We start from the raw sequence: 71057 nt of genomic DNA on the forward strand, positions 1-71057 counted from the left end.
AAAGGCCTTTGTGTTTTAAACCAACATGAACATTTTATAAAGTTCATTTAGGAAAAAAAAAAACCTAGAGATGTAAAGCAACGCCTGTTATTAAATTACACGTTATCACTGGGCTCGAAACCCACCCCCTATAATTACTTGTGAAAGTCTGTATTTATAGAATAATGTACAGTACATCTAGTTTAGGTACAACAGTACAACCAAGGTAGAGCGTGCCACAAAATCGCACAGGCTCCACACTCTGCCCTTCAGAAATTAAGATGGTGATGAAGGATTCTTGGCACAAGGTGAGAGGTTAGTCTTCCCTTGTCCAGGTTTGCAACCCCAACAGCCTGGGCTGTGGAGAGGGATTCTGCTCACCGGACAGTCTGGGGCGAGACTTCATGGGCTGCTCAGGTGCACAAAAGCCTTGGCTGTGCCCTACTCCTCGGTTCCTTCAAGGTCTTCTGTCTTCCCAGTACCGAGCCCAGTTGCTTGGAATGCCCTGAATCTGTAGATTTGATTCCTGGGACACCGCTTAGCCTCTTTACCATGTGGCCATAGCCTGGACACCAAGCTGGAGAGGCCGATTACCCCGAAACCTGAGAAGAGAGTATGGATGAGTCAGCACCATCCACCACCACCACTCCCTGAGAAGTAACCAGAAACACGTGCTGCTCTGGGCATGCCACCGTGGCAGGGGCAACGGGGAACACAAGAAAATCAGACAGGCAGGGGTTTTTGCAGGCTGGGGGTTCCCAGCTGGTGAACAAGGCTGGCCTCCATATAAGATTCTGCTGTGGCCTCGTCTGCAGAACAGACACATAGGTACCAAGGTGGAATTTCGTATTGTCAGATTTGGAGTCCTGACATCCAGGATCCAGTGGGTTGGGATAGTATATCCTTTGCCATTTTGAAAAAAAAAAATAATACTACATTTTCATAATGGTAGATGTGTCAGATTTGCCAGAACATCATTCTCTGGCTGAACCTCTGCTCTTTGAATCACTTTCTTCTGGAGTGTTCTGTGGAAGAGTGAATTTGGTGATAGACCTCCACACATTTTCCACAAATGTTTTCAGTGTTTGCAGCTCGTCCAGGGTGGGGAGAATTATCTTTTTTTTTATTTTATTTTATTTTTTTAAAGTAAACTCTACCCTTAATGTGGGGCTTGAACTCACTACCTGGAGATCAAGTGTCACATGCTCCATGGACTGAGCCAGCCAGACACCCTGAGAAGAATTATCTTTTAAAATAGGAAGCCATCTTTAGGTTCACTCATTTAAAAAACAGCTAAGTTCTGAGCTTCCTAGTTGTACCTTTTATTTCCTAGAAGAACCAATTGTTTCTCTTCCTTTCAAAAAAAAAAAATCTCACCATCTCTTACACTGCTTTGATACTGTGTGTCATATTTCTTTCTATCTCTCTTTTTTTTAATTGTGGTAAAATATATATACTATAAAATTTACTATTTTAACCATTTTTAGGGGTACAATGTAGTGGCATTAAGTATATTCACAATGTTGTACTACCACCCCTATTGTCCATTTCCAGAGCTTTTTCATCATCTGAAAGCCCTACACCTGTGACTCACTAAGTCTCAGTCCCTCTCCCCTGCCCCCACCCCAGCCCCTAAGGATCATTCCACTTTCTGTCTCTGTGAATTTGTCTAGTCTACGTACCTCATCTAAGTGCAGTCATAGAATATTTGTCCTTTTGTGGCTGACTTATTTCACTTAGCATATTTTCAGGGTTCGTCCCCATCATAGCATGTGTCAGAATTTCAGGCCATTTTGAGATTAATTATTCCACTGTATGTATGTACATTTTCTTTATCCATGGACACCTGAGTTGCTCCCACCTTTAGGCTGTTGGAGATGATGTGCCTATGAACCTTTGTGTACAGTATGTATCCTGTTGGATAGGAAGCAAGTTCTTTCTGGCTCTGTTTTCCTTTTCTCCGTGCACATCCATCTTATCTGCCCAATGAGATAATAAATCCCACAAGTTTAGGACCAGTCTTAAACTTCCTGGTATTTTTCACCTCCTTTTTATCTGTTTCCTTCAATATCTTGCATAGTACAGGGATACAAATACTTGACACTGATAAGAATAGGTAAGGAAAGCTGAAGTTAAATCTAAAAACCCTGTTTAGAGGTACACAGTATTTAAAGCATAATTTTATTTTATATTTACCTGGGCCGTGTCTTTGACTTGTTTCTCCAAGCTCCACTGAGCGGGGTCAGAAGTCCAATTGTGTGTTGAGGTCAGTGATGGGTGAACGCACCGTCCCTGTACACTCATTTTCAAGTGTTTAATAACAGAGTTAACTGCCAAGAGGTACGCATGGGGTCATGAGTCAGGAAAATGTAGATACGTCTAGCTTATTAGAATGTGGATCTGTAGAAGCTTTTCTGTTGTTGTTTTTCTCTTTTGGATTAAGAACAAATACCAGGTTCACTCAGGAGATAACCTCTGGGTCCCTTGTCCTGAGGAGTTGCAGGAGGGAAGATGTCAAATGTCTCTTACAAAAATAGGTCTTCTGCACGTCCCAGAGGTGTTCTAGAAAGCCAAGTTGGCTTAATATTGCCGGCTGCAGATGATCCCCACATAGAAACCTTGCAGTAGTTTACTTAAAATGCACATTTGGGATAAGTGTGAATTTGTATCAGACTTACAACTGCCAGTTGCATTGATAAAGCGTTTAAACCTATTTTAAAATGCATTTATCTTTGCTTGGCACATACGTATTGCTTTGTGAAGAATCAACGTTTTGTTTTTCCAGTATATTGAAGATAAATCCCACATTAGAAAAATGTTCCTAAATGGGCCTTTGTTTAAGGCTTTTAAAGTAAACAACAACAAATTGGAGGAGGAAGATTTTTGAAGGTGCTGTGATGAAATTTCACTGGCTGGTTTTCTAAATTTAATCAGGTGTGCCCACAGAGAAGGCGACAATGAAGCTATTCAGGCTGAGCAGCAGAAAACATAGGCTGACCAATTGTTTACACCCTGGCAACTGGGTCATTAATAACTTCCATTTTTAGATCAGTTACATTGGCTTTGAGGAGAGACAGCCAGTCAGTGTTTTCAAAAGGATAAAAACCTACCTGCATATAGCATGCGAATAAAGAATATGTTCTTTTATAAAGGTCTGTTGGTATTTCCCACTGCAAGGAAATCCAGTCTACTCCCTTCTGCGTGCTTAGCGCTGTAATACTAGCCCTTTGGGGGCTAATGTCTTAGGTCAAAATGTTAAATTTGTAGCTGCTTTGGTTCACAGCAAATCTCTGCTTTATTTGGGAAACTTTTTCTTTCCTTTTGGTATAATTCAAGAAGGTATCTTTAAATCCTTTCCATGAACCTTACTAATAAAACAGTTCATGAAACAGTTTCACCTCTTTACACCCACGGTCCTGGCGTTATGGGCGCCTTGTTTCATGGACAGGTCATGCCCCCTGTGCAGTTTGACACATCTCTCCAGCCATTTCCTTCCTGTCCTGCGACCTGCCCCACCATCCAGAAGTCACAGCTCGTTCTACTTGCCCCTCTCGTGCAAGTTGCAGGCGACCTGAGTGGAGTCTGTCGCTCCCTGGAGTGGCTTCGGAAGAAAGATGTCGATGCAGAGAGGCTTCTTTCTGGTAATCCCATTGATGATTGTACATGGTAACCTGAGGAAACACGGGACTAGTTCACAAGACATATGTAACGCAAAATCTGCATATGGGAAATGGATTTAAAATATAAAAGTCCCCTTCTATGGATATATGGGTCGTGAGCCAGCTGGTGGTGTCCCTAGGTGACACCAGCCACCTCATTTGCAGAAGAGGAGCCAGAAGACAAACCCAAGCTCATTTTCCCGTTCTTTTCTGCACTGCGTTTATTCCTAGACCTACAGAAGGCCCCTATTTAGATCGTCACTGTTATGACAGCTACATCATTTATGGTTATAGGGATCATATCCCTGTTCTGTGTTCAAGGCAAGCTTCTCTGCGCACATCAGCCTGAGAAATCACTCCGGTTTCTAGATTTTTGTTTAGTCTTTTTTTTTTTTTAACCCCACATTCGCCAGTGAGGTGGTTTGGATTCTTCTTAAAAGGCTTTCGGCGGGGGGCGGGGGGGGGGTGGGGGCTGCCTGGCGGGCTCAGTCCTAGAGCGCGCGACTCTTGATCTCAGGGTCATGAGTTCGAGGCTCACGTTGGGTGCAGCGATGACTTAAGAGAGAGAGAAAGAAAGATAAAGGCCTCCAGTGTGTTGGCACCCACCCAGTCGCATTCCCCCTTCCTCGTCGCCTGTGTGGGGCTCTCGCCCGAGCACATCTGTTCCTCTTTATGCACACCAGGAAAGGATTAACGCAGCTGTCTCTGCTTTTCAGATTTGACGGAAGAACGGCTGGGGGACAGCGGTTCGGCCGACAACACGGAGACCTTCAGCGACAAAGACGCCGACCAGAGGAGCTCCCCGGATGTGGCCAAAAGTAAGGGCTGCTTCACCCCCGAGAGCCCCGAGATGGTGTCGGTGGACGAAGGGGGCTACGCGGTCCAGAAAAACGGAGGCAACCCGGAGAGCCGCCCCGACAGCCCCAAGTACCACGCGGAGCAGAACCACCTGCTGATCGAGGGCCCCTCGGGGACGGTGTCCCTGCCCTTCAGCTTGAAAGCCAACAGGCCGCCCCTGGAAGTGTTGAAAAAAATATTCCCCAACCAGAAGCCCACGGTGCTGGAGCTCATCCTGAAGGGCTGCGGCGGGGACCTGGTGAGCGCCGTGGAGGTCCTGCTGTCTAGCCGCTCCTCGGGGTCCGCGGCGGCCGACCGAACTGCGGCCGAGCCCGAGGGGCTGGTGCTGCCCCCCAACGGGCACATCTTTGAACACAGCCTGAGCTCCTACCCCCTCTCCTCCTCCAAGTGGTCCGTGGGCTCGGCCTTCAGGGTCCCGGACACGCTGAGGTTTTCTGCCGACTCTAGTAACGTTGTCCCCAACCCCTTGGCCGTGCCCCTGCAGCATCCTTTCCCCCAGCCGCCCCGGTACCCGCTGATGCTGAGGAATACTTTGGCGAGGAACCAGTCGAGCCCCTTTTTGCCCAGCGACGTCACCCTGTGGAACACCATGACCCTGCAGCAGCAGTACCAGCTGAGGTCCCAGTACGTGGGCCCCTTCCCCTCTAACTCGGCCAGCGTCTTCCGAAGCTCGCCTGTCCTCCCCGCGCGCGCCCCCGAGGACCCCCGCATCTCCATCCCCGACGATGGCTGTCCTATGGTGGCGAAGCAGTCCATTTACACCGAGGAGGACTATGACGAGAGGTCCGACTCCTCAGACTCTAGAATACTCAACACCTCCTCTTAAAGTTGCTCCCTGCTGGGTGGTGTGACCAGGTGACGTTTTCTGTGCATTTGAAACCCCGGGGGCACCCCACCCCCAGGAGGGGGGCCACATCCTGTGTATACCCTTTACTTCTGTTTGACAAAGTGACTGTGCTTGATTCTATACCTTAGCAATAAAAAACATAACTTATTTAATTTCTTGCACTTCATTGGAAAATGCCAAATAGCTCTGCTCTGTGGCTTTAGTGCTGAATGTTTGTTGTAAAGGAGAGTCTAATGCTAAGAATAGTCTTGGGAAAGCCGGGTCTGCCGCCAGATTTATTTGGGGATGGAAAGCTGAGGGTCAGCTTTGCTCCCAGACTCAACCCGGAATGTCCGAGAAAATAGTAATACTTGAATGCGGTTTCCCAAAAGAGGATTCCTCAGGATATGTAAAAACTAAAGCAAGTGGTTCGGTTGCAAATGGACTATAAACAGGGACCTTACATTCTTATGCTAAAAATCCTTCTTGCATCTTAGAGAGAGACTGCACTTAGGAATAGAGTGAACCACTCACATGCTTTTTAAGCTTGGACAGTTTTCAGAGACAAACTCCATTAAGAATTCTTCTTCTCACAGGGCTGAATTGAAACATGCGTGATGTCAATGTAAATCCCATCACAGCTGTGAACTGCATGAAATGTATTGTGAAATGAACACAAGATTAAGCTTTGTCAGGTTAATGTAGCATGCTGAGGACTCTAGAAAAAAAAAATAAACTAAGGAGACCATCTTCGTTCATGTCATTTCTACTTGTGGAAAGAGGATCCCTAAAGAGAGAAGCTCCATGTGAAAGCTACTTCCTAGCGCAGGGGTGAGGAATCAAGGGATCTGTGGAACGCGACATTCCTTGAGAAAAATGAATGGCAAAGTTTGGGGGCTTCATTCAGAAACACTGGGAATTTATTGTTTAAGAATAGAGCTCAGTTCAGTCCCTCCACTCATTCATTTAATTCTTCAGCAGATATGTAGTGAGTGCCTATGTGTAAGAGAATGCTTTTTGTCTGCTATTATCCAAGTCACCTGTCCACGAGTCCAAGATAAGCAGGGATGATAATGGAGAGTCCCATTAAAGAATAAAGTAAAAACGAAACAATTTACAACGTGAGGAGTAAGTAAAGTACTTAGCACTGTACCTGACATAGAGAAAGCCCTTGATATATGAGAGCTATGATTGCTTTTAATTAAGCTCACTAGCTTTTGCATTCTTGCTCAGATATTTTAAAAAGAGAGTTTGCAAATAATAATATTCAGTGGTGCCCACACTAACCACTTCTCTTGTTGTGTCCATTCTTCAAAGCGCTTGAAAGCAAAGATGACCGCTTAAGTCAGACAATAAACTTACAAAGTGAGAGGGGAAGTAAGTAAGCAAATAAATAAAAGCCTCTGCATGACGAGGATGCAGAAAGAGCTCCCAATTTGAGAATAAGTCTGGAAGGGCTCTTCAGTCTGGAAGGGAGAAGGGCAAATCCCCTTGGCCTGAGATACTCCCTCAGCTGAGGGACAGGAGCTCCTATCAGCTGCCAACCACGCTTGGGATGGGTCCCAGGGGGATAAAGAAAAAAAAAACCACTTAAAAATCTCATCTTTATTTCTATAGGACACTTTGGGAATGAGAATCTTTGATGGGGAAAAATTCTTTATATTATTTGGACTAATACGTATTTCATGCACATAGGTCCCTACCAGGGAGTTTAAAAGTAAATACTATTGTTGTTAGGCTTGTATTTTGACATTAGCATATATGTCAGGGAAGAAAGCGAGGGAGTGTAGAAGAAAATAATTGGACCCCTGTTTCTAAAGACCCATGTCTGGGACATCTTATGTGGTGGTGATGGGCTAATGTCTGGGCCTACCTAGGACAAACGTATTTCCCAAGGTATGTTTGTCTCAGAAGCTTATCTGCAATCATTTAACAAGCAACAGTGGTAACAGATCCCCTGTGAGCCCGTGGTGCTACAAAATCTGTCTTTAGCTGTTACTACTTCAGGCTGAACGACCCGGATTGAGCAACACTCGCCCTAAGATGCAGTGTCTTTACAGCATGATCCCCCCCCACCCCCGCCCACAGATCACCAAACTCATGGACTCCTTGTGACAACGGCCAGCAACATGGACTTATCTGTAAGGCAGCGAACTCCTAGGCTAGTGCGGGTATGTTTGATCCTCAATGTAATCTTCTGAAGCAGGATATATTTATTTCAAGGGGGGGTGGTAAGTGTGGTCTGGGGTCAGATGGGAGAAATTGGTTCAGATCCTATATCCTTTGTCCAGCAGTCAGTTTTGCTTCCTCTGCTGTCCTATGGTCTGAGCCCTCTCTTAGATTTGAGGTCAGCTCTCAAAGACCATCCTGCTTTGACGTGTAGCCCACGGGCCCTCAGATACTCACATAAAAGAGAAGAAATCAGCCAACTCCTTCTGGCTAAATCCCATCTGTCACACAGACAAGTAACAGGGTGCTTGGCGGGTCACTTGCAGCTGGGGCAAGCCAGCCTTATGGAAAGTTAATCCATGTGAAACCGGGGCGCCTCTCTCCCCTTCTAGTGAGGACCTGCCAATTGCTCGTCTTAAATGCTTTGTTCATCTACTATGTGAGTGGGGGTGGGTCAGTCATGTTCTACAGCGGTTTGTCTCCAGGTGTGATCCGCGCACCCCAACGCTTCCCTTTCTAGTTTGGATTCCTGAGCCCTGCTTGCTGAGCTCAGAATCTCGGAGAGCCTCAACACCTCCGTTTTTATCGTCCTCGGCAGGTGACTCTTAAACTCACTAAGACTGGAGCACATCACGTCCTTGGGTTTTCGTCTTAGACCTATGCCCAGTAAAGGAGCCGAGGGAGAGGTTTAAATCCCTACGTCCTCCACTCCGGCCCTCGACGTAGTTCACGTAACTTTAGAGGCAATGTTAACGTTTGAATCGAGTACACATTTGAGATCAGAAGTGCCTGTTTTTGGGAAACCTTTGATTGGCAGAGCACCTGATCTTAGTATAAATGTGCTCCCCTTACCCTCAAGGGGAATGCCATTTAAAGCTCCCGAGATTTTTCAGTGCTGCTGACCCTTAAGGTGTGCGTGATTCCAAGTTTACTAGTGACACCTGGAAGTAGTTTTTGCTCTGGGGCTGGAGCTTTGAGTTTTAAGACACATCAATAATTCCCTTCCCCCCTCCTAATTTTACTGAGATATAATCGACATAGAATATTGTGTAAGTTTAAGATGTAGGAGGTGACGATTTGATAGGTGTATATATTGCAAAATGATTTCCACCGTAAGGTTAGTTAACACATCCATCACCTCACATAATTACGTGTGTGTGTGTGTGTGTGTGTGTGTGTGTGTGTGTGTGTGTGTGTGGTGAGAACATTTACCACCTGTTCTCTTAGTAACTTTCAAGCATCCGGTGTAGTATTGTTAGATGTAACCACCAGGCAGTACATTGGATATCCAGAATATCTTACGACTGTAAGTTTGTGTCCTTTGACCCACATTTCCCCATTTCTCCCACCCCCCCCCACCCAACCAATCCCCTGGCAAGCGTGATTCCAGTCTGTTTCTGTGCATTTGGCTTTTTTAGATTCCATGTAGAAGTGAGATCACACAGTACTTGTCTTTTTGTGACTGGCTTATTTATTTCACTTAGTATGTGACATTTGCTTTCTCTCTTGGTCTGTTGATGGACACTTAAGTTGTTTCCATGTCTTGGCTATTGTGAATAATGCTCCAGCCAACATAGGGCAGAGATACCTCTTTGAGATATTGATTCCTTTTTCTTCAGAAATATACCCACAAGTGGCATTGTTGGATCATAGAGTATTTCTGTTTCTAGTTTTTTGAGGAGCTTCCATACTGTTTTCCATAGAGGCTGCACCAGTTTACATTCTCACCAATATTGCCCAAGGGCTCTCTTTTTTAAAAATGTAGTTTTGTTTTTTCAAAAGATCTTATTTATTTGAGGGAGAGAGAGTGCAAGCACAAGCAGGGGGAGGGGCAGAGGGAGAGGGAGCCTGACGTGGGGCTCGATCCCGGGACCCCGAGATCATGACCTGAGCCGAAGGCAGACGCTTCACCGACTGAGCCAGCCAGGCACCCCTCAAGGGCTCCCTCTTCTCCTCATTCTTGCGGGCATTTAGTTTCTCTTCTCTTTTTGATAATAGCCATTCTAACAGGTGTGAGGTGATGTCTTCCTGTGAAATATCAATGCTCTTGATGGGAAAAGCAAGAGTAGTTGCACAGATGTTTTGAGAAGCAAGGCATTTCTTAGCCAGGTACATGGTTGTGGTTGAAGTTAATAGAGTGACTGGAGAGGTGACAGGGACCAGGAAGAAGGGGCGGGGATTCTGAGCCCCTGGTCCAGGCTGTGGCCGTTAGCTAGCAGGCTTCTAAGAGCCTAAGAACATTTAAAATTTACAGAAGGAAATTGGACCAGAGAAGGAGGTATGCAGTGGGAGCAGTCATGTATCATGGGGTCCGCTCTTTAAGGGACTCATCGTCCAAGGTCCCCAGGTTGCCCTGTGGCTAGGTTGATGGGAGGTGATAGGAAGGGGGACATCCTGGGAACATTTGTTGGGTGCCCAGAAAACAGGCGCTGATTGCCTTTGATCTGACATATTTGAAAAATGGACATGATTTCAGGGCATACTGTTTCAGTCATTCATTCTTTATATGCACATTTACTCAGCAGAAGTGAGTTGAAAATAAGATGGATGCTAAATTTATATGTTAATTTTAATATTGAAGCTATCCTATACTTGAAGAATAAGATCAATACTTCATTTTCATTTCTTATGTGGTACTGAACGTTGTCATTACTGGAAAAAAAAAATCATTTCCGAGTGCATCCTCCCAAATTCCAATCTCAGAGGGCAGAGGAGGCTTGGGAAGGGCGATCTCGCCTCTTGCTGATGGTCTGTTCAGTGAGGTGCTCTTAGTGTCCTCACAGTATCGTTTACTATTTCAGTGTGAAAGGTCAATAAAAAGGGTCATGGTTTTCCTCAAATTACAATGGAGTTCATTTACCGATCGGATTCTGAGAGTCGGCAGGGGTGTTAGGCTGTGTCAGGAGTTTCATATGTCCCACGGGCAAAGCCACTGGACTTAACTAAAAGTAAACTTAGCAGTTGCAGAAAAATTATACTCCAGAAGACTTGAGTCGTTGCTTAGTTGTTTTAGACCCTGGCCTCACACTTATACTGCAACTCCTTCTTCTTCTTCTTTTTAAGTGAGCACCACACCCAGCGTGGAGCCCCGTGTGGGGCTTGAACTCATAACCTTGAGATCAAGACTTGGATGCTTAACCAACTGAGCCACCCAGGTGCTCCTACACTGCAATTTAAATGAAACATTCCAAAGGTCTCCCAGCTACACCGGGTGTAGTCAGATGTGGGATGGCTTCTCTGGAGGGAGGGTTGGTGAGTGGGACTTGGGACCCAGGGCCACCATGGCGATCCGCATGGGCTCTGTCTCATCCGCAGACTCCTGGCTCCCCAAGCCGGCCCCAGCCTTCCTCGTTGGCTTCTGCCTTCAGGGAGCGCCGGGTGACCTTGGCTGCCCTGGGTGGTTGTGCATGTTGTGTGTTGCACCGGAGAGCCTGGCCAAGAGGGCAAGGGGGTGGGGCTCAGATCTGGAGTGAGTGCTTCTTTCTGATTTGCCAGAGCAGTAAGGGCACTGTTTTGGGAGGTGCCTTTTTCTACTTTGCAGGAAGGTAGAGTCAAGGGTAGCCGGCACTCTGGGGAAAGGTAGGGAGAAGGGAAAAGAGTGAATGAGTTGCAAGTGAACAGCCTGAACATTCACGGAATTAGCTGTGGACGCTATTGATAAATCTTTGCCACCGCATCTCCCTCAGCCTATCCCCTTGGAGGAAATAGGAGATAGTTTGGTCACTTTAATTAAAGTGTACAAAAGTCTCACTCGGTGCATTTGAGATTAGAAAGGGAGATGTCAGGGGACACCTGGGTGCCTCAGTTGGTTAAGCATCAGACTCTTGATTTCAGCTCAGGTCATGATCTCAGGGTCCTGGGATCGAGCCCCATGTCAGACTCCACGCTCAGTGGGAAATGTGCTTGAGATTCTCTCTCTCCCTCTGCCCCTCCCCCACAGTGCTTTCTCTCCCCTCCCCTAAAATAAAAAATATACTTTCCAAAAAAAAAAAGAAAGGAAAAGAAAGAAAGGGAGATGTTAGAGAGGGAGGAGAACCAGCCTTTACTGAGCACCTACTGCTGGCATGTATGTCACACTCCATTCTGACCTCAGGACGTCTCAAGGGTTGTCCCGGCTCTGAAATAAGCTCAGGCCACTAGCAGCCGGGCAGACAGATGTTATTTGGGGCTGCCTGAGTGGGCAACAGTGTATGGGAAACAAAGCTGATGAATGAATGAAAATGCCTGCAGCAAGCCCTGAAAGATGCAGCTTCCTGTCTTCAGGAGCGCTCTGGGAACCAGCCCTCTGCCTGTCTCCAATACAGTCATATCCAAGGATCACTGCAGATCCCGATTCGTCAAGAAACATACGCCTTGTGGTTTAGTCTTAAAGGTAGTATATGTAAAGTTTTAAAAACTGGCAATTGGACATGATGTGTATTTAATTCCGTATTAAATGGAATATTCAGTTTACCAGAGTACCCTGTATGTATGTCAGAAACATGTTCCAAAAATCTGTGTTTATACCCATAGAGAAAATTTTGTTGATCCAACATGATTTATTCAAATTAGCAATACAAAGCACCTGTTGGATGTTATTAATTGGTTTAAAATATGTCTAGATCCAATCCAAATGCCAATTAATTTATTAAAAACAGGGACTCCTGTGTGGCTCCGCCCGTTAAGCATCCGACTCTTGATTTTAGCTCAGGTCATGATCTTAGGGTTGACATCGAGCCCCACATCGGGCTCCATGCTGGGTGTGGAGCCTCCTTGAGATTCTTTCTCTCTCCCTGTCTCTCTCTGCCTCGCCCCCACACTCACGGGCTCGCGCTCTCTCTCAAAAAAAACCAAAACCCAAAACAGAAAATGCTACCCAGAATCCAGCACTTTCCAGAAGTAGTTGGGAGTTAAGTGGGACTCAGGAGCAATCCTTTAGAACATTTAGAACAGCATCTGTTCTAGCCACTTTTCTACGAAATGATGAACATCTATTAACTCATTTCATCTCAACAACCGTCTGAGGTCAGCAGTATCACTCGCTCCCTTTGATAGATGGGGAAGCAAGGAAGTAAGTTTGTCCAAGGACAACTTTCTGGAAGTGGTGGATGTGGGGCTTACCTCTTTGGATTCATTCTATGGGCTTAGAGTTCACAGGGTTATTTTATTTATTTATTTATTTATTTATTTATTTATTTATTTATTTATTTATTTATTATTTATTTATTTATTTATTTATTTATTTATTTATTTATAAAGATTTTGAGACCGCGCACCGCGCCCTTGCGCATGTGCATGAGCAGCGGGGGAGGGGCAGAGGGAGAGGGGAAGCAGGCTCCCTGCTGAGCAGGAAGCTGGATGTGGGACTGGAACCCAGGACCCTGAGATCATGACCTGAGTGGAAGGCAGATGCTTGACCGACTGAGCACCCCCCCCAGGTGCCCCACAGGGTTTTTATTTAAAAATTTTTGTTTAAGTAGGCTCTACTCCCAACGTGGGGCTTGAACTCACAATCCGGATATCAAGCGTTGCATGCTCTACAGATTCAGCCAGCCAGGCGCCCCTGGGATTTGCAGGGTGTTTTAGAGCTCCTCTTCCTTTCTTTGCTAAGCCCCCTGGTTTTCTCCGAAGACGCCTCCATCAGAGGTGGGAAGTGCAGCTGCGGCTGCAGTCTGGGGCACCGGAGTAATCCGGACCCTCCCCGTCCATCAGCGGAGCCAGCTGCCTATTAATGAATGGTCTTCCCCCCCTCTGCTGCCCCCTAGAGGTGAGTTGGAGTAAAATGGATGCATCAGCATTTTCCCTCTGGTCCTTGTGAGGCAGGAGGAAGAAGAGGGGGGAAGGAGGCGATGAAGATGGAGACCCTTTGGGGCAGAACAGGGCTCCCGCCTGTTTAGGTGTGCAATTAAGACTCTGCTCAACTATGGAAGGCCCATGATCTGTGCAAGAGTTGGTGGTGGTAGCATCTGGAACTTCTGCTTGGTTTCTTGACCAACAGCAATCGAAAACAGCTCTACCTAGGAGCTAAGTGGTGAAGGGGATCAGATTATGTCACCCCAAATGTGCCACTTTGGCATAAGGATTATTTTGAGCTGAACGCAATTGAGAATCAACAGATGCAGGAAGAGTTCTTTGCCCCATCCCCCAGATCTGCCTAAAAGCAGGGCATAAATTGCCCTTTGAAGAAGTTGCTTGCCCTGTATCAGGGATAGAAGAGCAACTCTCATCACTGAAAACAGGGAATCAACACCAAAATGAGCTTGCAGAAACATAGCCCTTGTCTTCCATTATGTCCTAGTCACTTCCCTGCAATTTATCCCCTTTGACACTCAAATCCTCTTTCCTTTTATAAGAAAGCATATGAGCCCCCAAGCCTAAGCCACTTCTTTGAGTTTCACTTCTTTTCTGTGAACTGACATGCATGTAAATATTTGTGACATGCATGTAAATATTAATAAAAATTATGTGCCTTTTCTCCTCTTAATCTGTCTTTGGTTAGTTTAATTTGCAGACCGCCAGCTACTGAACATAAGAGGGTAGAGGAAGAGCTTTTCCTTCCTGACAGTGGACAGTGTCAGACAGTGAAGTTCACGGTAAGGAGGGAGGATTGTGGTTTCTGATCTCCCTCTCAGGGGTCGGGGCACAGGAGGAGGAGACTAGAGCAACCCCAGCAGAATTCCCCAGCACCACTGGCCCCTGCCAGGACTGAGCTGCATGATGAAGGTTCACAGAGCAGTAGAGCTGAGCAAACCCGTGTGCTGGAATTCTAAGCATCCTGCTTCCGTCCTCAGGGCAGGGACAGGAATGCACCCATGAGCAGTAGGCCTGTCTCCCAGTGGATCAAAGGGAAGAGTGACGTGCCCACTGGGACCTGAAGGCCTACCACCCGGACAGAAATCAGCTTGCTGAGGGATGCCTGGCCAGACAGCCAGATCCAGGGGTCCCGGGCCCCACTTTCTCGTGGGAGTACCTCAGTGTGGCTGGGATTAAGTCTACTTTATTTTTCAGATTTCTTGCACAACTGAGGCCAAAGGAAGAAGAGCTCACTGAGGAGCTGCCTTGGGTCAGGCACCAGATACAATACACCAGTTAAAATGGAATTTCACATAAACAGTGAATAATTTTTTTTAGCATAAGTATCTCCCAGGCAATATTATGTAAGAATTTCCTGGGACATATTTATGTTCTGCAATATAAGTATTGCCTAAACATACTTATACTGAAAAATTATTCATTGTTTGTCTAGAGTCCAGCTGAACTGAGTGTCCTCTGTTTCTAGTTGCTAAGTCTGGTGGCCCTACCTGGAGAACGGTGCTTCTGTGGCCTGCCTGTGGCCGTGGCTGTGGTCCTGTCTCTACAGTCAAGGAAATAGGACAGCTGGGGTCTTGACTCGCTGGACTGAAGGCCTCACCAGCCCTCAGATGCATTTTGTTTGAACCGTACTGAGTTTTTACTTTCATTTTCAGCCGACTGCCAACATTGAAAAACTGGCAGATCTCACATAAACGCCAGGGTTTTGGGGCTTTCCTGGCAAAAGTGGGAGACCTGGCAATATCACAGGGAAGCCAACTGGTTGCCCCCACCCTCTTGGTCTCACTTACTTCTGCCTGGTTCCTGTAGCTGCATTTGGGACCAACCCATGTAGAGCATTAGCACCGTACATCCTGCCCTAGGTGGGGAGGTGTTTTCTTTGGTCCTGCAGCCCTGAGTGACTGTTGGCCCTGACCCGGTTCATCTGGGGTGTGGGGGCTCTGTCCCTCTGCCACCCCCCCCCCACTTTTGACCTGCTCACCTGCTCCTCAGAAGGGCTGAGGTGTGATGTGGCACAAATCCCTGACCCCTTCCTCTGGGTCTCAGTTTTCATCTCTAAAATGAGAGGGAAGTGGGGCACCCAGCTGACTCAGTCGGAAGAGCATGTGAGTCTTGATCACGGGGTCGTGAGTTCGAGCCCCACTTTGGGTGTAGAGGTTACCTAAATAAATAAGATGGAATGACAGGGAAGTCAATCCATGCTTCCCAACACTCTTTTTTCTTTGGTACCAAAAGTTCTGTTTTATCAACCCCATGCCACTGCAAATCCAATGTTTTGAAAGATCTCGTTTCCCTGAGCAAATGACATATACCGCTAACAGCCTGTGAATTCTGGTCAGCCTGAGAGCTAACCAGCCAACCGGTGTCACCACACCTCATTGATCAAATCCCTTCTAAAAGCAAACACATTTTGTAAGCTCCTGTAACCTTACTGAAAATGCGCCCGGGGCCCCTGCTGCCACCTTCAGAGCCGCGAGGGGCTGGGGGCCAGCTCAGTCAGGTTGGTCTAGGTGACACGGCAGCAGCAAACTCCAGAATTTCCGTGGCTGGACCCAGAAAAGTTGAAGCCCCTGCAAAGCGTGTGGTGGGTGAGGCAGCTCTACGGGTAGTGACACACGGATTCAGTTTCTTTCTCTGCTGTGGCCCTGCCACCTCAACATGTGGCTTTTGTGGCGGGAGAAGAGATAGCTGAAGGGGGGCTTTTTCTGGCCTGCCTCTGCTCGCATTTCATCAGCTGGATCCGGTCCTGGGGGTCTCACTTAAGCGAAGCGGGCTGGAAATTTATAGCTGTCTGTGTGGCGGGGAAGGTGCAGAGGAATGCACATAGTGAGCACTAAAGGGGACACGAGATGAGCCACGGCGCCCCTTTAGCTCCAAGATCTGACACCCTGTCCCCCTTCAGAGTGGTCCCAGGGTGTGGGTCATAGGTCTGCTGGCTCACGTGTGATGACTGGTAGCACCTCGGCAGAATGGATGCTAAAGATACTCTGGCCTTTTTTTTTTTTATTATTATTAAAGATTTTATTTATTTATTTGACAGAGAGCGTGAGAGAGCACAAGCAGGGGGAACAGCAGAGGGAAAGGGGGAAGCAGGTTCTGTGCGGAGCAGGGAGCCCAATGTGGGACTCGATCCCAGGACCCCAGGATCATGACCTGAGCCGAAGGCAGCCGCTTAACTGACTGAGGCGCCCAGATATTCTGGCTCTTAAGTATTTCCAAATCCTATCTTTTTCTTCCTGATCATGATAGGTAACCTTTACTTTACCTCTTTTATGTGCATTGATTCACAACAGCCCCACCAGATGGATACTATATTTTTTCCCCAGTTACTATTTTTTTATAGATTAAAAAAAAAAAATAGGCACTGTCTGTGTTTGAATTGACAGGTTGACCCTACTGCATAGGATTTCAGCAATTCATTCTTTACATGAGCATCTACCCAGCACAACACCTGGAGTCCCTGAGTTGCTTCCTTGGGTGACAGAGCTGACTGGTGGGGACGAGACTTCCTTCCCTGAGAGCTGCATCCCAGAGCCTGGCCCTTGGGGGGCTTTGCTAGTGCTGGCACTGGCTTCAGGGGGCTTTGGGGCTTTGACGGGCCCGGCCCACCTCCAGAGCCCCCTCCTCAGGATTTCAGAGACCACCCTATCTGAAGACTTCAGCCTCTGTGGAAGATGCAACTGGAATCATTGGACCAGCCTCCAGGACTTGGCTTTATTTTTTATTTTTTTAAGTAATCTGTACACCCAACGTGGGGCTTGAGCTCATGACCCCGAGATTAAGAGTTGCACGCTCCACAGGCCGAGCCAGCCGGGCGCTCTCGACAGGGACTTGGCTTTAATTTGATTTAAAATGGATTCTATTTTGCCACGACAGGGAGCTTGAACTGTGTTTTGTGATTTTTGCTGCCTGGTGGCTCACATTCCAGCACATTTTCCAGCTTTCTGCCCCAGCCTCGCCCCGAATCCAAGTCCCTACTGTTTCCCTTAAGTCTGGTGTGAAAGTCAACTGACTTCTTTTTGCTTTTTGTTGTTAGGAAATGAATTGTATCTCTAACTTTTTGAACAGGTCATGTATTTATACATTTACAGAGTTCAAGACTCAAGAGAAAATCCTCCCTCCTCCCAGCAACCTGAAGGCAGCCAGTGCCATTCATGTGTTACGCATTCTTCCAGAAGCTTCTTTGTATACACAAGCAGAGGTATGCTTTTTTCATTCTATACACAAATGATTGCATACTACATACAGAACTGCCTTATCTATCTTGCTTTTTTCCCCCTCACTTAATATGTCTTGGGGGTAGTTTGATATATTTATAGACGTGATTTCATTTAAAAAAGTTATATATATTCCACTGTGTGGCTGTTCCATAATTTAACACTCCCCTTCTGGTAGGTATTTAAGTTTTCAGATCACCTACTATTACAACAAGCAATGTGGCAACGAGTAACAGACACGTGTTGCTTGAGGTGGGAGCAAGTGTAAGCCAGATCAATTCATACAAAACAGAATTCCTGGGCAGAAGGGCATATGTGTTTGTAATTGTACCAAATGCTGCCAAATTATCTCCCACTAGGTTCTGTTCCAGTTTATACTCCCACTAGTAAAGTATCCATTTCCCTACATCTTCAGCAAGTGTGTTTTCAGTTCTGATTTTCTACAACCTGAGAATCTCACTACGTTTTAATTTGCATTCTGTTACTATGAATGAGGGCGAGCATCTTTCATGTTTTAGAGTCCTGTGCATCAGTGAGCCTATCTTTCTAGGAGTTTGGGGACAACACTTGGGTTTGAACAGGTACCCGACCCAGGCTCAAAGCTGGTGGAACCCACTGCAGCCAACCACCAGGATTCAGAGGTGAAGCTCCTAGGTGAACTCTAAGTTGTTTGTAGTGCCCCCCATCGGAAGTGCTTGGAGGCACGGAATCCATTCCTAACCAGGCTCGTGGCGCCCTCTGTCCTTCTGAGATGGATAAACAGAAATCAATGCAGTTTGTAAAGGGGACGTTTGGGTCTTGGCTTAACACTGATGGAGGTCGAGTGCTGGTTGTGGGTGTGTCCCATCAAAGCCGAAAAAGATCTCATGGACCTACTGAATTTTCTTTTGTCCCAGAGAATATCACACTATCTAAGGTAGGCTGCCTTTTTATTTTTTGATTATTAAAAACCTTCATATTATGAAGCAAAAAATGTACACAGAGAACAGTGAACCCCAAAATACACATTGCCAAGATTAAGCAGTCATAAAGATTATGCTACATTCATTTTTTCCTTTTTATTCAGATTTTAAGGCAAATAATATCAATTCACCCTTATGAGTTCAGTAAACATCTCCCAAGAATGGATGTATTCATACATAACTAGAATGCCATTACCATATGAGACAAGATTAACTGTAGTTCCTTGGTATCATCAGATACCTCGTCCTTGTAAAAATTCACCAGTTGTCTCAAGTCTCTCTTTACCACTGGTTGGTTTCATTCATGGTCCACACGCTTGTATTTGGTTCTTTTTTTAAAGATCATTTATTTATTTATTTATTAGAGAGACAGAGAGAGAGAGAGAGAGAGAGAGAGAGAGAGAAAGCACAAGCAGGGGGAGCAGCAGGCAAAGGGAGAAGCAGGCTCTGCACTGAGCAAGGAGCGTGAAGTGGGGCTCCATCCTAGGACCCTGGGATCATGACCTGAGCTGAAGGCTCAACCGACTGAACCAGGTTCTTAACGTTTCTAAAGTGCTTGATTTCAGAGCAGATGCTCTCTGCCTTTGTGAGGAAGTGAGCCCCATGGCCCAGAGTCCATCCGTTCTGAATTTGCGTATTTGCTTCCTTGTGGTATCATTTAATTTGTTCCTGTATCCCCTTGTATTTCCTGTAGAATGGAAGCTAGCTCTAGAAACTCATTTGATGAGTTTCAGTTATTTTTTGGGTGAGAGTTCATAGGACATATTAGGCACCCCCTACTGCATCGATTTGGAAGGCACCTAGTGGGTCTATTTTCACACTGAGCAGCAACAGTGGCGTCAAGCTATGTCAGCCAGACCCCTCCATTGCAAATTTCCCCTTCTACCTTTCGTGTAATGATTTCACCTGCCCACTGGGGTGCTGGAATCAGTTATTTCATTAGGAGGGCAAATGGAGATGTTCTAGTTCTATCATTTTTAAAAAAGATTTCTTTATTTGAGGAAGGAGGGGCAGAGGGAGAGGCAGAAAGAAAGAGAAAATCTTATGCGGGCTCCACGCCCAGTGCAGAGCCCAACTCAGGGCTCAATCCCACGACTCTGAGATCATGACCTGAGCTGAAATCAAGAGTCAGACGCTCAACCAACTGAACCACCCAGGCGCCCCTAGTTCTATCATTTTTTTTCACATTTATTAACTAGATTTTTTTTTTAATATGAAGAAAACCAGGGCAATTTGGTCATTCTGGACTAGTTTATACCATTTGTAAAATGGCTGAAGATCTGCTCAGGTTTCTTTGCTCCTTAGTTACTCCAACCTTTTCCAGTTGAGAAAAATAAAAATTAGTACAAGAGGACCATATAATGTTCAAACCATGGAATGAGCCTAGGAGAGAGCTTTCTTCTTAGCTCAAGTTATCATTTTACGTTCAGCACCAAGTGTGTGTGAAATTTCATAATTACTAGTTGACTCATCTTAACTGCTGGTATTATCTTTTCTTCCTGCCTTTTGTCTTCTCTTCAGGGTCTGTCTCCTCAAATAAGGAAAGTATTGAGATATGAACAAGCATGTAGACAGAAATATCATCATTGAATTATTCTTTTAGGTCTAAAGCCAAGCAGGTCTTATTTGGATAATATAATGCAGTGACTATCAATCATATATACTTTAGTGAGAATTAGTACAAGCAGCTTGCTTTCCATTACACAGCTTATTGAGAAAGAATAAATTTGTGGGGAAGCTGGTACGGAGAAAGTGCCCTGGGAAGGAAGCGCTTCAGTAAAATAGTACTAAAGAAGTAAAGAAGTAATAGGAAAGAGGGAAAAAGATAAAGATGTTCCCAGAAATTTTTGCTGCTTAAGAATGCGTTAGGTGCTCCTGTTATGGACACTGAGAATACCCATTCTTCCCTTGTCACACTGTATCCTGTAAGATATTTTTGCTGCAAGTCACAGAATACCAGACTAAGAAAGACCAGTGTCGGAACATGTGCATTTGTGAATGAATATTGACTGGGAGGTAATACAGCACAGTGGTTAAGTTCACAGGATTTGGGACAGATCAAACTGGGTTCAAGTCCTGGCTTCATAATTTGGGCAGGTGCTTTAATTGCTTTGGCCCTTGGGTTCTCCACCTGTAGAATGGGAATAATAAGGCCGCAGGGGTGAAATCAACATTAAATGAAAAATGCACTTAAAGTACTAAATACATTTCCGTTCACATAAGCCCCGAGTACCCAATAATTTGGGGAAAAAAGTTAAAAAAATAGGGTTTTTTCACTTCATAGAAGGATTCTAGTGTTTGTAGAAAAAGATTACATTTTCATTAATCCACTGGGCACACAATTCCTCCAGGGATCCTTGTCTCATGCCAAGAATGACCTGGTCAGCCCCCAACAGCTGGATGACTCTTAGACATTGCTAGATTGTTCCAAATGTCAAAGGCTCCTGGCCTGATGAAAAGCAGCTTCTAGGAGCCCTGAGTTTTCACTCCTATCATGTTCCTTCCACCTGTCTAAGGATTGTTCCCTGAAGTAGGGCTGAAACCAGATCCCCACCTTGAGGTTACTGACACTTTGTTCCTCGAGCCAACGGCGCCATCTTGTGGAAGTATGACGCTAACACACGGTTTGCCACTGGTCCCGGGTTTTGCATCAACTCTGATTTACCATGTTCCCAAGAGCCTCTGGGTTTTTTTTTTTTTTTTTTAATTTATCATTATTATTTTTACAGCATCCTCTTGTCTTTCACACTTAATAGACAAAGTACAGATCTAGGTGCCTGGGCTTCATCAGCTTTGGAGATGTGACAACATTGTTCACTGTTTCTCTCTGGCTCTGCGGTATTCCTGTGCCTCTCACTGTGTAATGGGCGGGCGCTACACGGGTTACGCCGTTTCTATTTGTGTGGCCCTATTTATGCTTGGGAGAAGTGAGGCCAAATACCAGGCACCCAATAAAAAACAATGCAAGTCTGTTCTGAAGTAGGATTTGAGGAGATGCTTTTACCTCTTACATGTCCTTCAAACCCTAAGAATTTGTGAATTTCTAGTGTCTGTAATTGGGACTCACTGCCACACAAGTGTGGAGCACCTTCGAGGAAAGTACAGTCCATATCCATGCCCATGTCCCGCTTCAGGCAGGGCGTCTGCCCCACTCAGGGGATGGCACAAGGCCACTGGGCCGGTCTGTGGACGTGAGAGATCAAGAGTCCCCAGGCAAGAGTGTTAGCAAGATAATTCTGGAACCTTGCTACAAGGTGTGGTCTAGGATCCAGAGCAATTGCAGAAGCCACACTGGGAGCGAGTTAGTAATGCAGACTCTAGCGTGAACGCCCTGGACCTGCAGAGCCAGAATCTAAAGTTTAACTAGACCTTGGGGGGAAGGGGTGTCAGGATGCACATTAACATTTGAAAAGCACTGAGCTACAGCGCTGCTTCTTGACTTTCACTGCACATTAGAATAACCTGGGGAGCTTTTAAAGATCCTGATAGCCACGCCTCAGCCCAGACTGGTTCCAATGGGATCTCTGGGGGTGGGCCACACATTTAGAAAGAGGTTTGATCATTTAGGACAGAACCATACAGTTACCCAGAGCTGGACTTCACCATAATGATGGTTTAGGGAAACTGGACCACAGACCCTTCCTTCCTGAAGACCTCACAAAAGGAACAAAAACAAAGTGTCGAAGCCAGGAAAAAAACAAAGAGGTACAAATTCTTGCTAGAATTTTAAAAATGTGGTGGCCAAGAAAATAAACAGAAGGGTCTCCTGTGGAACTGAGAAGTACCTACCTACTCCAACTTACCCACCAGAAGATGTTTCAAAGAAAGAAAGCTGGTGACAAAATCTTGAGAATTCTCACTATTATCTACCATTATGGGGGGGGGGGGTGACTCCTAGAGAGTAAATAGGCAGTGTAAAGGAAAAGTTGTGTGTGTTGTGAGTTCTTGAGACCTGAGCAGAGGCAAGAAAGAAAACCAACAAATCTGGCTGGCTGTTTCCGGGTGATGCATCAGAATTGGGTGAATGTCCCCTGAGAAAATCCTCTCATGGCCATGCGATTCCTCTCCCTGTACAGCACATGTATAAAACCTTGTGTTGACCAGGGAGCCCAGGACCTTCTGCAAGGATCTGCACTGTCCCAGCAAAGCCTCTATGCCTGTAGCCTGGGAAAAGTGGGTCACACTGCACTATGCAGCCTTCCAGTAGAAGTTTGGACTGTGGACAACCAGGTCTCAGGTGGTCAAGGAAAATTCAGATCAAATAGATCACAGGTTTTATCACCATAACTACCTACAAGGACCAGGCAGGTGCTGTAAGTAAGTGAATGCGGGTTAGGTATGAGACAACAGGGAGTGGTGTAGTAACTAGAAGGCAAAAGCGTCATCTCAAGCAATGGTTCTTAAAATGTGGTCCTCAGATTAGCAGCAGTATCACCTGGGAACTCGTTAGAAACGCATATTTGTTAAAGACACTGTGGAGGTGGAGCCTAGGAAAAATGATTTTAACGTCCCCAACCCCAGATGGTCCCGATACCCACTGAAGTTTAAGAACTGCCAGTGCAAAAAGTCTTTAGCTGATTGTTGCTATCAGAGAATGTTGTCATGTTTTCTGATGGTTTTCAAGAGAATATGTAAGTGCAGTTTCATGTGGAACCTCCCAATTTTTAAATGTTGGTAACAAATCTGCATTTTTCAGAAAATGCTGGGTGGACCAAACAAAATACATGTTTGTTTCACGGGATGCACGTTTGTTTGCTATGGAATGTCTGGATGAATTGCCCAAGTTAAACATGAAAAAGATGAAATGACACAGCAAATGTACAAAATATTACAGAAAAGAAAAGGAATAAAAGAGACAGAGCATGCAAAGACAGATGAACAATACAGTCTAAAAGGAAAAAAATACCCGTAAGTACCCAAAAGAAAAATACTCAAAAATGGGTTGACAAAATGGCGAGAAAATGGTGCCACTACACTTTAAAGAGCCTGGAGACATACAGGTTTGCTCTGCTTTCAGAAAGTAACTTTACTTACCTCTATTAGGACCTGTTTTCCTCAACGTAAGAAATTTGAGGATTTTCACTAATATAAAGAAAGCTCTGATCATATTAATGAAGGTCTTCCACAAAAGCAAAGTGGTGGAAGGTGAACTTTTGGAGAGCAAGGTACACCTGCATCCCTGGTTTAAAACCCTGCCAACACTGAATATAATAAAATAATAATAATAAAACAAAAAACAACAAAAAAAGCCCCTGCCAACAAATCAACAGCACTGGAATTCAGAGAACATACTTTTACAAGCCAACCAATCAGGGCCAGCCTCCTCGCTCTGAAAGTCAGCCAATCAGGAAGGGACTCACTGCATTAAACACGCCTCTGACTGCCAACCAATCAACAACAGCCCCATCAGATGACGTCATGTTAGTTCTCTCTTCCCCTAAGCTGCCGCTGATGTTAGTAGTTTCCTCTGATGGAGAGACGCTAAGGAAGCCGTTAACTCCAGGTTTGTCTTTTTATTTCAGATACTGAATGGTGGTCGCATCGTTTGACGAATGCAGTAATGAAAAAGGTGCCGTAAAATAAAGAGATTGTGGTAAGTGACCAATACAAACCAGAACTAAGAATAAAACAACCATGAGGTTGTGATGATTGAACAGGATGTTCCAAGATGACAAAGTAAAGTAAAACTAATGAGAACAAAACAACAACAACAAACAAGGTTGGGGAAGGGGATTGGGAAGAAGTTTAAGAGGTTTGATTTCCTGAATTTTTTTTTACCTGGCATCATTTAGCAATATCTAAAATTCAGTACGTTAAAAATGATTCTAATACATGAGTACTCGCCTAATATTTTCTTAAATTATTTTCATTATAATATAATTATGTACCAACATGACCAGATATCATCCTCAAATCCTTGTAGTTCTGATACAAAGTAAATATGCACAAAACTAGTAAAAATCAGCTTAGTGACAACAATTTATTTTAAGTGAGTTGTATGCCGGACCTGAGGCTTGAGCTCATGAACCGGATATCAAGAATCACATGCTCTACTGACTGAGCCAGTCAGACCCCCTCAGCAACAGTTTAAAAATAAATTTTGAGTATCACATAGGTATGCAAAAGAGCACAAATCATTACATAGCAAGGTGAATTTTCACAAGATGACCTCTCATGCATGCAGTCAGCACCTGGATCAAGATTTAAAATATTACCAGTATCCCAGAGCCACCTCTTGTTCTTTCTGCCACTCATCTTCTCCCCCAACAAAGGTAACCCCAAGTCTGATTCCTGACACTAGATTCATGTTGCCTTTTTTTGAACTTTATAAAAATGGAATCATACAGGTGCACCTGGGTGGCTCAGTCAGCTGAGTGACCAACTCCTGGTTTCAGCTCAGGTCATGATCTCCGGGGTCATTGGACTTAGCCCCCGGACGGGCTCCACACTCAGTGGGGAACCTGCTTGGGATTCTTTCTCTCCTTCTCCCTCCGCCCCTCCCCCCCAATTAAATAAATAAATAGATAGATCCTTAAAAAAATGGGATCCTACAATGCGCTCTCTTTTGTGACTGGCCGCTTTCGCTCAGCTTCCATCTGTGACATTGATCCACATTGTTGCATGTGGTTGTTGTTCATTTTCACTTTGCATTGCATACTATTGTGTGAATACACCACAATTATCCATTCTTCCGATAATGGGCATTTGAACTATTTCTGGGTTTCGGCTCCTACTCATAGTGCTTCCGTGAACATTCTTACCCATCCGTGTCTTTTGGTGAACATATATACATATATCTATTATGTCTATTGGTAGAAGTGGAGTTGCTCAGGCACAGTATACATATGTTCAGCTTAAGCAGATGCTGCCAAACAGTTACTCAAAAGAGTTGTAGCAATTTCTATTTCCACCAGCACTGCGTGAAAGTTGCAGATGTTCCATATTCTTGCCAACAGTTGGTACTGTCAGTCTTTTTAATTTTAGCCATTCTGGTGAGTGTTCAGTGATTATCTCATTGTAATATTATGTGCATTTCCCTGACAACTAATGATGTTGAGCATTTTTTTCCAAATGTTTATTAACCATTTGGGTATTCTCTTTTATGTAGTGTCCACTCACATTTTTAAAATTAAAAATAGGATTATCTGTCTTTTTAAGTTGATTTGGAGAAGTTTTTATATGTTACGAGTCTAAGCCTATTATTTGATGTAGTAATAACAGAAGTTCTTAATTTTAATGAAGGCCAGGGTTATAAAGGTATCCTGTGTTTTCATCTAGGAGCTTGGTTGTTTTACATTTAATATTTAGATTTGCAATCCATCTGGAATTGATTTTTGTGTATAGGGTGAGGTAGGGGTCAAGATTCATTTTTTCCCCATAGAGATTTCCAGTTGACCCAACACCACTTACTGAAAAGACCATTCTTCCTCCCCTGCCTTGCAATTCCATCATAAATCAAATGACTACCTAAAAAGTTTGTTTCTGGACTATTTTTAGGTCCATTGGTTGATCTGTCTATCCCTTTGCCAATAAGACTGTCTTAATTACTGTAGCTTTGTAATCAGTCTTGATACCTTACCATGTAAGTCCTTTAGTTTTGTTCTTTAAGATTTTAGTGACGTTTCTTGGTCATTTTATTTCCATATAAATTTTAGATTTAGATTGTCAATTTCTTCAGGGGGAAAAAAGCCTGTTGGGGTTTTGACTGGGAATAATTTGAATCTATATATAAGTTGGGGAGAACTAATACCTTTCCGACTCAGGAGGTATCCCCCTGTTTTTTTAAGTTTTCTCTAATTATACTGAATAATATTTTGTAGTTTTCTGAATGGAGGTCTTGCCTATCCTTTGATGGATTTATTCCCAGACATTTGATTTTTTATGCTATTATAAATGGTAGTTTTAAATATTTTGTACCTTGTTAAATTCAATTATTGATTCTAATAGTTTACCTGTTGTTTCATCTTTTTTTTTTAATTTTTAAAATCATATCATCTGATTCTGGTGGACTAGGGGCAGACTACTTTATCCAATCTAGATTTGAGGTCATTCGAAGCTCCACTTCTGTATTTGTGAGAGTTGGCTTATTTCCATTGTCCTAAACCCTAGAGTGGAGGATTTTAGGGGTCCTGACAAAGCCTGAGGTGTTTCACAGGGCCTTTCCTCCTAAACCCCGATTTTGTCTCCCTAGATTTAAAAACTCTGTTTAGCTTCTAGCTTCTTGGTCCCTAGTTATGTATTGGAAAATGCTGGAGGAGAAAAGTAGAGCTGAATGTCAGGCCCTCCTCCATGCCGCTCTTCCTTCTGGAATCTTGGCTCCAGAAATCTCTACTTGCTTTCCGTTGTTATTTAAAAAATTATAGCCGCCTGAGTGGATGTGAAGTTGTGCCTCCTTGTAACTTTGATTTCCATTTATTTAAATGGCTATCAATATTGAACATCTTTTCATGTGCTTATTTGGCCATTTGTATATCTTTTTTGGAGAAAAGTCTTTTCAGATCCTTTGTCTATTTTAAAATTGTGTTATTTGCCTGTTTTTATTGTTGAGCTGTGTGAGTTCTTTATATATTTTGGATACCAGTCTTTTATCAGACATAATTTGCAAATATCTTCTCCCATTCTGTGAACTGTCTTTTTACTTTCTTGACGGTATTGAGTGCAGCCAAAAGTTTTAAATTTTGATGAAGTCCAATTTCTTTCTTTTTCCCTTTGTTGCTTGTGCTTTTGGTGTTGTACCTAAGAAGGCTTTGCCTGATGTCAGGTCACATAACTTTCCTCCTGTGTTTTCTCAGGAGCTTCATGGTTTAAGCTCTTACATTGAGCTGTACGTTTAGGTCTGTACTCTGTTGTGAGTTAACTTTTGTGTATGGTGTGAGGACGGGGCCCTTCATTCTTTTGCACGCAGGTATCCCGTTGTCTGAGGACTCTTTGCCCCACATCTTTTGAATAATCCCTTCGTTGGGTGCCTGGGTGGCTCAGTTGGTTAAGCGACTGCCTTTGGCTCAGGTCATGATCCCGGGGTCCTGGGATCGAGTCCCACATCAGGCTCCCTGCTCAGCAGGGAGTCTGTTTCTCCCTCTGACTCTACCCCCTCTTGGGCTCTCTCACTCTCTCTCTCGAATAAGTAAATACAATCTTAAAAAAAAAAAAAGGATAATCCCTTCATCACGTTCCCCACAATGACTCTGGGACCCGTACTCCTACATGGCCTCATGCTTGCCCACAGACTGGTGATTCCTGGGACATTTCCCTCTTGATGCAATTAGTTCTTAGGCATTTCTTCCCCAGGACCTAGAGTAAATTCTAGATTGGTTCAGTCAAGAATTTTAGCTTTGCCATCTTCATGACTTAGTACAGAGCAAGGAATATATGTAATTTCATGGGAGAGTCTTGGTCAGACTACTAGGTTATAAAAGAGACCCATCCCACAGGCCCCCCCAGTTTCCTTTGGTGGAAGAAAACACATGGTCTGGCAGTCAGAGCCTGCTCTGCTCCAACACCTGCCACTCTGCTTTTTCTACCAAACTGGCATCCAAGCCCATTTCCTCATTGTAGGTTCTGATGGGGTGCTAACTCTTCCCACTAAGGGCATTAAAGCAAAATGACTTGTTCTTTTCCCCAAAGGAACCCCATGAATACAACCAAGTGCCTGAAGATTTCCTGGGTGTCTAAAGCCCATCCACCACGAGGTCTGCTTTTTGATACTCTTCAGAAATTTCCACATAACTTTGAGCATGCCACTTCTTTTTTTTTTTTAAGAATTTATTTATTTATTTGACAGAGAGAGACAGCGAGAGAGGGAACACAAGCAGGGGGAGTGGGAGAGGGAGAAGCAGGCTTCCTGCCTAGCAGGGAGCCTGATGCAGGGCTCGATCCCAGGACCCTGGGATCATGAACTGAGCCGAAGGCAGACACTCAACGACTGAGCCACCCAGGTGCCCCGAGCATGCCACTTCTATTTCTGTTTCTGAAAAGTGGGAGTTTAAAATCTCTGCCTTTAAACATAAAGACAAAAATAATGCTACCCTCCTCAAATTTGGGATAGAATCTTTGAATTTGAATACTGTTCATGAAATATATAGAGACATCTGGATGATAGCTTGATGCAGATGAAGTACTGCATTCCTGCAGTTTCTTTCCTGGCCCCATGTTCAACTGTCACTTACCATTTGTAAATAGCTTTTCCTCTGGAAGATTTAGAGACTCCTCATGATTAGGAAGGACCTCATCCTCCTTCCTACTATAATGTCCCTGTGTCAAAAAAAAAAAACAAAACAGAAAGCAGAATCAGCGCTAGGAGGGAGTGTTTAGCCACCAGAGGGAAGACTTACCCTCTGGGCCAGGGTCTTTGATATTCTGAAGGCTCCAAGCCTCAGCAGACAGGGAGGAGAGCAGTGGGGTCTCTGTCCCTTGCTGCTATGTCTCTGGGGTATACAAAAGGAAAAACGACAAACTGAGATAAATCTTGTGTATCAAGTTGAGGAAATGTGGATGAACTGAACCATTCACTGAGTTATTGTGTACCTAGCCCCGTACCTTGTGGTGAAGTTCCAGTAAAGTTTCATTTTCATTAGGTTCTTAATTCAATCAACAAATATTTATTGCGCACCCACTGCATGCCAGGCTTGGTGCTTGAGATAGCAAGGGCCAAAGAGCTCAGCTGCCATGGGGCTTATGGTCCAGTGGGGAAATCTGGAAATAGATATCAATCTGGAAACAAATACAACCCTAAATACAGATAAACTACAAACATAACTATGAAGAAAAAATTAAAGGGGTTCAATAAGATACACGAGCAAAGAGCCTAATTAATTCGGGGAAGGCTTTCTGAGTGTGTTGGCTACTTGTTTTAATCAGTTGTTTTATTTGGGTGTAGTTGATGCACCATGTTACATTAGTTTCAGGCGCTCAGCATAGTGATCCAACAAGCCGTGATGGTTAATTTTATGCGTTTGTGTAACTGGGCTAAGGGATGCCAAGAGAAAGCTGGTGGAATGTTATTTCCGGGTGTGTTGGGAGGGTGTTTCTGGAAGGGGTTAACATTTGAATTGGTGAGTTGAGGAAAGCAGAGGGCCCTCCCCAATGTGGGTGAGCATCACCCAACCCCCTGAGGGCCTGAATAGATCAAAAAGGCAGAGGAAGGGTGAATGCGTGCTCTCTCTGATTCATCTGAAAAATGTATCTTCTCCTGCCCTTCTGCCCTCAGACTGGGGTGCTTGTGGTTCTCAGGCTTACACCATCAGTCCTTTGAACTCAAAACTGAATAATACCACTGGCTCACTTGGGTCTCTAGCTTGCAGATGGCAGATTGTGGGACTTCTCAGCCTGTAGATGCATAAGCCAATTCCTATAATCGATCTCTTCTTATATATGTATGTATCCTATTGATTGTTATTCTAGAGAATTCTGATTAATATACAGAGCATGTAACAGACTAGAAATAAAGGAGGCACACTGGGAGGAAGAAGGTTCTAGGGAGAGGGAACGGCGGGTGCCAAGGGCCTGGGGTCAGAATGAGCTTGGTTCCTGTGAGGAATTGAGGAAGCCAGTGTGCCTGGTGAACCTGCAGAGAGCAAGGAGATGAGACCAAAAGACAGCAGGGATGTGCTACATGTTTCGACTTTCTATCCTAAGTACAGCGGGAAATAATTCTAGGGTTTTCAGTAGGGAAGTGATATGGTCAGATTTTATATGCACATCTTGCATGTCTCCATGAGGACAGTAAACTCTTTAAAGCAGGGCCAGAGTCTTATGTTTCTTTATATGCTTCGCAGAGCCAGCATCGTGCTGTGGGCATCCCAGGGGCCTGGCGGGGTGTGTTGTGATGATGATTCATGTAGGAATTCTCTTCACTTTAGGTTCAAAAGTTGTTGTTGTTTTTTTTTTTTTTGCACTTGATAAAAATAGAATGTCCGTGTTCCCTTTAACACAATTTAGGAAAACTAGGGTTATTTTAGTGTACCGCAAGGATAAGTGGCTTTCTCTTCACGTACACAGAGGTATGTCTGTATGCACACACATCACACACTATGCGTGTGCACACACTTCAAGTGAGACCATTTCTTACCACTGGCGATCCATACATGATTTATGACTTTTCCTAACCCCTCTCTGTATCTAGCTGAAGACTCTTTCTTTTTTCAATTCGCCTAAAATATTGTCCAGCTAATAAATAGGTTCAAAGACAGACAAAAGGAGCTTCCACAAGTTATGAGAAAATGTCGGGCTCTTGAAAGACCTCCACAGATACAAAAACATAAATCTCACAAAGCTCTTTTGAAATGTCATTCACCTTCCTTTCTCATAGGAAATCAGGGCCCGGAGAGAAATTAACTAACGTTACAGTTCATCTGGACCTTGTTACTCAACCCAGGATAAGGATGGTCGAGGAGGACGGACCCAGTAGAAGCAGACCCGTTCGGAGTTTTATAGTTTCCCATTAAGAAAAAAAAAAAAAAACCCTCCTGAGCTTTCTAGTAAGACAAATGTATTTATCCAACATTCGGCACCTGGAAGATATTATTCACTGATGACAATCCAAAGAGTTATCTGTTAGCTAGGGTTGGGATTGCAAACTAGCAATGCAGAAACAGAAGTCATCACTTGGTTCTGAAGCAATGGGGCTTCTTTCTAGAAGCCACATAAAGCCATCAGGGATGTTTTAACCTCCTGAAGCCTGAGGCCTTAGCCGGCTGGGGAAGTGTGCTTTTTTTTTTTTTTCTTTAAGTTTTTTTTATTGTTGTGTTAATCACCAGAGATTAGGGAGTGTGCTTCTTAATATCACTTCTGGTTACTAGCATTCATGTTTTAGGAAAATACAGCTTCCTTCACTTATTCACACATTTCCCCCTCTTACCTTTCTTCCTCCCTCTTCCTTTCTATGCATCAGGTATAGTTCCATTGCTCATGTATAACAGATGCAGAAGCGGAGGCACAGAACTTTAGGCACGGTCCCTGGCTTCCTAGAATTTTCATTCTAGTGGGAAATAAAAGATATGCAATGCGTGCAAGAGGGAACCTGAAAAGTACTCTGAGATTGTAAAAACGTGTCCCGAGCAGGGATGCCGGCTCCGGCTGGTGAGGAGGCTGTTAAGGATGATGAGGTAGTCGGGAGTCAGGATTTAGGAAACAGAGGCTCCAAGGAGGTCCTCCTCTTATCAGTTTGCTCTGAGAAGGAGCTGATTCATCCTCACGCGGGGCTTGAGTGGCAAAATTTCCACTGTCAGGTGATTTTTTTGGATATAGTGCTGCTGATGCCTGGCGCCAAGGCTGGCCTCCCCTTATCCCTGCCCCGAGGGATTAGCCTGAGCAAAGCTTTGTATGCTCCTGTAGAAGTGGGCGTTGAGAATTTATTTTCTCTTCTTCCCTCTTAGTCGCCTCTGCTCCTGAAGGAGAGGAGCTGTCAGATGCCACCTCCCTGTGTTTTCTTCATCGTGGGGACCTGGTGGACGCTTCCTTTCTCACTGTTTTCCCTCGAGTGTGTTTTTATACCCCTTCTTGGTTTAACCACCTTGGGACTCCGTATGTTGGCCTGGGTGCGTGTCTACTTTACCCAGCACACAAATACATCGTCTTATACCCTCCAGCAGAGGCAAGGGATGGGGAGGGACTTTCAGATGTCGTTCGAATCCAGTCTGCTGCCTCCAGAAAAAAATGGCCTGTGTTCCGAGATGCCCATGCCCTCTCAGAAAATAGGAAAACCTATTTATCCCTGGTGGGATGTGCCCCCTGTGCCATCTGGGGCTATTCTTAGTGATGCTTCCAGGAGATCCTTTTTGAAGTCTCTGGGGCCAAAATAGTACCCGCTCCAAGAGGCAGTATTAGCAATGTGGCTAAGGAAGCCGATTCCTGCAGACGTGCTGTCTGCATCCAAATCCTGGTTCAGCCACTTACCAGCGGAGACACCTGCTACCCGAGGCGTCTGCTTTCTACCTCAACCGGGAGGTGCCTGCCGGTACGTACCTCCCACGCTCCCGGGAGGATTATATCCCTGCAGTGTCTAGGAGGGGCCCTGGCACAGAATAACTATCATACATGTTTTCTCTATGACCATGCCACCTTGGATCATAGGGAAAATCCATTCTTAGGCTAAATTCTCATTAGCAGCTTCTTTCTGTGTCTTACCTGGTAAGAGGTGTTTTGCTAAGGAAGACTGGTAGCTTGTTCCTGCGGCTAAAGAGAGACCTAGATTGGGGATCACTGACTTTCTTCCGTCCCTTCCCAGGCAGTGGCCCCAGCCCCAGCCCCAGGTAACTGCTGTCCTGCTTTCTGTCTCCACGCATTAGGTTCGTCTTTCCTAGAGTGTCATGTAAATGGAAACCTACAGTGTGTAGTCTTCTGTGTCTGACTTGGTTTGCTCAGCATGACGTTTTCCAGGCTCACCCATCTTGGTGTGGATATCAGTTCCTTTCGTTTTCTTGCTGAGTACTCTTGGATAGGGCGGGGACATGGTCACATCACAATTGTGTATCCATTCGCCTGCTGGTGGACATTTGTTTTATTTCCAGTTTGGAATATTCGAAATAAGGGTGCTCTGAGCATTCTTGCACATATCTTTATATAGACATATGTTTTCCTTTTTCTCGAGTGAATACTGAGGTGTGGGATTTGGGGGTCATGTGGGGCCAGTGCCTGTTTTACTGTTCAAGCAATTTCCAGAACGTTTTCCAAAATAGCGGCACCGGTTTCATTCTCACCAGTAAGTATGAGAGTTCCGGTTGCTTCATATCACTAACACTTGGCATTGTCCAAATTTAAACATTTTCTAGCTATCCTAATAGTTAGTGCTGTTCCCCTATGGTTTTAATTTGCATTTCACTGGTGACTAATCATATTAAGCATCTTTTCGTGCGCTTATTAAGAGTGGGCTTGTCTTCATTGGCGAAGCGTCTGTTGAAATCTTTTACCCATGTTTCTTTAGGTTGCATTGTTTGCCTTTTGTTTATAAGAGTTCTTTATATAATGTAGTTACAACTCCCTTGTCAACTAGATGTATTATGGCTATTTTCTTCCAATCTTGTTTTAAAAGCTTTTGCCCCTCCCATGCAATATTGGGTGTTGATCAGGAGTTAACTCACCCACAAGTAGCTCTGAACCAGGGGATCCTTAAAGAAACACCAAGTCATTGCTCACCCCTGCAACCTGCTATTTCTTCTACTCTTGGAGCTAAATGTTTACGTTTAGAGTTGAAAAGACACCCTGTGTGAGCATAGAAACAGTATTCCATCTAGTGCTGTCAGAAAGAAACAGCTCTTAGACCCAGCATCCCCAAATCTGCAAGATGGAACAAACAGATGTTTTGTCCATCACAGAAGGGGGTCTATCACATTTCTGAAAAGTTGTCTCTTTCTCTGCAGCGTCCTGGCTTTTATTAGTGGCAGTCTGACCAGATGGGCCGTCCCTGGCCTCTTTGATTCTCTTCCAGCAAAGAGTGAAGTTATCCAAGACCTGCAAGGTAGGTCCTGTCTACTCCTGTAGGCTTAGAGGATGGGCAGTGGAGGCCACTCTAGCCTTACGGAGTAGAACCCAGAAGGCATTTATCAGATCAGGAGAGTAAACCTCTTGACCAGAAGCAGCTAAAGGAGAAAGTGGTGGTGGAGGCAGTCAGGAAATTTCTACTTTCCATTCTTGTCTAACACATAGTAAAGTAATAAACATACTGTTGAATGTTCCTCGAGCACGTACTAGTTGCCAGGCACTGTGATGAACAGTTCACACAGATCTCGTTGAATCTTCATAAGAACCCAAAGAAGAAGGCACTTTTATTATTGTCATCTCAGAGAAGGGAATGGAATCTTAGAGCAATTATATAACCGCCGATGGCCGAGCTGGCACATTGACTCATGTCTGACACCAAACCTGTGTTTGAGATATTTCCGAAACCTTCCCCCTTAGGGAGATGGACTGAGCCTTTGTTGTCAGCTTACACTTTCTTTTGTCTTTCTCACTCCCTTTTCTCTGCTAATCCTACAACTTCCCAGAGGAAAGGATGGGGCCCAATTCTTTTCTGACTCCTTTGCTTAGAACAGAATTCCTGATTCCCCGGGCAGCAGGGGAAGAGGTGCTGTCTCTGCATCATCGACGTGCTGATTTACTGACTGATCAATGCAGATTGTACTGTGAACACAGCTCACGGAACCAAACCCTTATCCTCACTCATGCTAAGGATGTATTTCCTGATTTCTTTATGACCGTGAGAGAGAAGGCTGACCCAGGACATTCTGCAGACACATTCCAGGACCTTCACAAGAGCCCCATTTCTATCAGTATCTTTCCTTCTTCCATAAAATGCATTCTAGGTTTTGAGAAGAGAGCCACACAGCTGAGCTGAGATGTACTCACCGGGTGCTCGGTGAGGCTCAATTACTATGATGAAGGAGCTCACTTCCACATGAGCCAGGCGCTGAGACCGATTCAACGTTTTGCTCCAGAGAGATCGCTCATGTCCACATGTCCTGATCTTCAAGTTTGCTTGCGTTGGAACGGTGAGTGTTGAAACTAGGAATGCCAAGGGTCCACACTACTTAATCCAAGATGGCCCTTGATTTCTCTGTGAGGTAACTTTGTCCGTATCCTGGGATAGTAAATGAAAGAAGGAATTAGGAAGTGTCCTTTCAGAAGTAAAAGAGGGAAATAAATACCCAAGTCCATAATGGAAACGGAGGCTCAGGAAGGCCTTACCTGCGTCACTAGGTCCCTCTCAGCAGAACCCCGGGGAGGATGTGCTGCTCAGCGGTGGGAGTCGTGGAGGAGGCAGGAGGGAGATAAACCGGAGAAGGAAAGAGCACGTGTCGTGCACGCAGGTTCCTGCAGGAGCTTGTTTGGTGGGTAGAAGGTGGAGTGTGTTTCTACACACTCATGAGCGCGGGGAGGGAGGCGGCCTGTGTGTGTGTGTGTGTGTGTGTGGCCCCTGAAGATGACACACATCAGTCCTAGCTGTGCTCTGTGCCCTGGCCTGGTCCCTGGCATGACTGAAGGGCTTTTAAATGTGAGGAAACCCACTTCAGGAGCCCTCCTCGGTAGCCTGCACTTGTGGGAATCTGCCGGCCCTGGGGTAACTCAGCTTGAGGCTTTTGATCAGTGCCCACACCAAGAGCTGTTAACACGGTCCTTTACTGGCCTGAAGCAATGCAGAGAAGTTTTGTTTTGGTTTAGGTTAGCTTGGTGGTTATAAGGCTTTTTTTTTTTTTTTTTTTTGGGGGGGGGGGGGGGGTGACGGGGAGAATAAAAGATTATTTTTTTTTTTTTTTTTTTTTTTGTATTTTTTTTTTATTATTATTTATTTATTTTATTTTTTTATTAGTTTCATAGGGAGAGTTTAGTGATTCATCAGTTGCATTACAACACCCAGTGCTCATTCTATCACATGTCCTCCTTAATGCCCATCACCCAGTTACCACATCCCCCCCACCGACCTCCTGTCCAGCAACCCTCAGTTTGTTCCCTAGAGTTCAGTGTTTCTTATGGTTTGCCTCCTTCTCAGTTTTCATCTTATTTTATTTTCCCTTAGAATGAAATCTGGCCATTTGCAATGACGTGGATGGAACTAGAGGGTATTACGCTAAGCGAAATAAGTCAGAGGAAGACAAATACCATAGGATGTCACTCGTATGTGCAATTTAAGAAACAAAACAGATGACATTTATTTCCCCCCCTTTTTTTTTGAATCAGTGAGTACTTAGATTAGTGCCTGCTCATTTTTTATTTTGAAGAAGAAGAGGAGGGGGAATTTGGAGTTTGATTCTGGGAAAGAATAGCCCAGACCTAGTTTAGGTAGAACCGAGAGGTGAGTAAAATGTATTGCCTGAGCCTGGATCCTCATCACCACCCCCACATCCTCATCTTTCAGGCATTACTTTCTCCTCCAGCTTTTGGGAAGGCCTCTGCCTATCAGCCATTTACCCGTAGTATAAATTTTGGTAATCAGTCTCTTTCTAAGGGGGCAGGGTGGTATAGTGGTCCATGGAGCCAGCCTGCCTGAGTCTCTTAATAAATGAATGCCTTTACTTAGCTGTTCTCTGCTTGTTACTCTCTTTAGATTGCTTCCAACATTTCCGCATGTTACCTAATAGCACCGCAAATGTATTTATATAGAGAGATTTCATTCCTGTGGGCTGATTTACTCCCAGCAGTGGGATTGCTGGGTTTAAAGGCATCCCGCTTGTGTGTGAACCTGGCAAGTTACTCTAAGCTCACCTTTCCTCATGTGTAAAGTGGGATCGGAAGTAATAGTACTTTCCTCACGGGCTTGTTATAAGTAGTAAGTGAATCACGCATGCAAAACACTTAGAATAGCTGGCACATAGTAGTTATTACACTCGATGCTTTATTTGTTAATTATTATGATGTCAGTTTTAAGCCTTGTTTCCAATTGTGAAATGAAGGATTAGCTTTTATTGGAAAACATCTTTGGTGTTAGGGAGTGGTGGGAAAGTTGTTCCTTTATTTTATTTTTTTAAAGGACTTTTTATTTATTCATTTGAAAGAGAAGAGCAAGAGCACAAGCAAGGGGGAGCATCAGAGGGAGAGGGAGAAGTGGACTCCCCGCTGAGCAGGGAGCCCAACGAGGGGCTCGATCCCAGGACTCCGGGATCACAACCTGAGCCGAAGGCAGACACTTAACTGACTGAGCCACCCAGAAAAGTGGTTCCTTTAGAGGGAGGCATTTTAGCTGATGCTTGGAGGCAGGTGTCTAATGGTAGTGTCAGGGACATGGGTCTGCCTTCAGAGGCAAGTGGCAACTGGGGCAGCCCGAGGAGCTCTCTTTGCTCTGGCCAACCCCAGCAGCCCAGGGTCTGAAGCAAGTCAGCTCCCTTGACTACAAGCTTGCTCCCCTCCTACCATGCTCCACAGAGCTGGAGGGACAGTGACGAGCACATCAGAAGGGCTGAGAGATTGCGTTTGAGAAAAGGAGCCCCATTGGGGAACAATGCCGTTTCATCACCTGCTTCTGCCTGTCACCTCTGCTGCCCCCAGAACCCAGGCATCGCGTAAATGTTTACAGGGCTCTTTGAAGGCCAGTGGTTGCTGAGGCCCTGGGGCTCCAGTACCTTTAAGTTCAAGCCCTTAAAGCAGTGGACTGTGAATTCTGGGCCCCTGGGAGCCTGGCACCGCTGTCTCATGTGATTTCCCCAAAGCTCACATCAAATGCTTTTAAATAGTCAGGTGAGCCTCAAGACAAGTGCCATCAACTTCCTCGATATTAATACTGAGCATTTTATTTAAAATTTATTTTCCCCAGATTTATTGAGATATAATTGACATATAACTTGTACATTTAAAGTGTACAACCTGTTGATTTGATATACTTACATATTGCAAGATGATTACTGCCATAGGGTTAGCTCACACCTCTGTCGCATCACACAATTACCGTTTCTCTTCTGTAGTGAGAACATTGAAGATCTACTCTCTTGGCAACTTTCAAGTATGTAATACAGTATTATTACGTATAATCACCATGTTGTACATTGCATCATCAGAACTTATTCATCTTATAACTGAAACTTTATGCCCTTTGACCAGCATCTCCCCATTCCCCCCCCCCGCCCCGGCCCATGGCAACCACCATTCTAGTCTCACTTTCTGTGAGTTTGGCTTTTTTAGATTCCACATATAAGTGATCTCATAAGGTACTCATCTTTGTCTGACTTATCTCACTTAGCATAATGCCCTCAGGGTTGCTCCATGTTGTAGCAAATGGCAGGATTTCCTTCTTTCTCATGGCCGAGTAATATTTCATTGGATGTACATGCCCCAATTTCTTGATTTGTTCATTCACTGATGGAGCTTTAGGTTCTTTCCATATCCTGGCTGTTGTGAATAATGCCGCAACGAACACGAGAGTGCAGATATCTTTTCCAGGTCCTGCTTTCATTTCCTTGGGATAAATATCCAGAAGTGGGATTACTGGATCATATGGGAGTTTCTATTTTTAATTTTTTGAGGAACCTCCATATTGTTTTCCACAGTGGCTGCACCAATTTACATTCCCACCAGCAGCGCCCAAGAGTTCCTTTTTCTCCAATACTTATTATCTCTTATCTTTTTGATGATAACCATTCTTACAGTATACTGGCCATTTTATGCCCTGATGATTTGGATGTACTATACATACCAATGGTCTATTGAAGGCTGACATTTCTTGATTTAAAGGGAAATCATCTCAATGTATTTTTTTTATCTTCCTTATCTGTTATTTATTTTTTTAAAGATTTTACTTATTTATTTGACAGAGAGAGAGAGACACAGCCAGAGAGGGAACATAAGCATGGAGAATGGGAAAGGGAGAAGCAGGCTTCCCGCTGAGCAGGGAGCCCAATGCGGGGCTCGATCCCAGGACCCCAGGATCATGACCTGAGCTGAAGGCAGATGCTTAACAACTGAGCCACCCAGGAGCCCTTCTTCCTTATCTGTTATTGATTACTCTTAGACTTTGACAGTGGGGAAGGAGGGACTAGTACATGGGGGATGACTAATAAATGTTTGTTGAATAAATGGGGCTCCTGGGTGGCTCAGTCGTTTAAGTGTCCAACTCTTGATTTCAGCTCAGGTCATGATCTCAGGGTTCTGGGATCAAGCCCCATGTTGGGCTCCATGCTCAGCAGGGAGTCTGCTTGAGGATTCTCTCTCTTTCCCTCCCTCTGCCTCTCCCCCCACTCACACAGAGGCTCTCTATCCAAGATAAAAACAAATAAATCTTTTTGAAAAATTAAAAAGATGTTTGTTGAATAAATGAATGGATGGAGGTACCATAGTTTACTTAGTTGTTCTATATTGCTGGGTTTTTGGGTTGCTTCCATTTAAAAAAATTATAAATAATGTTACCTTCAATATATTTGTGTATGTAGCTTTTTCTTTTCTTTATGTTATTTCCTTTCAGAAGTTGGATTTCTGGGTCAAAGTGTATGAACAATGTTATGGCATTTGATAGGTTTCTAAGCTTCTTTGCTCAGGGTTGTACCAATTTTGGATGCTCCCAGCAATGTTTTGGGGCCAGTTCACACCATGGCTTTGGGAGTTAACATCACATTTTTTGCTACTTTATTAGGTAAATATTGGTATCTTGATATTTAAAATTTTGCATTTCTTTGATTTCCAATGAGACTATTTTTCTGTATTCATTACTTATTGTATTTATTATTTTGTGACTTCTGTTCATTTCTCTTTTCTATTATCAATTAAATAACACTTTTATCTACTTAAGATATTAACCCTTTATCCTATTTGCTGCAAATGTTTTCCCTCGTCTATTTTTCCCTTTCCTTTTTCTTTCTCTTCCTTCCCTCCTTCCCTCCCTCCTCCCTCCTTCCCTCCCTCCCTCCCTCCCTCCTTCCTTCCCTCCCTCCCTCCCTCCCTTCCTTCCATCCATCCATCCATCCATTATTTTAATGTTCAGGTAGTCAAATCTGTTGATCTTTTCCTTTGCCTCCTTTTTTATAAGCGCTAAGAATGCAAATACAAGCAACAGGGGAAAGGTAGGCACCTAATTCATGAGCTGGGAAAATTTCTCTAGTTTTATGTTTCTGGCTAGTTTACACCTCACTCCGTATTTACTTTAGGAATTTTTGGGTCATATGATTATTACTAGTGTGAAGGGTATGATAGAGTTCTAATACCTTTGGCATTGTGCTTTTGTTCAATGGGATTTAGGAACAGGTAGGCAGGAGGCTCACTTTCTTCTTCCTCCTTCCACATTCCCTTTGTGGAAACTCAAGATGGCAAGAGGGGAGAAAAGCAGCTGGCTTGAGTGTTGGGGGAAGGAAGAGGATTATCATAGTGAAATGCCTTTGGAGGGACCAACTACCTTCTAAATAAAACATGGGAAAAAGAGGAAGGATAGAGTCTGTGTTTCTTGGCTCGGGCAAAGCTGGCTTTTAGGGTTGAGTTAGGGGGTCTGTGTGCAGTGGGAGTGTTGTGCCCACACTCGAGTTCAACTGCTCTGTGAAAGGGAAGCAAATGAGCCATATTAAAATCAGGTAGAAATGTTGGGTCAGGCACCTTCTGGGAATATCCAAAAATCAGAACACTGAGACTCCAAAAGGCTAGGTCCACAGAAAACCTGAAACACGTGCCTCCCCAGGGATTCCCATCTGGGTTTTCTATTCTGTGTTTCTTGTGGTCTCCATGCGCAGAGCAGGGAAGTTGCTAGTTGTTACATAATCAAAGAGAGCATGTGTGCCAACTCCCCAGCCGCCGGGAATCACTGTCCAGACAGTTCACGTGGGAATGAGAGGGGCATAAACATTCTCTTTCTCAGTTGGTGAGTCCTACTTTCCCTTGTGTTCTTGTAAGCACTGGGCTACCATTGCCCTATGGCCTGACCCCAGGATGTGGCTTATGTGACATCTATTAGCAAAGAACAATTATTTGATCTACTGGCATCATTGACCTAAAAAACCATGAAGGGCTAACCATTTGTTCCTCGCCTCTCAGTTATACAGAGAACGCAGTGGGTTTAGAGCAATTAGTAATTGTAGTGAGAGACGAATATAAGATGTTACATAATTTTAAGCTGTTGAAGTGAAGCCTAAGACTCACAATGCTAGACTGATGAAGAATGAGTGACACAGAATATAAATTCTGTGCTTTACTCAAGAATTGGTCATGTCTGGTGCTAAGTGTGCTAAAGAGCTATGAGCCATCAGCCCCTGTGCTCACCAATTAATGTAAGTGCTGTCCAGGCGTATAGTATATGTACTCAGCTACTGCAAAAGAAACATACCAACTTGAATGCCTGACGGAAGGACAGCTGCCCTTTGGGGATTTCTCCTTTTGGCCGGTGTCCTCAAGAAATAATCCAAGTTTTGATTCCTGCTTCTTTAATACATGTGCCTTTTAGCCCTACCTGATCTTTCCCTCCTGGTGGTGGCCTGTTGTGAAGACTCAGGTGGGGATGATTTTGTTGACCGACTGATGCAAAGAAAGGGAAAAGTGAATGCTCTCCCCACTATTCCTTGTTTGAGGGGAGCTGAGGTTTCTCTTAGATCCTAAGGAGCCATTCTGGGATAGTTTGCTTGTTTAGGAAAGGCCTGGGGTCTTTTGCCTTATTTATAGGCAAAGGCTCTGACCTCTTCAAATTGACAATAATAACAGCCAATCTGTAATGGATTCTAGGCACCGTAGTGAAACCTATAGGATGGTTCTCCAGGTGTGGGCTCTGGCCCAACCATGTCGTCATCACCTGGGAATTTGTTACAAATGCAAACTCAGGCCCCACCTGGAAACTTGTTAGAAATGTACATCCTCAGGCCCTAACTGAGATCCACTGAATTAGGAAATTTGGGGGTGTGGCTCAGCCATCCGTGTTTTAGCACTCGGTCTACATGGTCCTTATGCATACTGAAGTTTGAATATCACTATGTTAGAGTGTGCTAAGTAAGTTATTTCATCCACACAGCATCCCTGTGGAGAAGATCCCATTTTTTATAAAATCTCAATTGGGGGGCGCCTGGGTGGCACAGTCGGTTGAGCATCGGACTCTTGGTTTTGGCTCAGGTCATGATCTCATGAATCATGGGATTGAGCCCCCCGTGGGGTTCTGTGCTCAGCAGGAAGACTGCTCGAAAGATTCTCTCCCTCTGCCCCTCCTCCCGCTGTCTAAATGAATGAATAAATCTATAAAAAGTCTCAATTTGGTAGACAAGGAAAGAGACAAAGGAATACACAGTCGGTTCACAGAAGCTGAGCTGACTTGGGTCCCAAACCCTTAACTACTGTGCTGAGATGTGTGGACAGAAACAGAGGGGGGGGAGAGGACCAGCATTTCAAGGCATGAGGACCAGGGATGGTTTTTATTCAAACGTATTTATGCAGCTTATAACCATGTACTGGAGCCTGTTCCTATTGGCTTGTGAGGAACACCTGCGAACATCTCTCCCTGGCTCTGCATTCAGCGATGTCGGGTTGGTAGCTCGAAATTGGCTGCGGTGGGAATGTGTACACTACGGAAGCTACCAGGCCCTGCACATCAGGGCTTCCCCGCCACCCTCAGCCAGTTGTTCAACATTTCCCAGCACACCACTGCCCAAATGTGTCTACACGTATTCCATATTCTCAGGCGATATTACATGCCAGTTATACTGGCTAATTGAAAGCAAGCACCATTCACAGATCCATTCATATTTTAGCCGCTTCTAAAAAAATGTCTTGGCCACTTCTGTATTTTCTCACGTGGACACAATTGCTTTGACAACACTGAAACTCTGGAACCTTACCATGGGAAGGGAACTTGGAATTTGTCTTCTCAAAGTCCTCTGAGTTTACAAGAACAGGCCTATAATAGTCACCTAGCTCAGAGGAGTGCCAGGGTTTTGGACATCCTTTCTGAGGCCTTTTGGTACCTGTCAGGCTGAGGTAGGGGTACATAGAGCTGGTCCAGGCCTGAGAGTCAGCAGCCGGCATAAAACCTGGTGAGAAGGAAGAGAATGCCCCTCCCTGTGGCCTGGCAAGGGTGTGGGAGTGATCGGGTCCAGGGTTCCCTGCCTCTGGAACGGGGTAATGAATTGAAATGTCAACACAGAGCTTTCTCTGAACTTCTGTCTCAGAGGGATTCATGTAGGAACAACTGAGGATTTGAGATTTCAGGGTTCCCAGGCCAGGGGGCCGGGGGCTTTCTGTATTTTCCCGCCAGCCTCTCATTCCATCTCTGTCTTGGATGACAGGTTATACCACTCACAGGCCGATGGGGTGTCCCTCTCCCCAGACGGTATCAGGAATGAATTAGCATGTTTCCCTCTTGTAAGTGATCCTCTTTTTGAGTAAACATCCCCTGGGTTTCTGTGATGTGTAACTAATGGAGTGCTAAACTCTCAGGGCTGGTTTCAGACTCAGAGCGCACACGTGTTGCCAATCCATCATGCTTCTAGTACTAATTAACATAGCAGGGACACAATAAAGCCACAGATCCTACACACATTACCCGGCTCGGGTTACCCTCTATAACAATCTTGCTATTGACCCAGCGAGAAGCTGCGTTGGGAAATGGAGCTCCAGCCTCTTCTCCCCGGCCAGACCTGCCCCATCAAATAAAAAAATGCACTTTGTGCATCATTATAACCATAGTGCCCACTGGCCACTTGGTGCTTTGGATTCAGAGACAGTGCCTGAGTTTCTAGAGTAGTGGTGTGGGGCTCTCCAGCTGTACTTGACCAGGAATACTCCTCCAACGTCCTGGGCTACTGTTCTGACTGGGACTTCTGGCCACTGCCCGGTCTTCAGCTCCTAAGCCTCTCAGGAAGACATTCTGTCTGAGAAGGGCTCACCTGCACATGGCACAAAGCATTTATCCGTCACCTCGAAGGCAGTCAAACAGAAATGCATCTACATCTCAGTTGGGGTGTTGGTTACATGGGCATACACGTTTATCATTGAGTTGTACACTTAATAGCTATACCTTTCACTGGATATAATTCTCCATCAATTAAAAAGTTTAAAAAATTACCCCTTGCTTATACCTTATCCCTTTGCTTAAACCTATCAGAATGTCTTACAACTGAAATAAGATACAGAAACAGGGGGCCCTGGGGTGGCTCAGTCAGTTAAGCGTCTGCCTTTGGCTCAGGTCATGATCTCAGGGCCCTGGGATCGAGTCCCAGATCGGGCTCTCTGTTAGCAGGGAGTCTGCTTCTCCCTTTGCCTCTGCCCCTCCCCTCCACCCCGCTGGCCCTCTCTCTCTCTCTCTCTCTCTCTCAAATAATCGGATAAAATCTTTAAAAAAAATTTAAAAAAGATACAGAAACAGATGCTGAGGTTAATATGACAATAGGACCCATAACTTGTCTGTTGAATTGTCTGATTGTTGTGCCCCGATAATATTATTCTCATTAATATGATTATGGATGTACACTTATAAATTATTAAAAAAAAGAGGAATGGTATATTCAAAGCCCATTCATGGTGGAACCTCATGTTCTAGCAGTGGTTGGTATATAAAACATGGCAAATTCCTGCTTTCGGGGCCTCTCCTAAAGGGGCGATCCAAAGGAAACCTGATAAAGCGTTTGCTGTCTGGTGTTGAAATGCTCAGCAAACAAATCGTGCATAAGATAGTATCTGACTAAGCCCCCCTTTCCTCAGTTTCCATGATTTAGGGACCACCAGGCTGGACTGGGCTGTGGAAGTGGAGAAGCACAGGGTCCCCACTCCTGTTTCAATCAGGGTGGCTCCAGATTTAGGCGTTTCACCCTGGGGCCTTCTAGGATGCTCTCTTTGGTGGAAAGGGGTCTTAAGCTAAAATATGTTTGAAAGCCACTGGAGTAAATGATTTCTAAGGTGTCTCCCAGTTCTTAATTTAATGTCTCCATCACTCCATAGCCCAATTAGGAGATGTTTGCCTGAGCACACATCTCGTGTGAGCTTTACTTTATTATCTTTCCACAATCAACAAATCTTTTCATGTTGAAGCATGCCTAACACGTAATGCAGGAAAAATGATAGTTATGCAGAATATAAGGTGTTCAATGGTTTTTTAAAAAATCCATATATTCTTAATAGTTACATGGAAGAAAATAACTATGCATCATATAGAATATTATAATATTTTAAGTATTGCACATGACAAATTGGTACAAAGAGGAAAAAAATCAAAATAGTTTTGAGACTGGTATTGTGTAGAGAAAGAAAGGTGACCTGAAAATGGCTTGTTTGTGTCCTCCCTGCCTAAATATTTTTAAAGATCAGGTTGTTGGTAAACGGTGGCATGTTTCTCACGTACCCTCAGCTGAGGGATTTATTTGACTGTCCAACAAGTTGGCCCAACAAGAGAATATTAAAACAAACCAATAATAAAACTTGGGGAAAAAGACAAAAACAAACAATGTCACACTGTCAGGCTCAGAAAACATCAGAGGAAGAAGCTAAAAGCTCTTAAGAGAGACAGTAGCCAGCAGTTAAATAAACAAGCCATTAAATGAAGAATAGCGGTGTCTGCACATTGACAATTTGATAATTGGTCATTGTTGATGGCTTTGATCCAGCCATGGGACTACAATAAATACAGCTTCATTAACCATAGTATGTTTTATAAACCACCTGATAATTCAATTTACCCTTCCTCTTAAACATGAACCTTATTAGCTAAGTTAATAAATAATATTAAAGACTGAGCTTTCTCTTGAGATCTCAGTCAGGATACCCATATGATTAAGTAGAGAATAGATGGATTTTTACCTGCTAAATATCAGTGCTGATGTTTCTTGCAACTTCATTTCTTTTTTTGGGTCAGGTCAGATGCCTTTCTCTGCTGCAATATTCTCCCACTTGGCTCTCATCTAAACCATGCTGTTGCATGTGCACATTCATGACAGATGTTGTTAATCCATCACTCTGCTCTGTCCTGCCCACCCTCTGAATCCCTGTCACGGTGCAGTGATCCTGGCAGCCGCAAACTGGCCATGTGACCTGGCGCGGGGATGGAAACCCATTTGGCATCCTGCCTGTGACCGCCGCTGTTTCCTTTTTTTTTTTTTAAATTAATTTAAATTCAATTAGCCAACATATAGTACATCATTAGTTTCAGATGTAGAGTTCAGTAATTCATCAGTTGCATATAACACCCAGTGCTCATCACATCACGTGACCTCCTTAATGCCCATCACCAGTTACCCCAACCCCCCACCCACCTCCCCTCCAGCAACCCTCAGTTTGTTCCCTGGAGTTAAGAGCATTACCTGGTATTTACCCCAAAGATACAGATGTAGTGAAAGGAAGGGACACCTGCACCCCAATGTTTATAGCAGCAATGTCCACAACAGCCAAACTGTAGAAAGAGCCCAGATGTCCATCGACAGATGACTGGATAAAGAAGATGTGGTACATATACAATGGAATATTACTTAGACACCAGAAAGGACGAATACTTAACATTTCCATCGACGTGGATGAAACTGGAGGCTGTTATGCTAAGTGAAATAAGTCAATTGGAGAAAGACAATTATTGGATGGTTTCACCACTGCTTCCTGATGATTCCAGGATCCAGTTGGCCAGTGGGTACCTCTCTTTGCAGTGACAACACTACCTACTCACTTTTTGCTTACTAGACTCCCTGTCAGTAGCTCCTCCTTTCACGTATTCAGGTCCAAAACTACGTCTCGAAGTTCATCTGACTGACACAATGTTTTATGATTCTAAAAGAGAAAAGAAAAAAAAAAAGAATTTGTTGGATCGATATTTGCTAAGTAGCCTTTCAATTACAAAGTCAGATCTGGACAAATTCCCTGAATATCAAGGCTCTAAGAGACCACTTGTGCCCCTAGGTCAGTGACTCTTCATCCTCAGTGTGCATCAGAGTAGCTGGTTTTCCCTTCAGACCTGTCGATTCAGTGCCTGCAGGAGTGCTGGCCTGAGCACTCTTTCTGGAGGGGGAAAGAAGAACCAGGATTTCGCGGGTGGTTCCCATGTGTTCTGGAAGTTGAGAACCTCTGCCCTTGGGGAAAGGTGCGGTCAGTGTTTGCCTCTGTGGGTTCTGTCCAGACTAGCGGAGAGGCTGTGGTCACAGGATGCAGAGGGGTTCTTAATACAGAGCTCTCACTCTCAGGCCCTTCATGCAACTTTATTCCACAAGAGAACTACTAGTAACACATTAATAGCAGATAACTTATCACTTACCTGTGTAGTGCCCCTTGCCAACAATCTGCATCCAGATTCTCAAATGTTAGGCTTAGTAAAAGGGGACGCCCACACAGCTGACACTGACTATCTTATACAGAGGTCATCTGTACTCAAGAGCATGTGCACAAATGTAATGGATGTTGGGGATTTCTGCCATTCCCACAGGCAGTGGTGAAGGGATTGGGCTCTGGAGTTAGATCTACCTGGGTTTGAATGCCAGCCACCCCTCCCGCCCCCCTAATTTATCATATGTGTGACCTTGGGCAAGTTTCTTAAACTCTTATAAGTCTAAAAAAATTGACATAGTGCTTGACTCACAGCATTGTTTTGAGAAACGAATTAGGTAATCTATTCATGCATCTGGTCCAGGTGGATGCTCTATAAATGTAGTGTTGTTTCTGTTTTACACAAATTGCTTGAGTGCTGGTCCGATCATAGATGTTCATGCTGAATGATACAAACTGGCGTTCATGTTGAATGATAAAAACTGAGTTAATGTTTTACATTTCTGTTTATTTAGATCCCCCATCTCTCTCAGAGTGAGGGCCCAGGTCCTCTAGACTCTGTATGATCTGTCCTTCCCCACCTCTCAAACACTTATGCACCACCACTGTCTCCCTTACTTGCTCTGATACAGCTGCATTTGCCACTTCTTGTTCATTAAACATGCCAAACACATTCCTACCTCAGGGCCTTTGCACTTGTCATTTTCTCCAGCTGGAATGTTATTCCACAGATATCATCAACACTTCCTTTAGGTCTCTGCTCAAATGCCCCTTGTTTGTGAGGCTCTGTATATAAGACAGCACCCCTGCCGTCATTCCTATCCTTCTCACTCAGGGTTTTTTCTTCCCTATGTAACTTATCACCATCTGACATATTACATACTTTCTGGATTATTTGGGTTTTTTTTCTTTTTTCTTTTTAAGATTTTATTTATTTGAGAGAGAGAGAGAGAGAACATGAGCAGGGGAGGATTGGTGAGCGGGGGTGGGTGGGAGGGGCAGAGGGAGAAGCAGACTCCTCACTGAGCAGGGAGCTCAATGTGGGACTCTATCCCAGGACCCTGAGATGACCTGAGCCGAAGGCAGACTCTTAACCGACTGAGCCACCCAGGTGCCCCTCTGGTTTATTTATTATTGTCCATCTTTCTCCCATGATGCTGGGAGACTTTGTTTTGTTCATTGCAGTGTCCCCAGAGTTTAGAATTGGGCTCAACCCATGGTAAGTACTCAATAAATATCTGTTAAATTAATGAATGAAAGACTTATTTGCCACTCACAAATTAACAGCTTAATCACTTAATCCAAAAATATCCACTGACCACGCATTTTTTAAAGGTATTGTTCTAGGTGCTATTGGGAACATGAGGAGTTTTAAGATATGGACCCTACTCCTAAGAAGCTTACAGGCTAGATTTGGAAAAATGACTTAGACCAAAATGATAAAAACTAAATAAAACGATATAAACATTACTAAAAAGGCATGATGGTGGATTATAAAGAGCATAGACATTGAGATAAATCTGAGGTCAAAGGAGAAAAGTATTTCTTGGATAGGGTGGGCAGGGAAGATTTTTCGTCAAACAGGGATCTGAACAAATCCATAAGATATGGTAGTTTGGTGCCAGTGGAAGGATATAGCGAAGGCATCCATAAAGACCTGCAGGTGTGTGAGAGGGCATTGGCTAGCCCAGTGTAGGGGGATTCTTCTAGGCAAAAGTGGGGATTGAGGTTGTGGATGGCTTTGCAAGCTGGACAAGACTCAGGGCTGGTGGCATTGTCCTGGGGCACGGAGGAGGGAGTGATGGCTTCGGGGAGCGGACCATGGCAATGTCATCAGATGACTCACCTGCAGACGTGTGCGGGAGGGCTGAGTTGGGAGAGGCTTGCCAGCAGAGGAGGCTTTGGAGACGGGCCAGGCTAAGGGCATGGGAGACTGAGCCAAACACCAGGGAAGAAGGCTGGCTTTGAAAATAAACTCTTGAGCCCACAAGAGGCTGGTTAGAGAGCTTGGCCATTATCTAGGCTCTAGTATTGCTTTTCATCTTCCTTATATTAACATTTAGCTTTTTGGTCATTTCATGGCTCGTGGCCCCTTTAACTAGATAAGAAGTCTTTTAAAACCTTTCTTAGCCCCCATTTTAAATTTGGTTTTCAGAGGGAGACAGACTTGGGTCCCAGGCTTTGATAAACATCAAAAAAATAAACATTGTGAGCATTAATTTTAATGTTTTATAATGTCTAATAAACATTAATTATATCAGGCTGCATGTTTAGCAAGATGAGTTCACATCACCTGCCTGTCCCTGGTCCCAAGTGCCCAGAAGTGGAGATGGACCCCCCCCATAAACGGTTTCAGCTGTCTTATGCAGCGCTCACAAGTGGGTTAGCTTAGACCCTTTTCCGATGGGAAGGAACAACGTGTTAAATAAATGTTGTGCTGGTCGCTGAGACCCTATCAGGTTAATGGGCTTTGCTTATGCCTGTAAGAATTGTCTGTTCATGTCTGTTTGGAGACATGGCCTGCTCCCCGACTCTCCAAACAGAGGCAGAGTAGTTTGAGTTTCTGAATTACTTAGCTTGTGGCCTCAACTGTCCTCTGGCTGTTCTTTTAGTAAGTGATGGACATAATTTTATCTCTCAAACACATTAGAGTGATCTAGCTTTAACTTGGAATCTTGGAGAGCCATCCCATATGGCCCAAATATTCTTTTAATTTCATTGACAGATGAATAAAAAAGAAGTCATTGCATACAAAGGAAGGAGGCACTTTCATTTTTCTTCCGTATTAAGTAGATTGGGTGATAGGAATGTAAGTAGAGGGGAAAAAATGGATTCACACAAATGCCTTTTAAAGCCCATTAAGATCTGCTTTCATGGAGGCAATGAATGGTAGAAGATGATGGGTGGCTTTTCCCTCTGTTCTGGTTTTTTTATAAGCAGCTGCCCAAAATTTCACCATGACTCCACTGAAGCTTAGTAGGGCTGACTTGGGTTGAGATTAATTACTTCTGGGCTGGATGAGACTCAAAACCAAGGTAGGACTGGGACCAGGGGCCCTGAGGAGGGCTATCATATAACATAGTAGCATAAAGCAAGCGACATCACATGAAAAATCTCTTGCCTGTCACTCCTGAATAAGTCCAGCACACATGATAAATTGCATTCCCGACTTCCTTTGTGAGAATACCGTAATTATTGAATAATGGAAAAGTAGCCTCTTTTGTCTGTTTCATGTACAATTTTGTAAACAGTGAGAAATAGAAATGAAATGGTTAGCGCCTCTGAGGTAAGTCTCCTTCCCCAAACCATGCACCACAGGTATCTTTCATATCAGTTTAAGTTGTTTTATAGTTTTTAGAGCCTAAAGTTACAATGGAAGCAAAAGCAAATTGTACTTTTAGAAAGCTTGTAAATGCTATTTCTAATTTATAACAAGTATCAAAAATTTGGTTAATAAAACTTTAGTGCTTTACAAACTTACAAACAAAAAAGGTGGGGTTAATGTCTTTATGATGTTGATTTCTCAAAATTTCTAGGTAAAATTCCACACTTAAATATTAATGTCTTTCTAGAAATTGTCATTTATATACAATGTGGATTTTTAAGGGAATATTCTAAAATGTCCTGATACTTATTTTCTGTGTACCATACAGGATGATCAGAGTTTCTTTTATTTCCCTTTTGTTTTTTTTTTTTTAACAGAAGAGTTGTTAAAAAAAGAAAATCAACAAAAACCTTTCTTGTAGCAGCGATAACAAAATTATAGTTATTTATCTGAGCCTACCAATACCTATACCCCCATGGCAAAGAATGTTTACAATTATGGAACGTGAGAAAAATGGAAATCCTTCTGTCGTGTTGCAGGGTCTGTAATCTAAAACAATTTTTAAACCACTTTTTGCTCTTACGAAGTTATTTGGTAAGCTCCAAAGGACTCAAGAGTCTTTTTCAGGGCAGGCTAAATGCATGGATTCTTCTCCTCTTTCAATTTTTAATTATCAACATCCACAAATTTAGGTTTAAAAACCAGTGTATACATTACCTCCCTCATATAACTAAGAATTGGTGTTCTCAGGCTTGTCTTTAAACAAAATCATTGGTTAAGCTGAATTTATGCGTGAAAAATTTCTCCCCAGAAGGATAATATTTTTGGAAAGGAGTGAAAACAGGGCTTTGAATGAAGGCATGTGTGTAACTGAACGTGGATGGGGAAAAGGTTGTAATTGACAGGTCCCTTCTGTGGTGCGAAAGTCACCATTCCAGTAACTTCAAGCTACACTCAATTAGGCGGTTACTCAACTTGTGTCTTGACTTGAAAAAATGTTTGAAATTCAGGAACCGTGGTCCTGTAGTCAGAAAGGACAATGAAAACATGTTAAGCAAGGAAGTTCATTGATACAAAAAAAAATGTTTTATCTTCACTCAGGAACAGGCATGTTAGGAAGGCTCAAAAATATATTTTCAAACACCAATAATCCACAGAGACAAATAAAAACAAAAGGAAACTATGACAATGAAACTCAGCATCTGGTTGACATTTACATAAAGCTGCGAGAGTACAAACAACTTTCAGGATGACAACTCTAGTGATATTTTTTAAAGAGTGCAGAAAAGAAATATTTGGCTGAGCAAATCTTAACACCACATGTAAGGAAGCCATCAATATTTATTACATTATAGATTTGCCAAATGACGTGGAGCATCTGGGAATACTACACAGAGTGCCATAACTGGAACTTGATTATGTGCTTTCATATATTGTACTGTGGACAGAGGCCAGATCCGATTCTTTTGGAAAAGATAAGCGGGGGTCTACTGACTTTGTAACTCTTTAGTAGATGAAAGTTAAGCGGACAGATGTCTGCGTGCACTGCGTAAGTGGGAAGAAAAACAGTAGAGAAGAAAACATCAACAAACCCCTGTTCTTGGAGGCCCTGGGAGGTTGTCTGTTTATGTAAAGGCAGGGCAGGCAAAGATGTCTTTGGGCTCAAGACATGTTTTCATTAGTGGGCAGAGTAAAATTCCCCAAGTGGGGAGGAACCCAACAGGTGCATAGTTCCAAAACCAAGGCCGAGGTAAGCTCTCTGTGAAATAGCTATTTACAGGCCCTTACAGGGTAACAATCCTGAACCTTTGAAGGAGTAATTAATTACTGTGTGTTTGAGAAGAACTCCTGCAAGTTGATTAGAAAATCAGGCTGCGCGGAATTCATTTTCTAGACTCTAGAATCTAGCGCCATGATTCACTTCTGCCATTTGTGTCTCTGTCCCCAGTCCATTGGCGTCAAGGCAGGTGCTCAAATAGTGAGCATTTGGCTAGGATGAGTTGTCCCACGGTTGTGAATTCTAGAAAGTATCAGATCTGAGGCCCAAGAAATTCCATCCACTTGGTATACCAATTCAGCCAATAGGGCTGCAACTTTAAGGGACAAAAATGCAGTAGACTTTCTCAAGCATCTTCTGAGCAGGGAGGGGCAGAAAGAATGGCCCAACAACTGCTAAATCGGGCTAATGGATATATAGATATTATATATCCAAATAGATAAATGGATAGCATGGATATTCTACATTTGGATTATACTAATGGACATTTCACTATTTGGCCTGCTTTTGTATATTGTTTAAAATTTTCATTATTACAAGTGTAAGCAAGAGAAAGGGAAAGGAACAGCTCAGTGTATAGTTCCAGCTAGAAACCAGCTTTAGCAGATTGAGATAAGAGAGAGGAGGGTGAGGGGTGCCTGGGTGGCTCAGTCGGTTAAGCGGCTGCCTTCGGCTCAAGTCATGATCCCAGGGTCCTGGGATCAAGCCCCATGTCCGGCTCCCTGCTCAGCAGAGAGCCTGCTTCTCCCTCTCCCTCTGCCTGCCACCCTGCCTACTTGTGCTCTCTATCTCTCTGTCAAATAAATAAATAAAATCTTAAAAAAAAAAAAGAGGAGGGTGAACTTGTTCTTTCCCACACAACAGCACAACGTTTCTTTGGAAGAGAAATGAAAAGTATTTGGGCCAGCCTGGTTATTTAGCAAGCGTTTATTAGCTTTCTGCATCCCTCCTGCTTTTCAAACTGGGGGTAATATTTCCTTCTCAGTGCTTCTGCAGGGATAAAGAAATCTATGTAAACATTCCATAGCTTAGTTCTCTGTTGGCTGCAAGAGAGGTAAAGCATTGGATTTTTTAATTTGGTGGATGAAGGAACATAATGGCAGCTTAATTTGAGAGAAGGGCATTGCTTCAACAATCATTAATGAAACAGAACCTGTTATTTCCCTCTGTAGCCTGTCACAGACAGCATCTTATTTGATCTTATCAACTTGCTACCCAGGCTATGATGTTCCTGATTTGAAAGTGAGCAAAATAAGACAAGGGGAACCTCATTAATGCTCAAAATGTTTTATGATTTTCAAAGAATTCCAAATATTTTTTGAACTTATTTCCAGAAACCATTGCTATAGGCAAGGAAAAGTATCTCTTGTCCCCATTTTACAAATGAGCCACAGAGGCTTAGACAGGTTAAATGACTTGTCCAAAACTTTTTAGGGGTTCCAGAGATGAACCCCTATGAATGTCTTCTATGGTTTCAGAGCCCAGGCTGGTCTACACAGCTTCCTGTAATGTTTGCATTATGTGGATGTCTTGGGTCATTTCCTACCACCAAACTTCAGTCTTCCTCACTGGCTATAAAGCAAAATTCTGGAAATCTGTTCCTCACTGCAAATGTTCTTTGTTCTTCAGAGCGGTGTCTTCAGGGAGAGATCTGCAAGGTCGAAGCAGGGGAGTATGGGAGGGGAGAAGGACTGAGAACAAGGATGGGGTATGGGCTGGGGCAGTTCTGCGAAGAGAGCTTGCCAAATTCCTGTCTGCGGAGATCAAATTGGCTTCTCCTGGAAGAAAAACCTGGGGGCGTGGGTGCGTGGAGGAGGGGGCGGATTTCCTGCAAAAGCAGCTGGGACCTAGGTCCCTTTTCATTAGGGCCCCTTTGGCTAACTCCTGATGGGGAAAGTGCTAGAATGGGGGGCTTCAAATTCAGACGTGGCTTCTGTTGTCCTAACTTTGTGCTCTGGACAGGACAGCTCCTCGGAACTGGCTCCCGTTAAGTGTAAAATGAAGAGCTGTGGACAAGTCAGTAATGCCATGTTGGAAGGGTCCGGCCACCACAAAGCCTGACCTGGACCCTCAGTAAGTGAGATTCTTTCCTCTCCTCCCTTCCTTCCTGGCAAAATCCTCCCAAGAATCTATTCTTCCGAGTAGATGCTTAAAGTCTGGAAGGAGAGGAATCAGAGCCCCCAGGGAAGCAAATGACCCCCCACCATCTTCCTTTCCTCTGCCAGTGACCCTCCAAATTTCTGAACCGATCACGGTGTGCTAGGACGGCAGACTACCCTGGAAAAGCGGTTGGGCAGGGTGGGGAGGATGTAACGGCGCGGGTGCGCGGGTGCTGCTCTTTTCGGAGGACCCTGGCCCCGCCGGGTCCGCCGGGTCTCAGGTCTGTGTGCCCGCTCTACAGCGCCCCCGCGTGGCCTCTTGCGCAGGGAGGACGAACCTGTCACTGGTTTCCCCATACTGGGTCCCGGAGCAGCGACCCCGCCCCGGGGGGTCGCTGGCATTTGGCAATGCAATCGCCTGGGGACCACTAGACACTGGGAGAGGATCAAAGCATTCTTGTGGAGCCCAAAGCGCCCAGGGATGCACTTTTGTTAGCCTGGCCTCACCTCGCCAATAAATTTTTCTGCGAAAGAAGGGGCAGGGGTGGAGGGCCAAGGGGGGCCTGGTGGCTGGGAGGAGGGGAGTGTCATGCACCTGTGCTCCCGCCCCGTTAAATCAGTAAAAAGCAAGGGACATCTCCCTCTTTCTTGCCCCTTTGGAACCGCTCATGTCCCTCCTTTAGAACACCGCCTGTTTGTGGGGTCAGCGTTTTCAAAGAGAATATTTCCTCCGGCTCTTAAAAGTTTATGTCTCACTTTGTTATAAGGGGCGCGCCCTCAGGCAGGGCTTTCGTCTCCTCCCTGTTCCCCCCTCTCCTCCCCACACACAGACCTTTTCCATTTTCTCACCCCACCTAGAAGGATAAAAAGTATATGGGACATAACTTTAAAGGTGATTTGTATCAACTTCAGGTCTTTCATTTTGCAGAATAACAGATGGAAGCCTCAAGGACGGAGGGTGAGGAAAGTGGCCCAAGCTCAAGGGTGACTTTAGTTGGCAAAACCGAAGGTAGAACAGGAAAATCCTTAGAGAGTCTTATTCCTTCCCCCTCCCCCACTACTTATTTCACAGATGGAAAGAATCCCTGAACTATCTTAGGCCAAGTCAAGTACTTTGCAGAGGTGTCAGTGTTCTCACCAACTGGCTTCAAGGCTCGGCACTCACACTTCAGTCACCACGGGGATATATGGACAGTCGCTTGCTAGCCACAGGAAAGCAAAGACAGAACCAAGTGCTGTTTGATCCTCTCTTCGTAAGTGAGATTCACTTACCCCCTCCCCGCCCCCAATCCTTAGCAGACACTATGGTACATCTGAGCTGTGCACGTTACCCTGTCAGGGTCTTCTACCAAGCTTCTCTCTCTCAAATAAATAAAATCTTAAAAAAAAAAAAAAAAAGCTTCAGCCAAGGGATGTTTCTGGTAGAAATTAGGAGGATCCCCCCTGCCAGGAGAGACCCTTCTCAGAGAGACTTCCTGGGGCTAACAGCCATGGAAATAGTTTGGCTTTCCCCAAAGCCCAAACTCAGACTCCTGAGCCAGCATATCACACAGAACAAGGCTAGGAAGGCCTGTTTAAATGGCCTGGTTAGTTTTTGCTTAAAATCCTACTTTGGAACCTTTGTGAGTTGTGAGAACCCTCTTTGTCACCAGAATGAATCCTCATTGGATCTGGGCTCTAGAGAACTCTTTTGTGATATGACTCTATGTTCCCCTCTTTCACTAGTTGAAAGTTTTTTTGTTTTTGTTTTGTTTTGTTTTGATTTTGCTTTCACATTTTTGACTAGCATTTTGACTAGACAGGATCAATCTTAGAAGTATGGTAGAGCCGAAATACCACCAAGATGTCAGAACCAACACTGAAGTTTGTTCCTAATTCTTTTCCTCTTCCTCTTTTCCTCCTTGGACTTTTCTCATGTCCTTCATCTTATTACCATGAGCCACGAGTCCATCAACAGACGTTAAAGTTTGTTAGAGACTTTAAGGTTTGGGAGAGAATCTGGAAACCACTGAATCTTACTCCTTCACTTTTTAGTCAAAGAATCTGAGGCCCAGCAAGGTGAAAAAAATTTACCCACTGCCTGCTACACATGGATGAAATTAAATTTTCACCATAGTGCCTGAGGACCCCTCCCTGCTTTGCTTCCTCCTCTCTCTCTCTTGATTTCTCTCTACTTGGTATAGTTGGACTGTCAGGAAAATATCGAGAGTGATTTGAGCGTGGATAAAGTCTGCCCCTTCCAAATGTTAAACCCCAATGTGGGATGGGAGCGGCGGCGTAAGTTCTCAGGGTTAAGGGTTTACTGTTTCAGTTAGTCATGAGGCCCCCTAGGGGTAGTGGGAGGTCCAGAGCAGGAGCCCTGTGTGTGCGCACAGGGCTTCCGGACGAGGCAACAAGCCATACGTCCTCTCCTGACGACCTTCCATAGCATGGCACTGCCCCTGGGGTAGAACCCAGGTTCCACTACCATTCTTGAGTCTATACCTCCCCTGATGACCATTTGGAATGGGTACTGAGGAGTGAAGGAGTTCTGTGGTTGCCTCATCTCCTAGCTGCTACATGACTCTCCAGTGAATTGAGCCACGTTTCCCAGCAAGGAGGATGAATACTGCCTGAGGTTTGGGACGCGAAGGCTGGCAGATCCTTCAGAAATGCAAGGGAGGCAAGATTGCTTCACAGTTCCACCATCAGACTCCGTATCCCGCTGCAAAGGGCACTTTATTTTTTTAATTGTATGAAGGCATCGTGGAGCCTGAGAAGTTACTGTGGCCCCGTGGGTCCCGCGCGGCCACTGTGTTGCTGTATGCCTCCCTAGCAAATCCCATGAGCTTCTCAGCCTCAGTTTTCCTTTGCATTTGTAAAACCGGGGGGGGGGGGGGCCTGGACTAATCATGACCCTCTTGGTTTCAAATGCCGGTGATTTAAACCCTGTCTCATACGGAGGAGGGAGGAGAACCCAGATCGCATTGTCCTTTTGTTCAGCTTTTTTGGGCACGCAGAACAAGGAAAGGGAGAACAGTTATCTCCCGAAAGCTGCCCCCCGCCCGCCCCCTTGCTTGTGACAGGTCGTATATTTGATTACGCAAAGCAAATTGGGAAATCATATCTCTGCAATCCCATCTGGGATTATTTATTTCGCCGCGTCCACAGCCGGTCAAAGTTGTGAGAGGATACAATGTTAAAAGTAGCTCCCCGCGAGAGGAGGTGGATTCGAGTTCATCTCCAGAGAAACCAGAGCCATAACCGGCCACGGCAAAGCACTTCTGCGAGACCCAGAAATTTCCAAATGTCATTCACCACCCCAGGCGCTCGCAGCAGGTTGATCTAGCTGGCGCCTCAAGCTGGTGATGCCGGGCAGGGGTCCTCCAGGGTCCAGCTTCGTCTCCAGGCCTGGGAAGCTGGAAAGTCGGGCCGGCTGGGGAGGAGATCAGGCTTGGAATTTCCCCCCCGGCCTCGGGCTTTCTGTAGGCTAGTTAGCGGAGTTAAAATGACAACCATAAGCTAATACAAGTAACAACTTCCAGGTACTCCAGGGTCAGTATGGCCGGGTCACCGAGCCAGGGAATCTACAGTGGTCTGTCCTTTAAGGTTAACCCCTCTTCGCAGTTGGGGGAGAGTGAGGCGCAGAGGGAGGTGAAGGATCTTCTTCGCTACCACCCAGCCGAGGAGGAGCGGCAGACCCCGCATTTGAAGCCATGTCTGCCAGTTCCGAAACCCGGGCCCTCGGCCTCCAAGCCGGATCGCCTACCCCGAGCCACCGCCCGGAAACCGGCCCATGGCCCGCTACAGTCCGGAGGCCGGGGGCTCAAGGAACCCGGCGAGAGGTGGCCGGCCAAGCCGGGGGGGGGGGGGGGGGGGAAGCCAAACGCCCTCGAGTCGCACCGAAGCCGGCGTGGCCACGCGGGCGGGAGGCACTGCGTGCAGCGGGCGGGGCGCGGGCAGGCCAGCGGGGTGCGCCGCAGTGGATGCACGCGTGAGCGGGAGCTGATCCGAAACACGCTGCCCTCTTTTTCTTTCTTTCTTTCTTCTTTTTCTTTTTGGAGGGGTATTTGAAGAAAAAAAGAAAGACACCTTTATCAAGAACAAGAAGAAAAAGACCCCTTCCCCCTTCCGCGTTGTTGTTCAAGTTCCCCTGCTGGACTTGGAAAAGGGGGTCTTCGAAGCGGGTAGGTACGAGCTGTACGGGAACGGGGGGCGGCGGCTAGGGTGAGAGAGATTTGGAGGTAGGAGGCGAAGGAAGAGAGATAGGCGCTGAGCAGCTTGAGAGGAGATTCCACGGGCCTCCCCCACCAAGCCAGACCCGCAGAGTCAAGGCGGCCCGGCTGCTTTGTCATTTACAAGAGGGACTCGGACTAGCACTTGGTAATTTGGTGTCGGTTTACCAGGCAAAGGCCTTCTGTTTCCTCACCTAACAGGTCCTCAACTCATGGCCTGACTCCTTTTTAGAGAAGAACCCGGAGAAAGGACCTGGACTCTCTGCGCCCTCGCCTTTTGGTCGAGCTTTCGAGGCTTGCGGGGGACGGGCCGTTGGCCGATCAACCAACGAACGTTCGTTGAACAGTTCCTACGAAGTGAAGACTACACGGAGGAAGGCCACTCTTCCCATCGGGCAGATGAGACCACTGAGGCGCAGAAATAGAATTGACCGAGATCACGTGGTCAGTGGAACAAGACGTCTACAGCCCAGGCTCTCTGACTCCTTTGGCTTCTGCAAGTTTAAATAAGTTTGTGTAACCTTAGATTCATTCCTTTTTCATTTCCCCAGAAAAATGGAGATAATTTCTTGTTTAATATCGGAGTTCCTCAGACTTCCTGAAGTTCACCCCAAGATAAAAACAGCCCTTTCCCCACTCCCTTCCCACATACCTCACTTCTAAGCGATTGTTGGAATTGTGATACTCAGGGGGGCATTCGGGGCCAGGGAATGCAGTGTAATTCAACTGGATCGGGATTACAGCTGCAGGCCTCCCAGTGGCAGATGGTGTGCCGGGAAGGTGGTAGGACAGGTGGGGGGTGGGGTAGAGGGGGACCGGCGGAGTTGGGCTGGGAGGTATGGAGGAAGCAGTGGGGCTGTCTTGTCGGTTTCTGCTAGGGGTGGGGGAGTGCTGAGAAGGGAGCGGCTCTGGGCCCACCCACCTGAAATCTGCGGGCCCAATCCCCTTGGCAAGCGGGAGAACGCCGCCTTCCCCGCGTCCCGGCAGGAGAGGCCGGTCCAGCCGACGACCCACGTTCTCAGGACCTTGCTCTCTCGGTTTGCTCTGAGTCCCAGGAGCCGGCACCACTGTCCTTGGGTTCTACTACCTCCCACACCCCCAGCCCCCATCTCCTGCCCTAGTTTTGACCGCATGGTTTACTGTACACAAATCCCTCTTGTTTCCTCCTTTGTAGCAGCTTTTACAACTCCAACTAGTTCAAGGGCTGGCTGTCTGGTTTATTTTCTGTTTAGGAAATTGCCACTCAGTGCCCCTTTGCCCTCCCGTTCCTTCCCGGTTCCCCTTCCCCTCAATCTATTACCCCACACTAGCCAACCTACTTTCTTGATTTTGTTTCTTAATATTCAGAATAACTAGTGAAGGGCTAATGATTTCATATCTTCCCCCGCAAAAGCAATAAATGAAATAAAAGCCCAGGGTGACAACCATGCGCACACGCGGCCAGCCCTGGTAGAGGTTTGTCGTTCACTTTCACGTCGCAGGGGAGAAGCACTGAAATGCGTGTTTGCAAAAGCAGAAATGTAGCTGGAAGAATAGACGCAGAAGAGTTGATACAAACGTGTTGTGTCCTGTTACAGGAGGGTTGCTCATAACGCCAGGTACAAAAATCAGACGGGGAGCCTGGGAATAAAATTTAAAAAAAAAATGGGGACCCATTGTGAGTCTTTGTGGTTGGGAGCGAAGTTTCTGAGACTTCAGAGAAGGGGCCGACCAGTCCATTGCTCTCCCAGCGACCACTGCGTGACCCAGGGCTCCTCTTTGAACCTCAGTGTCGTCTTTGGGAAAAAATGGGGAAAATAACACATTTCTGCTGTGGTTGAGAATCCAAACGCTCTAACGTAGGTGAACAAATGCACCTCGACGAGTATAAGAAACTACGAAAAAGGTAAGAAAAATCACTGGTGTTATTAGTGGGGCCAAGCGAGAGGCACGAAGGGTCTGCGTGACGCTTTGTCCCGTGTCTGAGCGTGCACAGCTTCCAATTTACCTTCTGAGACGCCCAGAGCAACTGAGCAGCCGCTTACCGCAATAATTAGGACTGTTTCTGTGCTTCCTCCGCTGGACATCGCGAGAGGCTCCGGGGAGAAGCACCCGCACGAAGGGAAATCCCAGTGTCTGGTTACCAGGAAAGAGCTTTGCAACTCTGCCAAAGGCTTGAGAATACCTGCGCGTCCCGCCGGCCGATCTCGTTACTTTCACAGTAATCCCTACACTGCCCCCTTTCCACTGCTCAGAACTTGGTTAACTTCTTTCCATGGGCTCCGAGAAAAGAGACGTTAGAACCAGTTCAGCAATTTCCTTCTTTTAACACATATTTATCGCAGGCCTACTATGTGCTCAGTGCAGTGGCACTCAATTTCCCAATCTCTCCTAAACCGATCCGAGAGGCACTGATTATTTAACGGTGTTACTAGAAATGCGTCTAAGTGATTTTCAAGAAATAAAATGTAACGTTGAAATAGGGGACTAATTCAACCTGTTGAAAACTTAACTGTTATTAAACATTTGCGTAAGGGATTTCTGATGCAGACGGTAGAAAGTCTTTCTCTTTATAAATACGTCCATGCACACTAAAAAAGTCATCCTTAAAAAAAAAAAAAGCTTCGTTTAAAAACATGCTTAGAGTGAATATATTGCACCTAAATCTCTTAATGGCATGTATTTCCGTCCCCCCCCATCAACTAACAGTAATTGACATCGGAGAGAAACGTAAGTGACGTGGGTGACTTGGCGACCTGCCTGCCTCGCGGGGTTGATGAAAGTTAATGAGGAACTACTTTGCATTTCAAGGATGAGGGGCGCTAGGCACAAAAATATCTACAGATCATTTGTCCGTCAACCTGGCGCTCTGGTGGTGCCAGGTAACCACTGATTTAGTCTTGCAGGAGAAAGTAGGATGCCGCTGTGCCCCCGATCAGAGAGGCCCCACTTCCGCGCCCAAGTTTGGGTTATTGAGTCGCGGAAATACCGGAGATGCTGATAACGTAGAGACCAACACCAGTCTTTCTGACAGCTGCCTTGACCATTACCTTCTCTTGTGAACAGCGCGATTCGTTAAGAGGATGTTTCTGCTTGTTTCCTATAGTCCGCGAGATAAATGGCGACTTCACCCCAGCAGACGCTGTCACACTTCGGGTTTAACGTTGGGACAGACGACCCCGCTGCACCGAACGCTGCGCGGGAGGATTTTCGGAAGGAGCGCGGAAGGGAGGGGCGCGACGGCCGCGAGGGGGCGGAGAGCACCAGGCCGGCGCGCCTCGGCCAATCAGCGTGCACACCGCCTGACAACCGTCCAATTAGAGGGCGCGGAGCTCGGGGCCCAGAGCCGATAATACTAGGAAAGGGAGCAGAGGCTGGCTATTGCAGCCAGGGGCGCTGCGCCGCACGCTACTGCGTGCACCCGCCCGCCCCGAGAGCCCGAGATCTGAGCCAGGCCAGGGCGGCCCAACCTTCCCGCCCAGACTGGGTCCGAGGAAGCCGAAAGCAGCTTCAGCGAGGTGAAGCGCCCGGGGCAAGGGACCGATTAGAACTTTGCAGAGTCCGGGATGTGCGGGGCGAGGCCGCTGAGGACTTGATTCATCTTCTCCACCCTTCTCCCCTACTCCCCATCCACTGGGCTCCAGGCCTCCAGCTATCAGCCCCAGATTTCGTGGCAGGGTGTGGCGACCCCGATTTCTTTTTGCAAGCACAGCCAGCAGCCCAAGAGCCAGGTCCCAAGGCTGGATATCTTTTTGCCTCGGCCGCTAGCTTGGGCCTCAGAGTCTTGGTGAGTGCTGTGATGTTGTTCCGGGTGTCAGGGAGGGCAAAATCACCTTTTCTTATCTTTTCTATTTTACTTGCATGTCTTGCCTTTAAGTGCAAACCCTGCCCGATGTATACGGAGACCGTGCAGCTCAGCCCTGCGCGGCTCAAGCACTACTGAGGCTGGAAGGACATCTGCAGCTCCATGCCCAGTGTCCTTATGGGGCTCTGACAGGAGAAAAATTCTGGTTTTCAGTTGATTATTTGCTGGGGTTGGGGGGCATGAAAGGAGCTTTCCAAGCTCAAAAAGGGGTCCTCGTGGTGGTGTAAGAGGATGAAAGACGCTTGAGAGGCGTAGGATGGTACTTCGCTGGGTCTGAAAGGCCCCTGTGATCTAAAGGAAAATGACTCTCCCATCGACGTTTTCCTATTCATCATGGCCTTGCTAGTTGGGTGTGGGGAAGCCTGACAAGTAGCCTAGGCCGGTCTAGTTGGACACAATACTTTTGTGTGTGAGAGCCGTGCGTTACCTAGGGACTTGTCCCAGAAGCGGGTGTAAAGCCAGAGAGGTCTGTGGTTAAAGGTCAGGTGCTCATAGAGCACTTAGAATCAATAGATAAAACCCTTGTTGGGTTGGGGATTTCTGGGGACCCTAAAGATACAAGAAAGGCACTGTGGTGCAGATGTGAGGGACGTGTAGAGACCGGGCTCCTCAAGGGGCCAGGGGCGACAGACCAGGAGCTTGGGGCCCAAGGCCGGGGGTCGGTGCCTGACGGCGGTGGGTGCGTCTTGGGGTCTTTGGTGTCTCCGCAGAGCGCAGGAGACTGAGCGTAGGCCGGAGCGAGAAGCAGTGCGCCATGGCAGGCCGGCCGGCAGCGGGCCCGGCGGCCGGAGACTGGGAGATCGACGTGGAGAGCCTGGAGCTGGAGGAGGACGGCCGCGGGCCGCCGCCGCCTACGCCGCCCGGGCCCAGCCCGCCGTCGGCCGACGGGGACGGCGAAGACGAGGAGGACGAGGACGACGACGACGACGCGGAGGACGAGGGCGACGGCCTGGACGCGGGCGCGTCCCCCGGGGCGCCGGGCCGGCCGGGGCAGCAGCGGGGACCACCGCCGGGGCCAACCCCCGCGCCGCGGGCCTCGCCGCCGCAGGCCGGGCCGCCGGAGCGCGGCGCGAACGCGGGCGGCGGCGCGGAGCCGCGCAAGCTCAGCCGCACCCCGAAGTGCGCGCGCTGCCGCAACCACGGCGTGGTGTCCTGCCTCAAGGGCCACAAGCGCTTCTGCCGCTGGCGCGACTGCCAGTGCGCCAACTGCCTGCTGGTGGTGGAGCGCCAGCGCGTCATGGCCGCCCAGGTGGCGCTCCGGAGGCAGCAGGCCACCGAGGTGCGTACCCGCCGGGCCCCGGGTCGCGCCTCGCCGGGAGACCCGGGCCGCCGTGGGGGTCGGGCGCGGGGAGGGACGCGGCCGCTCCCGGGCCCCGGGCCCAGGGCCGCGGCGCCAGGCGCTTGCAGGGAAGGGTGGTCAGGACGCTTCTCTCCTCACCGTGGCCTGCGGAGTCGGGGCGGGGTGGAGTGGAGGCCGCGGGCATCGCCGGGGGAGCTTGGCCGAAAAGAAAAGCAGGCGGAGAGGCCCTGAAAGTGGCTCGGAACTTTGTGGGAAAGACGTTTTTTCTTTTAATCTTTTATATGTTAAAGTTTATTTTGGTGGTGCTGGGGGCAGGAGGAGAACAGCGGTTGCCGCAGTGCACCACTTCTGTCGTCCATCGCTGTGTTCTAGTGCGGGACCTCGGGCAAAGAACCACGCAGCGGGGTGTGCGCTCCGCGCTTCGGCTGTCGCGGCCCACTTAAGAGAGGCAGAACGTGCTGCCCATTTTACAGATGAGACCAAAACGGCCTGGGACGTTAGGTGCCTGCAGCCCAAGGCCATGAAGCCAGAAGCTTCTGATCTTTGAGCCGGTGGAGGGCTCCCTGCTGCCTCGCACCGTGGGGCTCCAGTTGTGAGAGCCAGGGTTTTCTTTAAGGGTGAGGCTCTTCTTGAATTTAGGATTTCGCGTTTCCTTGTGTTCCTGCGCACGGAGAGCTCAGAGCGAGGGAGGCTGCGCGGGGTCCCTTCTCCCAGATTCAGGGCATGGGAAGGTTTTTGCTTTTACTTTTTGGCGAGGAGGGAGTGGGGAGTGGATCACCATACACACAGAAGGCAGGGACCCTACTGGAAAATTTCCCAAGGCCCGGGAGAGTGTGCGCTAGATGCCCCAGGTGGCCTTGGCCCTGGGCTGGGCCTGCTCCCGCCTGCGGTGCGTTTCGCCGCGGTCTCCTGGGTCCCTCGCGGGCGTGGAAGGGCCCAGAATACCACGGACCTGGCGGTGAGGGAGGGAGCCAAGTCGGGTTTCCCCTTGTTTCTCTGTCCCAGGAGACCTGTGAGGGTTTTGCTAGCCTGCCTGTATCCCAGTCTCCCAGTGTTTTGGGCCAGGCTCGGGAGAGTTTGTGAGACCGGTACCCTCATACTTCTCCTTCAACCCCCTGCGCCCCATCGCACCTGCCCTACTGCGAGAAGAAACCAGCTCCACCTCACTGCTCAGTGGCAGGCCATGGGCACCTTTGGCCCTACGTCTGGGTGCCTGGGACACAGTTATCCTCCACGGCTCTCCTTCGGGGCCTGGCTCCTATGGTCTCCGCTGTGGATTTTGCCTTCCTGTGGGATGTCCCCTAACTTCTGGCTGCGGGATGAATCTGGGGTGACTCTAGCAAAGTGGCCCTAGAGAAAATCTGCCCCACTCCCCATCAACTGAAGTTGGCGGCTTCAGACAGAGCTTCCAGCTTGTTGCCCAGGAATTAAGGGGTGCTGGTGTAAATTTGTTTAGAGTCATTTTTTGACATGGGTTGGGAAAATAAATACATTTGGGGGGGTTGCTGATAACCCTTCCTACTCCTTCCTGTCCCACAATTTCTTTTAGAGCATTGTTGATTTTGTTTCTTGTATTTACAGGACAAGAAGGGGCTTTCTGGGAAGCAGAATAATTTCGAGCGCAAAGCTGTGTATCAGAGGCAAGTCAGGGCACCCAGTTTGCTGGCCAAAAGCATTTTAGAAGGTAAAGCAATGCAGAATTATCCTTCAGCCTTTTAAACCAAGTTCTGAGGGATTCCCATTATTCACACATATGGCATTTTTATTAACCTGTGAAGGAGCAGTCTGAGGGGAGGGTGCTTTTTATTAGGAAGTTTTGCTCTGGGGAAGAAATCAGTATGTGGGAAAATGGATCTCACATACCTCCTGAGGTTTTCGTCACCGATAATTCTGCTGTCTGCTTAATAGTTGTTGTCTGCTTAATAGTTAAGGGGTTAACATGGAGTGCATTTGAAATTTGCCCTAGCATGAGGGATGTGCAAAGATCCACTGCCACCTGATCGTGAAGAAGGAAATACATTTTTTTAAAAAAGATTTTGTTTATTTATTGACAGAGACAGACATAGTGAGAGAGGGAACACAGGCAGGGGGAGTGTGAGAGGGAGAAGCAGGCTTCCCGCTGAGCAGGGAGCCCGAGGAGGGGCTTGGCTCGATCCCAGGACCCTGGGATCAGGACCTGAGCCCAAGGCAGACGCTTAAGGCCTGAGCCACCCAGGCGCCCCAGGAAATAAATTTTAAAAAAATTCTTTGGTTGTCCTTGGATCTAGAATAAGTCAAATAAGGAGGTGAACAGCTACCCACACTGATAAAGACCTCTAGTCTGGCTGATCCAACCTCTAATACCACTCTTTTTCATGGTACTGTATTCCTCCGTGGATTAGCTACATAATTGTGGTTATTCACATCTCAGTTTACCATTTCTGACAGTCAAGATTGTAGAATCTGGAAGAGGTTTTGAATCACAGGAGAGAAGTGGAGGTTGACGTTGAATTTGAACAGCGTGAATTCTGTCTCTCTACCATGTTTTCATTTTCTCTAAAGCCTGGAGATACATGAATTTTTCTTAAAATATTGCTGATTTTTAAAAGCAACACTGGCGATGGGATTTATCTATTGGTCTGATAAATAATACATTGGTCACCTTTCACAATGTAAATAAAGGAAAATTTATATTTGTTCTAATCACTGTCCCTTCATAAGATTCAGGTTGAACAGCAGGTTTTTTTGTTTTTTTGTTTTAAGTAGATATTTGAATTCCGTTTTTTTTTTTTTTTTTATGTGGCTTCTGAATTGCGTTGGTTCTACACAGGTTTTAAAGCTTGTTCATAGTCTCACCCTGTCCTGTATACTTCTGACCTTAGAATGGTTTCTCATGTTAATGAATTTGGTTGCAAACTGGGTAAACAGATTTATAGCCATAGGGACCACACGGATAGATTGAAACGGTGCCAAAGCAACCCTGAGGAGTGGGAGGGCTAAATGGAAGAGTAAATTCAAGTAAATAACATCCTGGCAAAACCTACCATAGACCTGGAAACATTAATTTTCAAATTTTATTTTATTTGCAAATGAGGACGATGGGTTTGTCACTATGTAAACACAAACATCACAATGGATTCTTCAAACAAATTTGAGAGCAGCCAGTGCTTGGCATTAGTGAAATACTCAAAGTATTTTATGCTGCCAGGAATTCTATTTATGCCATGCTAATTGTCGTCGTTTTTTTTTTTTTTTTTAACTTTGTCCTTATTCATAAAATGTGCACTGACTTTATATTGTAATGTTTGCTTGTTCAACCATTTTGGTATCTGGCCAACATGATCAGAATTTGGGAAAAATGTTTTAGATCAGTTCTTTTCAATATAGCTGCTGGTCTCCTCTCCTCTGCCTTTACTGTTGTTTGCTTGTTCCCACCTCCAGCCTGGGGGAGGGCCTGGTTAAATCACGGCAGAGTCTGTTGGACTAGTTAACAGCTCTTTTCAATTTTCTGTGTTTCTCTGTTTCCTTAAGTCTCTCTTCTCTTTTTCTCCCCACTAATCTGCTGTAACTTTCCCTTTTTCCCTAGTTCTTCTTGGATTTTTCTACACCTGTAACAATGTGTATATAATGAACCATCTTTAGAAAATAGCCATGCCATCAGCTTTAGGAATAGAGATCTCTTTTAAAAATGAAGAAAGATGACACGGATAGTGAGAAAGCGTTGACTGAAGCAAGATGAGCAGATTTGTCTCTTAATGTGTAGGAGCCTGGGAAGTGTATTACATTTTCAACCAGTGAAGTTTGCCTGTAAAGGTAAACAAACACACCCCTAATGACGAAACAACAATAACAGAAAGTTACAATATGGCTCTCCTGCTCCCCAAAGAGACCCATTTTAAACCTAGCCTATACTTTTGCTTTCTGTATAAAAAATGAATGTTTTGGAACTGTGAATTGTTCTTGTTCTGCTGACTTGCAGTGTTTCTGTTGCCTTCTCGGTTTCCAGATTTGTCTTCCCTAGATGTTAATCTCTTTTCCTGTGCGATGCTTGCTTATTTTAGGCTACCGCCCCATTCCAGCCGAGACTTACGTGGGAGGGAGCTTACCCCTACCTCCCCCAGTAAGTGACCGGATGCGGAAAAGGCGGGCCTTTGCTGATAAAGAGTTGGAGAACATTATGCTGGAGAGAGAATATAAAGAGAGGGAGATGTTGGAAGCATCCCAAGCTGCTGCCTTGTTCCTGCCCAACCGCATGGTGCACGGACCTGAATATAACTCCTACAAAAGCGCCTATAGCCCCACCCCAGTGGAACCGCCAAACAAAGACTTCTGCAATTTTCTGCCCACCTGCCTTGATCTAACCATGCAGTATTCAGGGTCTGGGAATATGGAACTCATTTCTTCCAATGTCAGTGTGGCCACGACTTACAGACAGTATCCCTTGTCCTCGAGATTTTTAGTTTGGCCCAAGTGTGGCCCCATCAGTGACACTCTTCTCTATCAGCAGTGCCTGCTAAACACCACCACTTCGGTTCAAGCCCTGAAGCCTGGGGCCAGCTGGGACTTGAAGGGGGTGCAAGTCCAGGATGGACTTGTGGCAGAACATGACGTGATGCCCCCCAAACTAGAAGGCTCGCTGCTTCTGCCTCACGCTCCGGAGGTCCCGACCGCAAGAGGTGACCTTCAGGGTCACCAGGCTGTCCCCGAGAGGTCTGCATTCTCCCCACCCAGACGGAATTTCTCTCCCATTGTTGACTCGGACTCCCTGGCAGCTCAAGGGCACATCTTAACCAAGATCAGCAAAGAAAGCACCAGGCACCCTCTGCCACTTAAACATAATCCATTCCACTCATTATTCCAGCAAACTCTGAATGACAAATCAGGTCCTGGGTTGAAAACACCATTTGTCAAAGAGGCCTTTGAAGAGGGCCCTAAGAAACACAGAGAGTGTTTAGTCAAGGAGAACCAGAAGTACACATTTACAATAGACAGATATGCCAAAGACCTTTTCGTAGCCAAACAAGTTGGAACAAAACTCTCTGTGAATGAACCGCTGTCATTTTCTGTTGAGTCTATTCTTAAGAGGCCTTCATCTGCCATCACTCACATCTCTCAGTGAAAGGCTGCTTACACAGAAAGCTGGATTTTCTGCCATCTCAGAGGGGTCTTACCAGTTGCTAATTTTTTTTTTTTAAAGAAAAAAGCTAAGATGTTTGTATAAAGAAATTTCTAATGTAAATGGTGATGATTTAAAAAATTATATCTATTCATATGCATGTACTTTTTCTTCCATAAATATATTTAAACTTAAAGATGGAAATTGCTTATGTGCAAACTGTAAAGTTCTGTGCTTTACACAGCGTTTCAAAAAGCAATAAAGTTGACACTGTCTTCTAAAAGACCCAATATTTGCAGAAGCACCTAGTTATCTCTGTCTACATGAAAAACCAGTGTCCATGAAATATATTCTGTATTTTTCTGTGATTCTGTGTAGTTTCAAGTGCTCTCAGTGGTCACTGGGGGCCACGGGAGATACCTTATAGTGCCTTAGTTTTGCATTTTAGAGGGCATGTAAATTTAGCTGTTCAAGACTGAGGCAAAAATAGCTTTAAGGAGAACATAGAACAGGTTTGCACGTCTCTAGAATCATAATTTTACGTGATTGGACAAAGGGGAATTAATTTGCGGGAAAATCAAGTTTAGGATCTTATTTAGATGATGACCTGAGTTCTCGGGACGGATGTGTTTTAGCTTTCTGAGTCCTGGTTTCCTTTCCTGACGAGATGTGTATTTGGGGCCTCAAGCTTCCTTCCTAGGTTGAACTTTCTATGATTTCTAGGTGGCATTGGGTCACAGAGCTGGTTCACTTGTCAGGTGCAGTCGGTTCAAACCATGAGAGTGTATGGTTGAACTCCTCTCAGCTCTGTTATTTCACTGTTTCCTAAGGACTGGTGACAGCAGACATTGAGAGGCGGGCACAGTCATGACCCGTTGGTGTGCGGGGATCAGCTTGACGCTCCCACATTGTCACCAGTGCCAAAGGCTTTCAGTGTAGCTTTAAACAAAAATCACTATTCAAATTGCTTCAGCTGACAGTTGCCTAAGCCTGCAGATATTTATCACAGCATGAGGTTGACTTCTTGAGTCTTAACCCCACTCCCCCCATTTTTGAGTTCATTATTACCCTATAGTTTTACTCAATAAAATGTTAATAACTATTGTTCTATGTGATTGGTAAAGTGAGAGTAAGACATTTATGACAGTATTAAATTTATCTCTGAAGACCTCATCTGTGGACCCCAAGTGAAGTTCTAAGATGCCTTATGTCATTTCAACCCAGAAAATCAGGAGCCAAACATCCCACCTTTAGTTTTGCAATGGAGTCAGTTGTCGCTTCCAATTCTCCTCTCACTTGGGGAACAAGAACACTCGTTGGGGGGTGCCTGGGTGGCTCAGTCGTTAAGCGTCTGCCTTCGGCTCAGGTCGTGATCCTGGGGTCCTGGGATCGAGCCCCGCATCGGGCTCCCTGCTCAGCAGGAGGACTGCTTCTTCCTCTCCCACTCCCCCCCGCTTGTATTCCCTCTCTCGCTGTGTCTCTCTTTGTCAAATAAATAAATGAAATCTTAAAAAAAAAAAAAAACCCACTCATTGGGGCATGTGGAGTGTGCCAAGAGGTTTGGCAGTTTAAAGAGTTTCTTTCTTGCTCTGGAAAACATTTAAAATTACTTAAAAATGATTTTGCTACTGATGAGCTCATGTAAACCTCCAGGGGTTCTCTGAATTGTTGCTTAAAATTAGAATTGATTTCAAAAACAACAAGCCAGGCCTTAGATTGATTTCCAGTTTGTTCTTGTAAAATAATATTTGGTTTGATTGAGTCAAATTTACTTATTCTTACTATTGCAAAAGCCAGAGCAAATGGAAGTTTGCCAGAGGGAAAGAAAATGAAAAAGGACCGAGCTCACAGTGACGGAGATTATCATCATTAAGTGGAAATATGTTTTCCAGCCACGAATGCCCTGGTGTCTGGGACAGAATCTAACTTCATTCACCCCTCCTGCTCCTCCAATCATCTTTGTTTTATCTATATAGTTGTTAATTTTTATCTTCTTATCAGGAATTTACGTTTTTGTGTCCAGTGTGAAGTGTAAACTTAGCGTTCAACCTAAGAACCGCAGAGGTGATGTGGGAAACACATCAGAATAAGCCCATGGGAAAAAAATCCCAAGGGGAAAAAAAATCCCATGGAGAAGCCCTTCTTAATCCAAACATGGATTTCCTCTCTTTCTTACTCTATTTTAATAATTCAAATACTTATATGGGTCAGTTTTTTTCCCTTTTGTGTTCAGTGAACATTTTGGGACATCTTTTCTGTCCTCTATCATTTTAGTCCCGTTAAGTGAATCCAGTTGGTTGTGGGTATTAGTGGTTTTCCTCACATACCA

General features: G+C 45.6%; 2 protein-coding genes and 1 long non-coding RNA gene across 5 annotated transcripts in view; all 3 read left to right on the forward strand.

Annotated features, from left to right (window-relative positions):
• The window catches only part of DMRT3 (doublesex and mab-3 related transcription factor 3), a 14099-nt gene extending 8152 nt beyond the window's left edge, over positions 1–5947 (forward strand). The window contains exon 2 of the mRNA XM_025891694.2: positions 4355–5947. Coding sequence (XP_025747479.1) covers positions 4355–5322 — 968 coding nt within the window. The 3' untranslated portion in view covers positions 5323–5947. The remainder of the gene's footprint in view (positions 1–4354) is intronic.
• A 17973-nt stretch (positions 5948–23920) lies between these two features.
• Positions 23921–58818, forward strand: LOC141370214 (uncharacterized). 2 transcript variants are annotated; one of them, XR_012374081.1, is made up of 5 exons: positions 23921–24053; positions 33817–33914; positions 34759–34944; positions 58319–58441; positions 58691–58818. It is a non-coding gene; the product is annotated as an uncharacterized lncRNA (long non-coding RNA). The 2 variants fall into 2 exon arrangements; XR_012374082.1 differs by having other exon boundaries at positions 58331–58441.
• A 3045-nt stretch (positions 58819–61863) lies between these two features.
• DMRT2 (doublesex and mab-3 related transcription factor 2) lies at positions 61864–70174 on the forward strand. 2 transcript variants are annotated; one of them, XM_073878111.1, is made up of 4 exons: positions 61864–62255; positions 63044–63612; positions 65215–65317; positions 67674–70174. In XM_073878111.1, the coding sequence occupies exons 2-4, from the start codon at positions 63088–63090 to the stop codon at positions 68729–68731; spliced, it is 1686 nt and encodes a 561-aa protein (XP_073734212.1). In that variant the 5' UTR covers positions 61864–62255; positions 63044–63087; the 3' UTR covers positions 68732–70174. The 2 variants fall into 2 exon arrangements, with proteins under 2 accessions (XP_073734212.1, XP_025747142.1); XM_025891357.2 differs by lacking the exon at positions 61864–62255 and having other exon boundaries at positions 62996–63612.
• Positions 70175–71057: the final 883 nt, after the last annotated feature.

This window comes from Callorhinus ursinus, unplaced genomic scaffold, assembly GCF_003265705.2.
Source record: "Callorhinus ursinus isolate GAN/ISIS: 27379988/994484 unplaced genomic scaffold, GSC_fseal_2.0 scaffold28, whole genome shotgun sequence".
Taxonomy (NCBI): Eukaryota; Metazoa; Chordata; class Mammalia; order Carnivora; family Otariidae; genus Callorhinus; species Callorhinus ursinus.

What these genes read in the sequence shown, in the direction of transcription:
- DMRT2 (XM_073878111.1), top strand. Translation starts at nt 63,088, where the DNA reads ATGGCAGGCCGGCCGGCAGCGGGCCCGGCGGCCGGAGACTGGGAGATC. An exon ending in GGAGGCAGCAGGCCACCGAG is followed by an intron (nt 63,613 to 65,214) that starts GTGCGTACCCGC and finishes TTGTATTTACAG; the next exon opens with GACAAGAAGGGGCTTTCTGG. An exon ending in GGCCAAAAGCATTTTAGAAG is followed by an intron (nt 65,318 to 67,673) that starts GTAAAGCAATGC and finishes TGCTTATTTTAG; the next exon opens with GCTACCGCCCCATTCCAGCC.